Raw genomic sequence first — 70,214 nt, forward strand, 5'->3', positions numbered from 1 at the left:
TAATGGAGAGGTTTTTTTTTTCTTTATAATTCTTATGAGAAAAAGAAATGGACACTAAAGCACTCTATTGTACATGCATGTATGACTGGAAGGCTTTATTGGCCAATCAGCATCCAGGACTGGATCATATATTATATAGTAAGTAAAAAAATTGTGTCAGTTATTTCACTTAGATTGTGACATCTGGAGTAAATTTAACACATCTATAAATAAGGGCAAAACAGCAAATTTTCCAGCCTGAGCCAACAAGAAAAATTAAGCAGGTTATCAGCATTTTTGATGTTTAAAAATCGAGCCTAATCATTTCACCCAGGTCTAGACCAGAAACCATGAGAAGTGCACAGAAAATGATCTGCATATTTCTCGCATGCCTGAACACTAATTCTGTTTGACGGATTGTGAAAGTCACATCAGCTGCTGTTTTTGAAACAGCCTAAGAAAATTAAACGTTCGCAAAAAAAGAGAGTGTGACAGTCAGAGCAAGACATACAGCCTTTTAGGGTGTGTATGGCTCAAATCAGAAAGGGATGTGCAGGGCAGCTGATTATCTGCGGTTAGTGCCTGGAGCCCTCAAGTGTGCGGTCATCAAGAGATTTTAATCTGTTTTTCCCCATTGGGCCAAGCTGCTAGGACCAAATGGAATCAATTTGTTGACTGCTCCCTGACCTTGAACATAAGTGCAATATAATTACTTGAAAACATCACACACTGCTCTGCAGTCAGTGTTCTTGATGGTCAAACCTCAAAAACAGATTAACAAAATGAGTGCAAGGCACACAAGCCCCTTGTGGACATGAGTCACTCATATAGATGACTGCTGCTCAAAATTACTCTAAATATCTCAAATTAAGGAGAACAGTTTTATGGAACGTACAAAATTTTGACATACTACAACAGTATTGGGCAAATATAATTATGTGGCAGAAACTTACACACAGTACTGGTTGTGATGTCACAAAATTGCCAAGGATATTAAACATGCTCAAATATTTAAAAATGATCTTTTACAGTTTCACTGTGTGTATTTAGAATAGAGGAAGAATAGATGCATAAATTGCAAGACATTTATATAAGAGTGGGGACAGAATGTGTGAGTTGTCTTCATTTTGTTCTGAGGTACGATGAAGTGTCAAGAAATTTCATCTCAGTGAGCTGTATAAGAGTGTGCTTGTTTGTCTCCCTCTTTATTTTTAGGGTCTCTTTCTAAATTAAATCAACAATACACAAATGGTGTAATGCTTTACAAAGAGGCATTTTGAGAGCTAGAAGTGTTTGAGTGGGAGGAATAATACAGAATGAGAATTGTAAAAAAAAAAAAAAATAATAATATTTTTTTCATAAGGCACCATTATGATTCTCATTACTCTTATGCAGAAATTAGAATCATCCTGTCCAAATACATTTTACAAAATAGATTTTAAGGCAATACAAACTATAATATTACCATGCCATTGGAAACACATTTCCAACACATGGAATATATATATTGTGGTGGGAGGAGCAAACGACAGACACAGTGGGCGTGGCGTCAGGCCTCGAAGAGGCTTTTGTTAACAGAAAATAAAGTAAAACATGGGATAAAAGTGGCCAAATGGGAAAAGTGTCCAAAACAAACAGAGGATCTGGTGTCCTCTTCGTGCTGCGTGGTTCGTGTGGGTCGGGCAGTGTTCATGGAGGAAGGGTCCAGATAAGGGGCGGTGGCCGCACATGGTCCCCTCTCCGGGCCGGGCTGCGAGGGGCGGCGGCTTCTTCTAGCTGCTGCATCCTTCTCGTTGGCCATGGCACTTGCAGGGGATAGACGGCCCAGCATCCTGGCACGAAGACCGTGTAAGGTGCGGTTTTCGTCCGGACCGCGGGTCCGGCAGCACAAGTCCTGGTGGCGCGGGAGTCCCTCAACGCACACTTCCTGGACCCCCGAGGACACCAGTGTGTTAAGAGGCTCGTTGGGCTTGTAAACAGCGGTGGTGATGAGGCTCCATTTCCATCATGTGTGCCCCATCACACGCCGCCAGCCCTGGCTCATCCAGCGCCCCTCCTCTCTCACACACCCACACCCAGGAGCCTGGTCAGGGATGGCAATTTAGGATGGGGTGCCGATGATAATCAGGGAGGAGGCAGCAGATTCATCACATTATGTGTAACATGGAGTCAGAGACATTCAGATCCATATAAAGTGGTTTATTATCAGAATGGTCAAACAGGCAATGATCAAAGGACAGCGTCAGGTATGTCAAGGGATATCCAAAAACAGAAACAAGCGGAGGTCGGGGCAGGCAGCAGAGAATCACAGTCGGTATAAACAATCCAAACTCAAACACGGAAGGAACAAACACTAGGAAAACCGCTCTGCAATGCCAGACAGAACTAAACAAGACTTCGCACTATTAGAGAGTCCAAACACAGTTTATATAGGGGAGTGGTAATGGGGAACACCTGGTGGTGGTTATTAGCCCTAAGCATGGGATTATGGCAAATGGGAAAGGTAAAAAAAATGGGAAAGAGTTGGGAAAGGAAATACAAGAATGTCAGAGTCCAATACATTGTATTGTGTGTATGTGTGTATGTGTGTGTGTGTATATATATATATATATATATATATATATATATATATATATTTTTTTTTTTTTTTTTCAGTTTTTGGATATCCCTTGACATACCTGGCGCTATCCTTTGATCATTGCCTCTTTGATCACTCTGATAATAAACCACTGCATATGGATCTGAATGTCTCTGACTCCATGTTACACATTATGTGACGTTTTTTTTTTTTTTTTGCATTAATTAAAATTTGTTGGAAATGTTTTCTGTTGTTATGTTATATGACAATGCTACAACTATTAAAAATAGGTTTCATTTTCTCTATGCAAGATATAATTTGTGGTGAGGGTGAAATATGACATGTTTCAACAGAGAATCAAACTCGAATCATTTGCTTCAGTTCAAGGAATTGTTCAAGCATTATTCAAATTCAATTTTCTAAAAATCTTGAACCATTATAATGTTATAGTTAATGTTCTTAATAGACATTAGTATGAAGTGCAATCAAGCAAATGAGTGTGTGTGCAGAGAGTCTGAAGCAGGTGTAAAGCTTGACATCAGCGCCTGCTCTGTCACGAGCTCATCTAATCGCAGACGTTCAGTCCATGTTTTACACGTTGCCAGGGAACAACAACGCAGTTTTAAGTCGGTAAATACTCGGCACAATTCTCTAATTTTTCTCCAACGACTTCAAAAGACGCAGAGACACAAAAAGTCGTCTCGAACGGCAGACGATTTAGAAACCGTTAAACATGCGACGAAAACATTTCTTTGTAAACGACAGATAGAGTTAAGCAGCGGGGAAGAGCCGGTGAGTATTTCCATCCAGTCAGTCAGGAATCACCGACTCTCTTCAGGGGAAGCGCGCGTCCGAGCGCGGGAGACGCACAGAGCGCGTGAGCTGGACACATTCGCGTCTGACAGATCCGAGGCAACACACTCACAAAGGTAAACGTCTCTTTTCTGAGTAAATAATCTAATACTCTTAGATGTGTATCTGAACGCGGCTTAACACATAATTTACTAACAAATATCGTACTGAATTCAGAAAGAGCACAGGGAAGTCTTCTCTTGCTCTATTTTGTATTAACGGTTGACATTAACGGTTAATTTAACGTTGTCTTCTGCTCACAAGGATAACGTCAGGTTAATGATCTGAAATGGCAGTAAATTAATAAAAGTCTATGTGAAGCTGTGCGTCAAACTCAATTGTCTAAACATTGAGTTTAGTTTCTCTTCAAGTTATTGACAGTTTGCGTCTGGACAAATGTATAGATGAATAGATGAACACTGGTTCGTTTTTGTGGTCATAACTTATGCTTATTTTTAACATTTAAGTGCATTTTTAAATGACCTTATAAAAGAATGTTACTTTTTTCTATTGCAGACTGAAGAAATTCAACGTATTCTCTAAATAGATTGAAATTTCCTGCCTTACTAATATAATAACAAACAGATGTAGAGTTCTGCAGAGATAAACAAACCCTTACCTGACTAAAATATAAACTAAATAAACTAAAATAAAATTTAAATCATTTCTAAATACATGCTGAGTGATGTGTTAAGCAAACAGAATAAAGAGAAGGTGCTATAAAAAGAAGCAAAAAAATAATAATGTGCTGATTTACAAACAACATGTTTTTTTATGTTGATCATCAGACAGACCTCTCATTCCCATCAAGAAGATAAAGGTTTTTCAATCAGAATGTAAATGATTTTCATTTCTATGTTAGGCTGCACAGTTGACTGCAGGGATATAACACAAGTCTAGAAACAAGTGCTATATTCCTGGAGAATCCTCTTGGCGCAAAGACAGTTTTCCAAAGATTCTACATGACATGAACTCTCAAGCATTTCAGATTGGATGATTAATTTAAACAAGCAGTGCCATATGCTGTTTGTTTCGCTGTTATTTGTAGAATCCTGATGGAAATTAGTAATATATTAGGAGAGAATGCTATCAAAATGATTGATCACAGTTTAACTTTAAACTTTACAGAATTAAAAGGAATATTCTGGGTTTAGCACGAGTTAAGCACAATTGATAAAATATATGGCACAATATTGGTTACCTTATATAAAAAAAAAAATATTATTTAAAAAACTGCAAAGGTTTACAGTGACACACTTAAAATGGAAGCGATTTGAGCCCATTTCTGGGAGATTTAAAACAGCAATATGATGTTTATAATGTTACAAACGCAATTGTTCTGTTACAACTTTAAATAGTAATTTTTACAGTCATTTTGGGGTTTGATGATTATAGTGTTGTCATGACAAATAAGCTGTAAAATTTTTATAGTTTTTTTAATAAAATTGTTAAACAGAAAACATTTATAAGTGATTTATACACTGAAATCATGTTAAAATACATCTTGTGGCTATACTATTGCAACAACTAGTATTAACATTTAATTTAAATTTAATTTAACATTAACGTTAGGGTTAACATTTACAGTATGTAATTCACGTACAGTATAAGTGCCTCGCTGTAACATAGATTAGAGATTGTAACATAGATTCCTAAGTAGAAAATGTTTTTTTTTTTTCGGGTAATCAAATACAGATAGTATCAGATTTGAGATCATTTCAGTTGCAAAGCATACGCAATTTTTTTTAAATCTGTAACATTTACGGTAAAATACCGGCAGCTGTGGTCGCCAAATTTTACCCGCAAAAGATACATTTCAACATTTAGGTTTTACTGAAATGTCTTAAATTCACAGTAAAAAAAGTATTCCATTAACTGATATAATGTTAATATACCAACCTATTGAAATACTAATATCTATTATGTACCATTCAAATACACTGACAACCACCAAAAACAGGTGGTGATGAGAAAATCACATGATGGAAGCTCATCACAAACAGGAGGGAAATACTGATATACAGTATAGGTGCACAGTGTCATTCACACAAACACTAAACACCTTCATGCTAAAACATAATACCGAAATAATGCAATAAACATTAATTTAACAACATTAGGTGTTAGATAAAACCTTAATGTACATAACTGATAAGAAAAAAAGAAAAAATTTTAAACGAAAAACCATCAAATGTGAAGTGTCATGCAAGGAATTCTGCATGTCAATTAATATTTTTTGACTTGTACTTTTTCACTTCCAAAAACCATCATTTTTAAAGTATTTTACTGTAAAAATGTTAACATTAGATGTACACAGTTATTCACCGTTTACAGTATAGAAACTTAATGTTAACCAATGAACAGGTTTTTACTGTAGCATTTTACAGTTTTTTACTGTAACATGATAATTTTTTACAGTGTAGGCTACTAATACTCTGACAAAACAGATGATTTCCTCCGACACATTACTTCATAACTGACGAATCTCGACATCTTCTCGCTGTCAGCAATATGAATGATCTCTATGATCTGTGACATGAAGTTCAGCTCTCCCCTCCCACGGGCAGAAATTTCTTCCAACCCATCACTCTGATGGACAGACAACTCACATCCCATAAACCTCTAGGCACAAACAAACAACAAAACACAGACAATTCAGAGATTCCTTCTGTAGATGTTTTCATACCTCATACCTACTAGCAGGTTCTCTTCATTTTTCTGGTTGTTTCCGAACGTTTAATAAATCAAAAGGGAAAATGATCATTAGACTCGATTCATCAACTAATAAGCAATTGATCACAAACAGCTCATTAGCCCCAGAGGGCTGAAGCCTCTTCTGGGTCACAACAAGCCTTATCAGCATCTTCTGCTGAGAACGGAGAAATACGACAAGTGATTCACTATTGTTTTATATTAAGTGTTCAGATCTGAATGAAGGGCATTAATCTAAAGAAGAACGTTTTTATTTGATTGTCTGATCTTGACATACTTTTCTATTTATTTCAGGTCCTGTGAACTCTTGATGCTGTCGAGACCAAGAGCTAAAGGATGAAGATCAGAGAATATATAATCTTGTATTTATTTGTCCTGTATACGTAAAAGGATCTTGTTTGACATCCATCCGGATGGTTTGAACCAGGATGGCCAAGCCGTTCTACAGACTTCAGCACTTTTTAAGGCGGGCTCAGCTGCTTCTGTTTTTTCTGGGTGTGGCTTACATCATGGCAGGAAGTGTGTTACTGCTTCAGCGCTCCATTGTGGTAACATTTCAGAAAGAAACCGATACCGCGCCGCTACTTTCACTACCAGCGCCACCTAGATCCATGGAGGTACCTGCTACCAGGTGGTTGTACAGGAGGACTGTCATCAAAGAGATGGACAACCAACCTCTTGATCAGACAGAAAACAGAAAGGACCGGAAGCGCCTCAGATCTCGTAATCTAGAGATCAGGCATCTGAGACGTCACTGGTTCCATGGTTATGCTGAACAGAAAAGCTCTTCTGAACACAGTCTGTCACATAAGAAAGACAGACGTAAAGGTAATGGTTTATAAAATAACCATCTTAAACTGGAGATTTTTTTTAAAACGTATTATTCTAAACGTTTTATATTTATTAAAAAAATCTTTCTCAAGGGACCTACATCGGATGTTTTATAAACAATGAAACGGAGCATGCACTCAGTGGGACCGTTCTTTATGATTTCCGCAAAATGACCAGCGCCTTGTGTCAGGACACCTGCTCTGAGAGGTAACGTCTTAGAGAAAGTACCCAGAGTAAATGAAAGGAACCCTGTTCTTTTTGAAGAATGTGTTCAGTGTTTATCAACAGAAGCAGGTGGCAGAATTTGAGCCGGCTGACCTGGAATTCATCCAGAGAGTCACAGTCAGCATTAGAAAGGGTGTTAAAAACATGTAAATGCTAAAGCCATTTCAAATACAGAAATTCCATTCTAAAATAATCAACTTGGAATATTCAAAGTCAGAAAAAATGTAATCACTGCTCAAAACATGCTTCCTTCAGGAAATGCCAACAGGTACTTTGTGATGCTTTTCTCCACCTCATTCTTCAACGCAGAAGTATTTCTGACCAGATAAGACTGGTAAAGCAGGATAAAATAGAAAAGAATACAATAAAATAGCATATTCATGTGCATGTCTATGTGAATTCCCTCAATAGTTCACACAAATCAAATGTGATCATTTACTCACGCTTAGTTGCCCCAAACCTGTATTCTTTCTTCTGCTGAACACAAAAACAGACATTTTGAAGAATGTGGGTAACTGAACAGTTGATGATTCACTTTGACTTCTGTAGTAAGTAGAAAAAAATACTATGGCAGGCAAAGGGGACCATCAGCTGTTCAGTTACCCACATTCTTTCAAATATCTTCTTTGTGTTTATCAGAAAGACAGAAACTCATACAGGTTTGGAACAACTTGAGGGTGAGCAAATTACAATTATTATAATTGTTTTTTTTTAAGTGAACAATCCCTCTTTGCAGTGGGTTCCGGTATGCTGGGCTGGAGTATGGAGCAGAGTGCCATTGTGGAAATCGGGTCTGTGCCCAGCGGGCTCGGGGTGAGGACTGTAATCTGGATTGCCGTGGAGAGAAGGGATCCCCCTGTGGAGGGGTGGGACGCATGTCTGTTTACAGAGTTGAGGATCGACTTCCAGGACAGAGAAGATGTTAGTAACATCAAAACAGAACAAGATTGCAATTCTGCATGAATGGGCCACACACATATGACATGCTTAATTATTATGATTATTTTTTTTGTAAATAATGAAGAGAAGAACTCATTTAAAGGACAGAACCCATGACCAAAATAGACCTGGATAGAGTATGATTCGATGAGCTCACCTGAGGCTTTGTGTAAGACGACATCTGTTTTCTGTTCAATGTTTCTTAGACAGAGCTGTTCACTACCACGGCTGTTACAAGAAGCCAAAGAACTCTACTGATAACTTCCTGATCCAGACCTCGGAGCCAACACACACACCTCAGCAGTGTATAGAGACCTGTACAGATCAGGTTCAATTCACAAATGCTTGTATCCATCCATAAAAGCGTGTTTTCTTTAGGGTGTCATTAGACTACAAAAACATAATATGTTTTACGAATAATACTACTAATACTACTTCTGCTACTACTTACACAGTGCCAACCACTAATAATGGCACCCTTGGTAAATATTAGCAAAGGTGAGAGTGAAAATAAATGGTTTATCTTTTTGATCTTGCATTCAAAAAAATTCTCAAAATTGTATTCCTGTTTATACCAAACATAAACAGTGGGTGGGTTTGGTGGGTTTTGCTGGGGTTTTTTTGATCTGACCATAGAAGCCAGTCCCATTCAAAGTTCTAATCATTTCTGACAACTGAATATGCTAGAGTTTGTTTTTGGATTAGTGAAAACTTCCTGAACAACTGTTGTGTTGATGTGTTGATGTAGGGTCTGTTTGTTTTTTATTTTTAGGCTTTCTGACCCCAAGACTCTACTAATCTCTGCAATTCTCCAGCTGTGTCTTTGGCCATTCAAAGTCTCCTCCCCACCGTGCATTAAGACAATATAACCAAACCTCTTCTTCCACAGACTTGTAATATCTTTAGTTGATTGGAGCTTCCTAATTATTGCTCTGATGGCGGAAATGGGGATTTTAAATGCTTTAGCTATTTTCTTACAGCCACTTTCTATTTTGTGAGGCTCAACAATCTTGTTCTGCACATCAGAACTATTTTCATTGGTTTTACTCTTTGTGATGGATGATTAAGGGAATCTGGCCTTTGTGTCCTATTTATAATCCTGTGGAAAAGAAAGTCATGGCTGGAGAATTTCATGCTCGTAGTCACCCACACCATATATATAAAAAAAATTAAGTATGAATGGGAATATACTTTATATTTTACTCATGAAAATTTCTAGGGGTGCCAATAATTGTGGCCAATATGCATTAGAGAAAAACATTGATTTCATAATGTGAGTTTTCACCCCATTTTAAATTGTTTTAGTTCAATGATAGGATCTTTTGATAGAAAGATCAAAAAGAAACAATGCAGATTTATTTTCACAGCCACCTTTGCTCATATTTACTAAGGGTGCCAATATTAATGGTCAGCACTGTAAGAATATATTAATAATAATAATAATGATAATTTAATTCCTTTATCTGACACCTTTAAATTCTGTGTGACCTTATCAGGACCTGCCATTGGCCATTTTGAGAGGGCACGACTGTTTCTGCAGCCATGTCTCGTTTCTCTTCACAGTCCAGATGAGTGAACAGGAATACATGTGTGAGGGGGGCAACCAGACAAATCACACCTCTCCTTATGACCTTGACTACTACTGGGTGTACAGTACTCCTGTGCTAGGTAACCTACAACATGTTACTCAAACTTTATGTCTCTTTAAGAACTAATGCTGCAACAGAAAACATCTGTTCTATCAGATGCAATGTGCAAAGAAAGGAGATTTCTGCCCCAGAAGTCCAGCACTCTCGTGGCCCTGTCCAGCTTTCCAGGGGCAGGAAACACCTGGTTACGTCACCTGATTGAACTCGCCACTGGATTCTACACTGGCAGCTATTACTTCGATGGATCTCTGTACAACAAAGGTGAAAGTCAACTAATAACAGTTAAAAACACAATTTTAGACATTGCCCATAAGAAAGGCAATCAACAATGACATCTCTTTAACCTCTCCAATGGAGACTCAGCTCAGATTTTTCTGAATGGAGATTCAATCTCACGTCTCTGCAGGTTTTAAAGGAGAGAAGGATTACTGGCAGAGCGGGAGAGTCATCTGTGTCAAGACTCATGAAAGCGGCCAGCGAGAGATCGAAATGTTCGACTCAGCCGTCCTGCTGATGCGAAACCCCTATCGCTCTCTAATGGCAGAGTTCAACCGCAAGTGTGCTGGACACCTGGGATATGCGTCAGATGTTCACTGGAGGAGCAAAGGTGCTAATGATAGAAACTGCATTTATTTCATCCTTACAGTATATTCAAACATTTTAAAGCAATGGGTCTCATCCAGGGGGGCTTCAGCAAACTGACTTAAAATAATTTACAAAAGCAAAATAAAACATTAAAAATCAAGATACTAATTATTTCTCCTCCTCCACACCTGTTTTTATTTTCCGTATTTTTCGGACTATAAAGTCGCACCTGAGTATAAGTTGCATCAGTCCAAAAATACATCATGATGAGGAAAAAAACATATAAGTCGCATTTATTTAGAATCAAAAACCAAGAGAAAACATTACCGTCTCCAGCCACCAGAGGGCGCTCTATGCTGCTCAGTGTAGACTACAAGAGCACTGAGCAGCATAGAGCGCCATCTCGTGGCTGGAGACGGTAATGTTTTCTCTTGGTTCATTTGTCTTAGTTCATTTCTCTTGGTTCATGTCAAATTAATTTTGATAAGTCGCACCTGACTATAAGTCGCAGGACCAGCCAAACTATGAAAAAAAGTGTGACTTATAGTCCGGAAAATACGGTATCTATTATATTTATTTTTAAATCGCAATTGCATTTTTTAATCATAAAATTCCCTATTTGTTCCATCCCCAATCCATGCAGTCCTAGATTTAAGCTTGTGGGAGATGCTAGTTTAGATCTAATAATTATGCTTTTTTTCCCCTTCACAGAGTGGTCAGAGTTTGTGGACAGCTATTCATCCTGGTGGGTGTCTCACGCTCTGGCCTGGTTGCGGTTTGCCCACCACCTGCTGGTGGTACACTTTGAAAATCTACAGAAAGATCTAGTCCCTCAGTTAAAGACCATCAGCGCTTTTCTGAACACCAGCATTTCTGAGGAAAGACTACTGTGCACAGAGAGCAACAGAGATGGCCATTTTAAACGCTCTGGATCCCGCAGCCTGACATTTGACCCCTTCACCCCTGAGATGAGAGCTCGTATAGACAAATACATCCGTACAGTAGATAAAGCCCTCAGAGACAGAAACCTCAGCGGCCTGCCACAGGAGTACATGCCCAGGTGAGGATTTGGGAACGCAGCTGCTGTTGGACACAAACACAAAGTGCCTGAGTAAAAAAAACGGAGTTCTTGCTGTCTGTTTGTCTGTTGTTTTATTTGTGCTCTGTGTTTGATGTTGCGTTGTCACCAGATTTGATAGCATTGTTGAGACTGTGTCTAGTTAGTATGTTTTATCATTAAACTGATCAGCTCTCATAGCATCAGTTTCACTTTCAAAAGTAATATTAACCTTAAGCAGATTACACTATCCTTGGCATGACAGCTGCTTTTATACTTAAAATCCCAAGTGTATTTATTTGAAAACTGTGTTTCTGATGCGCGTTCGGAATCTCAAGGTCACAACATCTTCAATGAACACAGATGCATTCATTCCATCAGGGAAAGATGTTCCCTTGTGAACAATGACAAGACGAGATCTTGCTCTTGTGTGAGGAACAGTTTGTGTACTTCGGTCATTTTATTACTACAATGTACCAAAACCATGAATTTTGAAAGGTTACAGCACTGGCATGAGCTTATTTTAGAGAAACTCGAATAGACAGATAAGATGAGCAAGGAAGAGCAATCTTCCTGAGTGTAATAGGTAAGTGCTGGGTATTTATTTGCACACAAAACCAAATGTTTTTTATTTTTAGCAGGGGGTTGACTGGATAAATGTATCTGCTGATGCACTATTTTCTTCTTTCTCTATAGTGGCACTTAGGAAGCCATAAATCTTTCATTTTGACAGCTCCTAAAGAGTGGTAGTGTGCTGTGATTTTTCAGAGTTTTTAGATTTAATTAGTTAGCACATTAGTCCCTTAGATTTGAGTGATTAACCAATTATAATTTGTGCTTAATGTCACTGCAGCCTGAAAGAAATACGCAGTGTCTGCAGAATTATTCTGTGCATGACAGGTTTTCTCACATCACAGGGTGTCACCACTAGCTGCATTTACAGGGGAGGCCTAAAAATCTGTTCACAGAGGACCAGCATGCTCCTGTGTTGATCTGAGCTATTACAAAGTGTTTATCTCTGAATACATGCCAGATAATCATATTTGATCTCAATGTTGCAAACTTGGCATCTTGATTTAGCTACATGCAAGTGTAATAATCCATTAGAGAGAATAATTAGTGCGATTATTATTCAGAAGTTTCAAATCTTTATGAAAAGCTGTGCATATAAAAATTTTACTCACGGTTTTTGAAAACCAAAATCACAAAATGATTTATTACATTTGCATCAGATTTAATAACAGATGAAAAAGCTGCCCTAACAAATGGCACAGGGGAACCAATGGATCTTATTTTAGCTTCTGGATATGTCATACAGAGAAAAACAACTCCACGAAAAGGATATTAAATGTGCAGAATGAACCTGAAGTTCACTGATTTGAATTTGTTTTTGTTTTTTCTCTCTATTAGCAGTTCAACAGTTCAATACACAAGAGAACAGCAGTCATTTAAACTCTTGGAGAAAATACAGCTTTCATACACAGAAGCACTTCAAAATTAATATTATTCAATATAATTAAAAAGCTTGATCAATCGGTAAAGATTATTATTATCAGCCTTTCTATCTATCTATCTATCTATCTTAATCATTTCAATAATTACTTACATTATTTCAAAATTATATTATATCATAATCTAATCTAATGTAATGTATTTATATATTTGTGATTTAACTTTCTACCAAAAACAAATAAAACAGAGTATAAGTCAATGTAAAATGTACAAAGCTACTTTAAAAGGCTTTCAGTGGAATAAGGTGCCTTGGATATTAAAGTTGCATATGAAAAACTAAATTTACACTGGAGCTTTTTATGGTTTTCAGTGCAAGCAAATTAATTCAGAGAATTCTGCCATTAAAATATGAACATGTTCCTGGTCTTTCTCCTGCGGGGTGCTTCTAAGAATCTGAGAGGCTGACTGAACTTTGGCATACAGCTGCTCTGTTTGGTCTCTGCCAAACACATCCAAGACACACTAACACAACAGTCCATCAATGTGTTAAATATAGTGTGACGGTAAACCTGCTGGAACAATCCATCACCATGTGACACAATTCACTGATTTGATAATGTCCTGCTGGAATTTCCCCTTGCAGAGCACCAGTAGGGTCCAGGACTACAGAAACAATCTGTGAAGTTTGAATTACATGTTTTAAGCAAAGGAGCAAAAGATGTACATAGAAATAATCGTGAAAAAAAAAAATGCAAAAATGGAGAATGTGCAAAAATAGCACAGAAACGTAGATTGTTACAAGGCAGCAACACAAATTAATATCAGTAATATTGCTAACTGCTAATGTTCTAGAACAGTGTTTATCCAATGAACTTATAAAATATGGAATTAAAATATAATGATAAAAATATTTTTATTGCAAAATATATATTTATATATTTTTTTATTTCATGGTATTTAATAAGATAATAATTTTACAAATATATAAAATAGTAACATCTAATAAATATTTTAAATATAATAATATAATAACAATCTGAAAAATAACAGGATGTCATGTTTGCTAAAATATTCTCTTCTAAGTCAGCGATATTACCGTATATTAATATTTTTCTTAGATCACATTTTGTTCATTCACACCCTATATTTCTTGACATACTGTTGTAGAAGTTTGGCCAACATACTTTAATATACGGTAAAATCACTGATAATAATATTGACTTTTTTTTAAAAAACAATAGAAGCAAAAGTCATTTGGTTGTTGGAAATGGAGATACATGTGAATAGTAAGCATATGAAATATTAAGATGATTTAGATGCTTTGAGTGTCTCTTAGTCAAAAGCAGCTCTCGGTTCATCCCTCGGTCCTTCAGTCTCCCATCCTGCCAGAATCAATCAGTCCTAATATGAATAATAAAGTACAAGCCCCTTTTAGTCTAATATAGTCTCCTCAGACAGAAGCAAAGAACAAATCTGTCCAAACAGCACATCAGTCATAAATCTAGCCTGAAACTGGCAGCGTTCAGAACACACACAGTGTTTGAATGGCTGAACATTACCAAGAGCTGTTTAGAGAGGTAGAGGAGGGGAACGAAGAGACAGTGAGAACTGACACTCATTGACACAAGACTATGACACTTTATACTGAGTAAGGCTTATAAACCTCTGAGGACTGTGATGAAAGCCTGAAAGAGGCTACGCTTGAAGTCACCTTGATCAAGGGCACTAGATGACATGAGTGAGTCTTCATTAAGATTCCCGTCAGCTCAAAGGTTGTTTTTTTTTTTCTGCTCTCAGCTAGACTGTCCTCTAAACCATATCGGTTTTCATTCACTTTAAATGCTGCAAATATATTTGCCAACTAACAATAATAATTATAATGAAATACATCAATGCAAAAAATACATACTTTGTTTATTTTATCAAATGTAGAAATGTTAATAATTATAGAAAATATTTTGGAGCTAATTTCATATTTGAATTAAACACAACTATATAATTGATAAAATAATAAATTATACCAATACTGTGATATGTCTCTTAATTTTTCATTGTATTCCGATCATACGTCTCATATTCTCAAACATGCTCTTTACTAACACTTGTCTCCTTGGTAACCAAGTATACTAGGCTAATATTTAGGGAAATTATGCCGCAACTGACAATCACAATTTGTCATATTTCAAAGCAATAAATACTGAAATGGCTTGTTTATTGAACTCTTGGTTTAGATCATTGTGTCATATTTATCTCTGTTGCCTCAGTCTATGCTTTTTGTGCTCGATATGAATGGAACCTCTATACAGTACAGACCAAAACATGACTATGAAGATTGTAGAGTCACACTGAAGTCATCAAGGGCTATTTGAGCAAGAAGGAGAGTGATGGGGTGCTGCGCCAGATGACCTGGCCTCCACAGTCACCGGACCTGAACCCAATCCAGATGGTTTAGGGGTGAGCTGGACCACAGACAGAAGGTAAAAGAGCCAACAAGTGCTAAGCATCTCTCGGGAAACTCCTTCAAGACTGTTGGAAGACCATTTCAGGTGACTACCTCTTGAAGCTCATCAAGAGAATGTCAAGAGTGTGCAAAGCAGTAATCAAAGCAAAAGGTGGCTACTTTGAAGAACCTAGAATATGACATATTTTCAGTTGTTTCACACTTTTTTGTTATGTATATAATTCCATATATAATTCCACATGTGATAATTCATAGTTCTGATGCCTTCAGTGTGAATCTACAATTTTCATAAAAAAAATAAAATAAAGAAAACTCTTTGAATGAGAAGGTGTGTCCAAACTTTTGGTCTGTACTGTACACACACACAAACACACACACACACACACATATATATATATATATATATATATATATATTCTTTTTTTAATTTTTTTTTTTTGAAGAGAGGGGTACTGTTATTGTTTTAACTGATTGAACTAAAATACTGGTGTAAAATGGAAACACCATCAAAAATAATAATGGATTTTGTTTGTGTTTGTTTGTTTCACTCGAGCAAGTAAATAATACAGTATTTCAGAAAACAGATCAGATCTTATCAGAGGAAAGCCTGTGGGACGAGCTGCAGCCTCGGAGACAATGCAGCAAGTGAGGCGTGAGATTCATCCAATCCATATTCATGAATACAGATTTATTTATTTACAAACATAAAACAAACAGATGGTGTGCCACTGAAGTGTGGTCGGTCTTAGCAAAAATGCAACAGTATGTATAGAATAATCTTATATAAGAGATGGATGATGAAAAATACTACTATTATTATGGTTTTCACTTGTAAATAGCTATAAGAAAAACTGGATTTATTTTTAAATAAGCATGATTAAAAACCTCTTTAAAAAAAAGGTATATTTGAAGAAACTTCCTCTAGTTTTATGTGGCTCATAGTTTCATATTGGCTTACATCCATTTCACGCACCGAGAGACAAGTTTTTTGGTCCACTAAGGTCCTCTGCAAAGATCAAATGTGCCAAACGCATCTCAGATGAGAGCAAATGCAATACAGCTCAGAGTCATTATTAACTTTTAGTCACAATGACTATTAAAGAGATAGAGAGAGAGAGAGAGAGAGAGAGAGAGAGGTCATGTATTAATTATACTGCTCCAGTCACTCTGACAGTAGTCATTTTACAACAAGAGAGAATCCATCAATATTGTTGCTTTTTATCAGGTCCCCTGTAATAATGTTATTGATGTCTGGAATATTGGCGAAGTAAACAGTCCAGGAATAGAGCGTTATGATTCTCAAAGGCTTGGGATTTAGGCTGCATAAAATACAATTTTGTAACTAGAAATCCAAAAATCCACGTCTCAGATGTCTCACGCACAATCTTTGGGTGCAGGTATCTCTGGAAGCATATAGATACTGTAGAAGGAAATGAATATTCCTCTAATCTGCAGAAGATGTGAAGGGAAGAAATGGTTGGAGACACATGAACAAAAAAGCCACCTACGAACCAGCAGAAGATTAAAGCAATTCCTCTCGGCTCTCATAAAAGGATCAAGGGATTCTTAGCATCCCAAACATGGCTAGAAGATCTTGACACTGAGAAAGATTGAGCGAGCTAAGAGTCTAAGCTATTAGAAATGAACAAAATTACTGTTTAAAGGGATAGCTTAACCAAAAATATAAATCCTATCATCATTTATTCACCCTTCATGGTGTCCCGAACCTGTATGGCTTTCTTTCTTGAGTGGAACGGAAGAATGTGAAACTGATAGTCTGTGAAAATACAGTACATACAATCACGAGTTTAACACTGAGGTTCACTCATCTTCACTCGGAGCTAGAAACGCAGATATATGATAAAAATACATCAGGTCCAAACTTTCACTAGCTTGACAAATCCCATATTCAGTTTTGAAAAGTTCAGGAGCGATGGAAAGGTGAACAGCAGACACCAGATTAGATGCTACACAAACTCTCAGAGCAAAGCATCCTAAAATCCCAACACAGGGACCACACAGTCATTAAAAGCAAGAAACAGAAGGGTTTAAATGACAAAATTGGGGAAAAAATAAAAAGAACATCTGTCAGCTTGTGTAATTTGGACCAAAGCATGTGTCTCGCCTGCAACTACGAGAGCTCAGTGGCGCTTCAGTCATGTCAAGCTGCCTGCTCTGTTCTTCTGTCAGAAAGCACCACAACGGCTGTTTGATCACCATGACAACGCTCACGGAAGCTGGGAAGCGTGCATGCAGCCCACTGCCGAAGACAGCCGTCACAGGAAGGGAAGCCTGTATTGACAGTCTTCTCATTAGAAAACACACCCTGCTGATGATACGACTGAGATTTTTGAGAAGATTTCTAAATGAAACCTCTCTCTCTCTTCTCTGTTGTTTTGATGGCAAGTGAAAGACAGGCCATTCTAAAGTCAGATTAGGAAGCACAGTCGCTCATGAAAGACTGATCCATACAGGTTATCAACTCTTTCTACCTGTTTACATTTCAAAGACGTGTTTACTTATGAGAAAGGCTACAAAACGGTGCACAGATCCATCCGAAAATCTGTTTCTTTCATAGAGGAGAAGAAAATAAAGCAGAATACTTCTAGATGACAATGCATGTGTGCTGGGACAGAGGAGAAAATAAAACTAAATCTTCTAAGAATCACTTAACGACATATGAAGCATAAAAATAATGTTACCATTACCGTGTTCATATGGTTTGGCCTGCTGATAGAGATGGGGTGCGAGTTTGCCTAAACATTCATACTCCAACACCTGAGCTGTCACATGACCATCCCAACCTGAAAATGATGAGGGGTGTGTCTATATTACCTAAGTGTGTTATCACACACACATCACTCAAACTCTATAAGGATAAGATATACTATTGAAAAAAAAGAGATGATATACCTGAAATGTGAAGGAAATATCAATGGTGATTTATATACAAAACTGAATTTCTCAGTGTAACCAGTTTCCTAAATTTAAATGTTTAAGTATGAATAAGTGTATCTATCCTATAAACATTAAAGCATTTTTACTAAATTATGTAAAGGTAATTGTGACTTTTATGCTAAATAGACGTTTTCTGACAATTCTTGGAATCTGGATTTTTATTTTATTTTTTATTTTAAGAAAATATTTTTTTTACTCGCAATCCTGGCTTTTTTCTGTTGTATCTGTTTATATATGAAAAGTCACAACTGTGAGATACTGAATATGAATTGTGAGATAAAAATCACATACTTCATCTTCAGCTGCCCTTGACATTCTCTAAATCATTTTTCCTCATATATTTGCTATATTTCCTCAAATGAAGAATATTATTGGCTGCGGTGTGACACCTGTGTGTTTGAAATCTGGAAACAGAACCAAACCAACACACACACGCTTGTGTTCTCCATCTGCCACCACTTCAATCAGCCCGTATAATAATCATTTCCTCTTTGAATTAGAGCCATTAAAATGCAGCAAACTGAAGAGAAGTTGTGCAGCAGTTATTCTGAGTGCATCTGTCTTCATCAGACAGACTGACAGGCCGCATAAATCAGCACAACCGCTGGGAATGAACAACCCGAAAGATCCGGCTCTAATCAATTCCTATTAGTTTAGCATTTCTCATGCAGCCAGGGGCCTCATGGGATACATAAACGGCAGATCAAATCTGAGCAATATGTTTGATGAAATGATGAGACAGTGTGTGCGGTCTCTGAACTGCACGTGGCTGTGTGTGAAGGGTTGCTGGCCATTCATCACCAATTTCAATTTTAATTTAAATGTCTCATCCATACAGAGGTTCTGTTTTATCAAACCATCCTTTAAAATTAGTGTCACATTATCAACGACGGGGAATGCGGAACATGATTTTCTTACCAGGTTTCTCAGATTAGACGTTATTCATATTGATATGAATTATTGCAGACTGGCACACTGCTGCCCCCTTCTGGACAGCGGGAGTTCGTGCGACAGCAAACCAAAGCAGGCCAGACAGTTTATGTTAATCTACTAATAAAATAAAACATCGGCATTAGCCTACTTGACAGATAACCATAACACTGAAACAGCAGCCCGTGCATGTTAGCCTATCAGAAAACCTGGAGGCGCCTGTCAATCATTTTACGTGCTCGGATTCGCTCACTGGAGGGCGGGGTTTTAGTTGAAGCGATGGAGATCTGGTTTTGATTAATATTAATAAACATAATTACGTTACAAATTGTAATCAGTAACTCATTCCAAATTACATGACAAAAATTGTAGTTTGTAACTTAATCCGTTACATCACACATCTCAAGTAATATGAGACAACTTTTGACTTTACTCACTTATAACGTCTATTTAAATAGGATAATCTTGTAGGTACCATATTGATATAAAAATAAAAAAAAGTAAGAAAATATATTCCATTCGTTGAAATTAACAACATAAAGTGGATTAAACATTACATTACAAAACAGGTTTCCCACAATGGGGTTCGTGTAGGAGCTGCAGGAGATTTGTGTTTAACGAAAAGTTAATCATTAGTTAACTTAAATCATAAAAAACTGTATATATATATATATATATATATATATATATATATATATATATATATATATATATATATATATATATATATATATATATATATAATATGCTTACCTGCATGTCATGTGACCATTACCCACCGTCAGAGAACCATAAACATGCAAACGTGATACTTATTAAATATTTCTTTTTAAATCTCAGAGGTACTTTAAATAAATATAAAGAGGTTCAGATGACAAAAAAAAAAAAAAAAAAAAAAAAAAACAACAAAAAAAAACACGTTTGGAAATGCCTGCATTACATATAAATAAGAAATCATGTGAATTTGTGCATTTTACTGTGTTTGAAAGACAAATGCCTTCCAAAGACATTGAAATAGGTGGTTAAATAAGCTACTGAGTTATAATTCAGATAAATATTAATGTGATCATCAGTGTAACTTTGAAACACTTTTCAATTAAATTATGAATCTATTGCTATTTTATGAATAATAATAATAATAATAATAATAAACTTAATCTGACCAATTAAAAACCAAGATCACAGGCCAGTAATTCTGCACGTGACTCATTTGAAAATCTTTAGCTGTTGTGTAGGATATTAAGTGTGCTTAATATGAAAATGTCCACTAGATGTCCCCAGTGTTTCTTTTTAATAAAAGATGACCTCCGTCAGAGTGCCCTGGCCTGAACAAGCCACAAGAGAGACATAAGTTGAGCTCTAAACTTACTGACTCTCCCCCTGAACCAGTTGAAGTTTAATGTAGCTATTTTCACAGCACCATGTGAATCAGGTCCAGTTTGGTCCAGACAGGGAGACCTTCCTTTCTCATTGTTATGTCCCATAGACATACACTCAGTTTGAACTACTTCAGCAGTAACAGCATGGATTTTTCCTACATTTATCTTTAAGTGTAATGTCTGTGACTTTGCTGAACTGAACACAGCACTACCATGTGACAGCCAGATTACAGCACAGACTGATTTATCACAGTTTTGCTTTGACATATTGATAAGCATCAGGTTATAGAACACGATCAGCATGTTTGTTTTGTTTGAAATAATTTCTGCATGCCTTTTGGTAGAAAGCCATATGCAGGTGATTGAGTTTCATAAACAGTGCATCACACCTGTCCAGTACATCCTTCTCAAATAGCAGGGACATCTGCGAAGAATCCTCCAGAGAACAGATTTCATGTAAATTAGGTTAAGAGATGAGGGGTAGCTATCTATAAGACTGATGTGTATTAAATGTCACTCCACTAAACAAGAGAATGATTGGGCTGTAATTCCATTTAACTGCTGATCTGCTGGCCAGAGGTTAGTGTTTCTGCTGGAGCTTGAAAAGCTGATTTCTCATCAGTATGAGTGGTCAAACAGAGCCTGGGGTCAGGTAACTCACCTGTGCTGACCATCATTGCTGCAGTGGTTCTGCTGCCATGGCAACACAAACTTCATAATAATAATTCTGGAAAAGTGGAAGCGTAGGCCAACACTCTTCAGGCAATAACCCACGTCTTGTATTGCACATTAAGACTCCTTTTCCATCATCTTAAGAGATCATATTAAAAAACTTTCATAATTGATTAAAACAGTTAAATGTATAGCTAATCTTAAAATAAATATCCATTTTTAATTCTGTATATAATAATGTTGTGATACCTAAATTCACTTTATTTTTTGTATCATTATTATTATTTTAAATTACTATAACATTTTTAAATATTGGTCAACTCTTTATTGGTCAAAATAATTATCAATAATAAAAATTATTATCAGCTTATCGGTATAAATGTAATATCACTTCAGTATATTAATAATTTTTTTTTTGTCTGATTAGGTTGCATCTGTTTATACGTGCTCTAATTTTCATATAAAAATACTATTTTAGAAATGTAACCATTCATTATACACATGTTAATGTAATCTTTAGCCAATCTCATTTTTTTTTCATGGGCTACTGTAGCACACATTTCAATGCTGTTATGCCTTAATTCATTTGTAGTGTATTAAGTAATTTTATTTTATTACTTTATTATTTTTTTTAAGATTTTATTTAGACAATATACATTATTCTATACAATATACTGGCTCCAATGTATCACTATTTGTGTCGCTCATTTAAAGATTATATATATACATTAATCATTTATTAACACAGTTAAATCTAATCTTAAGCAAATCTCAAAATAAATATTCATTTTTCTTACTGTACATAATGTGATGCTACATTTTACTTGTAGCATTTAATATGGCCGATTAAATTTGTTTTATTAATTTAGACAAAATATTGTGAAAAATGAACGTCGATCCATTATCTTTATCGGCCATAATGTGAAAATAATTACTGGCTTATAAATATTGGCCAGATGTTTTTTTTTTTTTTTTTTTTTTATATATAGCTTATATCTCGTCATGTTTTTGCATTATGTGACGTAGCTTGTTCCTCTTCTCTCCGCGAAGGTGCGAGTCAAAACGATGATAGACTTAATCTCACAGACCATTAAACTTTCACAGCTGTCTTGTGGACGGGACACAAGCCTCATGTTCGTCCGACGGTTCCCCAGCCGCCACAGCTGGGTGGATGCGTCTGTTCGCATGCTGTAAAGTTCTCCTCGTGTTCTGGCTGGGCTCGGCTGCTCATGTAATGTTTAACACACAGCTGTATGAGTGTTTGTGTACGAGCTGAGCTCCAGTCCAGCAGAAGAACAAGGCATTGCGGCTCTTCTCCTCGACGGAACGCAGGAAGCCCTCCTCCAGCCAGCTGTGACTATCGATGCTATAAACATTAACTGTCACACTGTTTTGAAAGGAGAACCGTGTCACCTTACATGTGCTGGCGTGAGACTGGTGTGGTAAAATCACTTGCCAACACTGTATATGTCCAATCAAATCATGTAATCACAAAATGTAAATCTGCCTAATTTTGACTAGTATTTGAACGTCCAACAATATAATTGGTGCACAATTATAATATTAACTAATATTATTATTAGCACAACTTAGCAAGTAGCCTAAATAAAACAACTTTTATGGTGACTTTAGCGTCTAAACTGCAAATTATTACACAAAAATGCACCATCAGAGGTCTATAAAGGAATGGATTTTTATGGTATGTGGAATGTTCCTCATTAAGCTATCAAAAAAAAAAAAAAAAAGTAAAAATGATCACATTTGTTGTCATACATAACAACAAAAAATAGTTAAATAATTATATTTATTAAAATGAACAAACAGTATATATAGAGCTCAGAAATAAATATCTATTTTCATACTGTACATGATATTGTAATAACTAAATTCACGTGTCGCTTTTAAAAATGATAGATTTTATTGTATGTTACTTTTTAATTTTATTGGATTCAGTAGTAATCGAAAATGAATATAATTAAATTGTCTATCTCTATATTTAAATATTTAAAATATTATAAATTAATAACATTTGAAATAACTGATGTAAGCTAAATAACAAAAAAATGCAAAAAGGCAGTTCCATATTTTCTGCTTTTAATCATTCCACTTAATTTTTTTTTTTTTTTTTTTTAAGTTTAACACATGAAAGTTATTGTCTGATTGATTGTCAGTATGGTACATATGGTTATGTTGTTTTCTTACAGTAAGACCTGATCATCTGACATGTGGTATGGATTTGGACACTCAGGTCTAAGAGTTTACTATGTAAACATCTTCAAACATCCAGATAACACATGAAGAGCCGCTCTCATGCTGGGCTCTGTGTCTGAGCGCATCTTCCTCCTGCTCGCAGCTGTCTACTTTGGACTCCAGGATTCATGCATTAGGTTTGTTAATCTAAGATAATGATTGTTTAGTTTGCATAAAAGATAATTCAGTTTTCCTTTCCTCATTTTTCATGGGAGATCCCTTGAAGCTGAACTTCAGAGGAAAGGCCAGTAGATTTTGATAACATACGAGCAGAGCATTTGTTTTACTCACCCTTGAATCAAAGTTTCCTTTGTGTGTGGGACCGGATCTGTTCCCCAGGCCTGCAGACTCAGGAGGGTCCTTTGGGTTCAAAACAACAAAAAGGCCTGCGCTAGAACAAAATCGCCTGTCCTAGCACACAGAAAAACAGGCAGATAGATGGGCAGCAGCCTCTGTGGATCTATGGAAAAATAAAAAAACCTTCACTTGCTCCAAAACAAGTTTCCAAAGCAAAGCTGGCTGGGGAGTGTCTATGTTTCGGAATAGTATGTAATGCTACCATTTACTGCCTATTACTTTTCTTTTTATTTTATTTTAAGGAAATAGATTTTATTTTAATATATGACTCTAAACATTTCAAATCTTAACATTCTACACTGTCATGATGGTTATTTTGCATTTTTAAACCTAATTTTGTGTACAAATTACAACTTTTGGCAGCCTGATCAGTTAAACACTCAAGAAGGTACAGTAGGTCATTGTTAAAGCACATTGCATTGTGGGAAATCATACTCTGTACAGTATTCTATGCCTGTACAGTATATTGCGTTACTTAACCATCTGGATATTCTATGCATACATAAATGTGCATATTCGCACAGTATATGCATGGCATACTGCAAAAACTTAGTATTGTATTTTAACTAGTATTAAGTAGTACTCCAATTTGTAATTTTGTGGCCATTCCAATGGTTTACAAGATCAGACAGAAAGGAAGAGTTTCTAACCAAAAGGTGAGATTATCTTGTTTTACCATTAGTAACTTGACCAGGGTGAGAGATCAGATAACCTAAACATGGCTCTTTGCTTAATGTCTATAGGTAAAGATAAACCAAAAGCTGTAAATAACTCCTTAAAACTCTTTAATAACAAGACATCTGTCTAATTTGAGTTTGTCATTAAAGTTCAGTTTTATTTTGGATGTTTAGAACATACAGGAGCAGCAACAATACCTGTTAACAATTACCTGTGATAAACACTTTTCAAGGCAGCATTTTAAGGATGTAGTTATGTTAATGTATGCATAGCTATCTTAAAACACTTTTCCGTCTTCCAGTTAATAGCAGACTCTATTGAAATCAATTGTGAGTCAAGTCTTTATTTGTGTTTGCCTTATATTTTATTCTTATTAGTGTAGTACACCATAAGTGTAGCAGCAAACCATTGAAATCAGTTGCAAATCGAGTCTTTATTGTAATTTGTGAGGTGCTCACTGAGCTGTCTTGGTGCATTCAAGTCATGTTCGACAGATTGCTGAAAATTGACTCAACCTCAGGCTATCCAAGTTGTTGATGACTTGATTTTGATTTAGTATTCAGCATTACATTACCTGCCCACCAATGGATCCTCTGCAGTGAATGGGTGTCAGTCTATCAAATAATGTTTTGTGCAGTGAAAAGCTTCATGTTTGTAAGGCATTTTAACTTTAATCAGTTGCTTCTGGACAAAAAAGGCATAATATTCCATAATCCATGATGGAAAAGTCCATTCCCTGTTCTTCTCTCACATATTTGTTTAGAAATCTTCTTACTTGTAAACTGAGCTTGATCTGTGCATATTTCTCTCCTGATTCAGAATACATTTTCATAGGAGGAAACAATATAATGGATGGAGGACTTATCTGAGGTTAAAACATTTCGATGAATTTGTTTCTTACAAACACGCTTCACTTCACAAGATGTAAATAGATTGACTGTCATTTGAATTACTTGTGAATTATTATGGTGATGTTTTTATCAGCTGTTTGAACTCTCATTCTGACGGCACCCATTCACTGCCGAGGATCTTTGGTGAGCAAGCGATGTAATGCTAAATTTCTCCAAATCTGAAGAAACAAACTCATCTACATCTTGGATGGCCTGAGTACATTTTCAGCAAATTTCAGCACTATTCAAGTTTCCAAAACATGTTGGATACAGCGCCTGTATTGACAGTAGATTTCCCTTTTTTTTCATTTATAATAAAACTAAATTGCAATGTAAGAAATGTTATAGAATTTAAAATTACTATAGAATATGTAATGCAACTTTAATTTGCAGCACATTCATGAAATAAAAACATAAAGCAGCAAAAACAAACTGATGCACACTCTTTATTCATCATTTTGTAAAAGTATAAAAATTAAAAGTTTTTTTTTTTTTTGCCTCTAACCAAATGACCTGAATGCAACTGATGTCGAAACCTGATGACTTCCCTAATTCATAAATATGCATTTCAAATCAGTCACTCATGATATCCCACTGTCTTAAAAGGCAGCTGACTCTGTAGGCAGCTCACTGGGTTTTGAAACAGAGCTATACTCTTCAAAAACCACAGAAGCTCTGAAGGATTTACATCTGAACATACTTTGCATGATTTCAGCATGTCTCTCTGAGACTGTGGTTGGGGCGTTTTGCGTTAACATCAGCTAGCTGGCTAAAGCTCTCTGCTTTGTTCTCCAATCCTGAGGTTAACGATTTTCCGTCGTGGGAGGCGGGGGAGAGCAGCGGCGGAATTAGGATTCAGCTCCCATCCTCAGCGCCGAGCGGCTGTCTGCTGCCTACCCAGCAACCCTGGCGCTTTGTGACAAGGAGATGGATGATATCTGCAGCCTGGCTGGCCGCTCTATGGATAAAGGCACACACACACGTCTGCAAGCACACCGAGTCACACACACACTTCCCAAAGCCAGCAAGGTTTTACGCACACACTTTCACACATGTAACTAATGCTGTGATGCTGCTGCTACAACCTTTAACATGGAACACCGAACAGCAAAGCTACATCCAGGTTTCATTGTGATTCTTTGCTTAATTTGCACTTACACTTATGGAGGGAGTACTGAAAATGTGTTAGGTTAACGATTTCATGTGTTAAAAGAGTTAAAATATACAGTTTATATACAGGAGAAGAGAGATATACCAAAAATGAGACAATCAATACAATAATATCAACAATTTATTAGAAAGTCTTAAACATTTACAGCATTTAAATATACAAATGTGCAAGGGATAACAAGATTAATGTGCATTTGTGATCGGAGTGTGTGTGTCACTGGACTGTGTGTGAAAGCAGAAGGTCAAAGGATCTGTCTCTGTTCTCCGCCTCTTTTAATGCGGGAGTGGATTTGTGTGTCAAACTCGCCTGCTGAAACTGCAAACTTATACACACACACTTGCTTCCTCGCACTGAATAAAGAAAGCTATATGTTTAATCAGTACATTTCTCTTGTTTTCCGGTTCGAATATCTAGATGAACGCAATACAATTAAAATTTTACAGATAATTATATCTGTATATTATATTAAATGAGATTCATTCGATCAGTGTTATTTTAGACACTCATTCACAGCAGAAATTGAATGAGATTTTTATTTATTGTTTTTAATATGAGAGAAACAAAGAGAGAGACACTTCATTTTAGGATACAGATAGGTTTATATTTCCGCCAGAGCTCACTGTGTGTTGAAGAACAAAAGGAAGTCTGGGTAGTGTGTGTTTGTGTGTGTGTGTGTTTGAGGATTGCTGGAGTGCTCACACAGTTTTTCGTCCAGGTAAAAGGAGCACCTGCGGCCACAGCTACCCGCCATCCGACGGGTTAAAAGCTCTGACTGGAGGAAGACGCTCAGAACAGAGTCCCATCGGCTGAGAGAAACCTGTGAGACAGAAGCTAATTATCCTCTAAAGCAAAAAGCCAGTTGTGGTTCAATAACTCCAGCGCGCTGCCAGCCTGCGTTTCCTTGGCAACGCCTCCACAGCAGTACTGCAGACATCACAGAGAAAGGGTACACAGGACAGGATGAATCGGGGAGGAACGACTTTAAGAGTGACGGGCCGTGTGGAGATACGTCCTCTAGACTGATGCAGGCCAATTACAGGCCATTACTCTGTTCTGAGATTGAGTTGCTTTCTTTACGCTTAGGGACCCAGAGATGTACTGTATGTATGAAAATAATGACATTTTCAAAAGTACTCCTTGTTTTCTCTTCAGATTCTTGTAATATATGTTTCTGACTTATAGAGTGCTTTCACACCTGCCTCATTTAATTAGTTTCAATCAAGCATGGTGAGACCTCCTTGAAGAGGTCGTCTCGGGCCAGTTGCAAACGGACTCTAGAGCAGTTCGCTTTTAGTGACCCAACGGACCAAAGAACCAAGCCGGATCATAATTCATAATGGGAAATATGCTATATAAAATGCAGCAGCCAGTGTCTGATTCTGTGAGTGATAAATAAATGCAGTTTGGAATGCTTTGCAATGTTGCCTTGTGAACGTGAAAACTGAACCAAGCGGAAAATGCAACATTGTAACAAATGAAGTCCCCGTTTCAGAACAAAGCAAACGATCTACAGGTCTAAAAAGAATCAAACCCCAGCAGACGGATATTATCAAAGCTTTAACTCTTGGATCACGAAGCTGATTAACTCTTTTTTTAAATATGATTATCAACTAAAGGGACACATGGCAAAAACACAATCATTTGTAGCTGTTTAATTAGTTTCCTTTCTTCCATTTTGATGCTTGATGCATGTTAACAAGTTTAGAATCAGTTTTCAAATGATTGGGGAAAATGACGAAGTAACCACTCTGATAAATCAAAGCACATTTTGAGATGTCGGCATTATCACACTGAGCTCTTCCCTTTAAGATCCATGGAACCATTCCATATACACATGGGTTTTTATAGTGTTAAAAGGTTCCTTTAGCTTATTTAAATGTTTGTCACATTTAGAAAATAACGCTTTTCTGTCACTGAAAGGCTCTTTGAGGAACCCAAAATGGTTGGCATCAATGCGAAAACCAATGCTTGGAACCTTTATTTTTAAGAATGTATGTTGGAAACCAGTATATCAAATGTAGGTCCATATACAGTAAATTAACACTGGGTAAAAGGATTTCTAACAAACTCAGTATGACTTATGCATGGCTTCCAGTGGCTAATTGCTTTAATAAAATGGTGACAACACATAACGATGAAACACCCTAATGTTTAACACACAGTTGCATTTATTAACAATAATCTGAATGAACAAATCTTACGGGAAGTAGCATGTTTAAGTAATATGACTTAAAATGTGAAAGAGAATTGATCTATTTCACCAAAATATTTTTGTTATTGCCAATAACCAATATGATGCCTGGAACGGCATTAGAATCTCAAATCAAGTTTTTTACAAGTGTCAAGTGAAATCAGGAATTAAAACAATTTGAATGTACAGCACAGATTATCAATACCCCTTTAATACTTTTGAGGAACTGACAAACTAATATTGCCCACCAATATTTTTTAAATATCTATTATGAACAAGTGCATTTGTTCTAATAAGCTGAAGTGGCAGTATTCATCATTCTTTCGGTGTCTGGATGTACGCAGATATTCTGAGAGGCTGTGTGTGTTTGCACCTGTTATTTGTACCTGCACTGAGCAGTAAGAAGAACCCACTGTTTCCACTGACCTGCCCTGATAACATGCACCACAACAATCCCCGTCAACCAATGGAAGAAAGATTCCTGTAATCCTGTAAATTCACCGGCTCCTGCAGCTTCTCCTGCCTGAGCTCTCAGTGCTTAATCTACTTTCAGTACCTTTATCCCACACAAATGTTAAGTTTATTTAAACCACATGCGGTTAGCGAGAACACACACTCATACTCACACACCATCAGCGGGCTCTTTTAATTCCTCAGTGGCCGATCTTTATCTCCTGACATTTATCAAGGGAATCCTTCTAGAGGTCTATAACAAGGACAACTCCATGATTGTTGAGTGAACTAAACCATTCGATATCAGGTTAGTTTCAAAATGTTATATTTCAAAATGCTTGATTTACTGCTGAACATTGTTTCTCTGTGTACATTGCTTTAATACACATTTCATATTCAAAGTACAAGCATATTTTAATACTGCGATACATTTCTTCAGCATTTCAGTCTTGCTGTCCAGTGAAATGAATTAAATATGTCTGAAAAAAATAAATAATAATCTTTCAAAAGTAAATAAACTTTTCTTTTAAGGATAAATCCAAAGTCAATTTAACTAGGTTTATGCACAGCTTAGTAGAATTATATGAATTATTACTTATCAGTCCATTAATAAACTTATTATAAACAGGTAATGTAGACATATTTTGTGTATAATTTTAAATAATTTCACATTGACTCAATCATTGTTGGCATGTCTATTTGTGTGTCTGTCTTTCTGGACATCTGTGTCCGCCTGAAAATACTCGTCAGACTCGTCAGCCAGAAAACAAACCTTTTTTTGATCTGATACACACTAATGAAACTCAGTCCGATGTGCTGTCTGCCAAATATTTAAATATGAAACCATGTCAGTGAGGCTGAGACATCAGACCCTGATGTCTGCTGGACCATTCAGAAGTCGGGCCGGTTATTAAATAAAACAATATGAATTCCTGGCTGGATCCAAGTTTTGTTCCTTTTCTCATCTAGCCGATTAATTGGTCTGTGAGTTTGAGTGTGTGTGTGTGTGTGTGTGTGTGTGTGTGTGCCTACTTAAACATATTTTGGGTACAGATTTGTACAAAACCTGACAAATTGCCAAAAACCACCTTTTGGGGACATCCTAATTTTTTTTTTTTAATTGTAAAAATGCAGAAAGTTTTCTGTGTATAACTGTCTGTATATAAAACAATAGAAGTCTATGTTATGTCCCCATTTAGATAAGCTAAGTAAACGTGTGTTTGTGAACGAGTGTGGGATGAGGGAGTATTTATGTGCAAGCTCTGATGAATAGTGTGAGCAGCACACAAGATTTTATCTGTGCGTTGGCACTGCCAGCCTGAGCCGAGTGTCAGACGGATCCTAATAAAACTGTCTGACCCCGCGTTGGGCACCAGGCTGGCGCTCGCTGGTTGTGGCTGACTGCTTGGTATGCACAGAGCATGGCAGAGCTTCAGCTGTTGCTGGGAGCTTTGTGGCACAGACCCAGCCTGATTAGTTGGCATCGGCCATTGTTCGGAGTGAAACCAAGCAGGGGAAAAATATAATTAGAGAGAGAGAGAAAGAGAAAGAGAGAGAGAGCAATAGGGGGAAAACAATTGTTTTGAAACTACATTTCTAATGTGGGTAATTTAGCAAAATTAGGTTTTCAAAAGTTAAACACTCCAGGGAGATAAAGAACAAAGCCAGGCGTTAGACTTAATGAGTTTACCTCTTTAAAACAGGAAGGAGCCCACAGCTCTGTGCCAACCGGACCCCATAAAACTACCATCCGTCTGGAGTTCAATGTCATTTCTGCTCAAAAACAACATGACGACACACTGAGATCCATATCTCTGTGCATGCCGTGCCTATAAACGCAGTACTCTGCAAGCCGCATGTTCTTCTATCAGCAAAGTCTGGGCTTCAAGAGGTAATGGAGTCTATTCATAGAATATTTTTTTTTGTGTAAATGAAGGTGTCAGCATATGTTGGTTCAATATGTCGCTTGTTTTTTTTTTTTACACAGACTCTTTTGGTTATGAATCAGACAGATTTTATGTTATTGGATTAAACAAAAAATTACATCTGGTGGATACATGAGGATAAACCCAAGCAGACTTGTTTAATAACAGTGCAGGTGCTGGGATCTTCTATCAAGGGCATCACTAGAAATGATTTACCTTCATTTAAAATAAAATCTTTGCAGAAACCAAAAAAGATTCCTGAATTCAGGATTTAGTGTGGGAATAACTGATAATACCGGCCCTTCCTTGTGTTGCCAATGCAATAAAGGTCATTTAGTGGCGACCAGACAGCCAGACAAAGTAAATAGCATGACGACCCTCTCCTGCACCCCTCATCCCAAAGGAAAAACACCTCAGCAGATGTGCACGGTCAAGTTTTATTTAAAAACCATTAGAAACCATCATCATCATCATCAGGCATGTGAACATATTGAACATTTAATCTCTCAGACACGCCAGTGTCGCATCCGCTCTCTGGTCCACCGTTTCTCTGTCTTATCTCTCACAGACATCCGTCCCGCGTCCGTCTCAGTCGGGACACAGCCAGGGGATTGAGTGCTTTTGCCCTCTGCCCAGGTCCCAAGAGCTTAACCTGTGATTTTTAGCACACAAAGCTCACAAGTTAGGGTCTCAGGGACCAGGAGGAGTGCAGCGGTGTCCGCACAGGTTAGTCACAAACACACACACACATGTATTGCACACTCACGTCCTCTTTCATCCAGCATAACGAAGATTATTCTGCTAATAACGTTCGGCCTATGATAATAAAATGTGCCTTTTTTTGGTCTTCATTGCAAAGTTTAGAGCCGCAGACACGCAGCGCACAGGCATATCATGCACCAAATGGCATGCACAAAAGCAGACGGAAAAAAACCAATCAGGTAAGAGGAAATCAGGACGAGCGGTTGGATTTGAAGCTGCCCGTCGAGATAGCCAACAGTCAGATGGTCAGTCTCTCTGTCCGTCTTTCTCTTTGTCTTGTGTTTCTCATCCTCAGGATCTCTGGTGAGCAGAACCGCTGGCCTCTGACTGCAGCTTCAGACATGAGCGTCTGTATGTGTGTGTGTGTGTCTGTCTGCGTCTCGTCTCCCACCACTGACTCCATTACATCGAAAGACATGTAGCAGCAATTGATCAGCCACTTTCAAGAGCCAGTAAACTGGCGTTGGGGCAAAATTAGCAGAAAACGGCTTACGCAGCTCCCTGCAAGACCACCCCACACCCACCCAGACACGCAGCGCCTGCGATTCCCCCTCGCTGCTTTTCCAATAAGTTGTCTTTTTTTGTGACTTTGGGAGCACAGACGAGATCATGCGTCCGCAGAACACTAACTGCAAGCAAATCCGATAATGCACACGGCAGTCAAAACATGCATGTCATTTACACTGCAAACGCAAAACTGATGCACACATACACACCTTGAAGACTCCTCCTCCCCCCACAAACAAGAAGCATCGTTCATCCTCAGGGACCAGACGGTGTGGACACTCCCGGAAATGAGAGCAACCGCCACGTGCCTCACACACACACACACGCACGCACACTGTCTACCTTCAAACCTGTGCCGACTTTGTTATCTTCAAGGAAAAAGAAAAAGAGAGAGAGTGAGAGAAAAAGAGTGAGGAAGGTAAAGCATCCTCAGACAGTGAGATGTCACAAAAAGAAGACACTCTTGAAAACATCATCTTCATTAGAACCACTGTACATCCTCTCATCACTGTCACTCTCCTCACACTCGTCAGTCTGACACACACCTTACACTGGCAAAACACACTCACCCGCACATCCTTCACTGGTCCGGACACCTGTCCCGGGCATCTGTACCCGTACCTGGGCCGTATGTGAGACCCGCTCTCGCTCTCTCGGTGTGACTGAGTGCCAGCAAACGGCAGATTCTGCAGCGAGAGTGATTCCCCCCACCCACCCTCCCCTCCGACTCTCTCCTTCCCTCCCTCCCTCTCTTCATCTCAGCTCCACTTCCCCTCTGCACTGATCAATCCCTCACTTTCTCTGAAGGCTCCAAAAAAAAAAAAAAAAAAAAACGCAGCCAGCAGCCATAAATGGCGTCATGCTCTCTGTTGCGCTCTGTGCAGCCACACAACAATCTGTCTGTCACAATATTGTGACAACATTTCCACAACTGACTGAGGAGGATCATCCACCAACCCACCGCAGAAGCTGCGGAAAAGTGTGTGACCGTCACAGTAAAGCATGTCATTTTTGTAAAATTACTCAATATCTAATGATCATCTTAAAAAATTAAACAAAATCAAAATAAAATAAGGAGATGAAACAACTTAATAATGAAATGATAACAATTTAAGAAGAACAAGCTGATGAAACAGAAAAAAAAAATGGGGGAAGACCATTAAAAACATCAAAAATCAAATAATAAAAAGCAATTTAAACAAAACGAGGAGGAAAAACAGCAAAATAAAGAAAAAAATTAGAAAACGAAATAAACTATAAACATGAAAATGTAAACAAGGAAAGAAACATCAAATAGTCATAAAACAATGGCAATTTGAAAAAGTAGAAAACAAAATGAAGAAAAAATAATGAAACTGGCAATTAAAGCAAGGAGACAAAACAAATATATTTAAAATTTGACAAAATGACGGCCATTTAAAAAAATGAGGAGACGAAACAACAAAAAACTATTGTAATGTAAACAAAATAAGGTGAAGAACAAAAACATAAATATAAACAAACAACAAGATGTAAAACAACAGCGTGAAAAACAAAGCAAATAATCATCACCATGCAGCTGATGGAAAGTCTGCAATGTGAATCAGAAATAATGGGCCTCATGAGACATTAGCATAACAATTTTTCTGCATAAACTGCTCTAAAAAAAACATTTGACACTTTTGGTTTATTAGTTCCTTCTCATGTAATTCAGACCGAATGACTTACACGTTGTATTTCATAAATCAGGTCCAATGTACACAAGCTCATATTCAATTCAATGCAAGTTTATTTGTATAGCGTTTTTCGCGATACAAATCGTTGCAAAACAGCTTTACAGAAAATGTAGTTTCTACAATATATTTAGTAATATATATATATATATACAGGTGTATCTCAAGAAATTATTATGTCGTGGAAAAGTTCATTTATTTCAGTAAATCAATTCAAATTGTGAAACTCGTATTTAATAAATTCAATGAACACAGACTGAAGTACAGAAAGGTTATTTTAATTGTGATGATTTTGGCTCACATTTAACAAAAACCTACCAATTCACTATCTCAACAAATTTGAATACTTCATAAGACCAAAAAAAAAAAAAAAAAAATAGTGAATTCTTGGCCTTCTGGAAAATATGTTCTTTTACTTTACATGTACTCAATTCTTGGTAGGGGCTCCTTTTACTTTAATTACTGCCTCAATTCGGCGTGGCATGGAGGTGATCAGTTTGTGGCACTGCTGAGGTGGTAAGGAAGCCCAGGTTTCTTTGACAGTGGCCTTCAGCTCATCTGCATTTTTTGGTCTCTTGTTTCTCATTTTTCTCTTGACAATACCCCATAGATTCTCTATGGGGTTCAGGTCTGGTGAGTTTGCTGGCCAGTCAAACACACCAACATCATGGTCATTTAACCAACTTTTGTGCATTTGGCAGTGTGGGCAGGTGCCAAATCCTGCAGGAAAATGAAATCAGCATCTTCAGAAAGCTGGTCAGCAGAAGGAAGCATGAAGTTCTCTTGGTAAACGTATGCAGTGACTTTGGTTTTCAAAAAAACACAATGGACCAACACCAGCAGATGACACTGCACCCCAAATCATCACAGACTGTGGAAACTTAACACTGGACTTCAAGCAACTTGGGCTATGAGCTTCTCCACCCTTCCTCCAGACTCTAGGACCTTGGTTTTCAAATGAAATAGAAAACTTGCTTTCATCTGAAAAGAGGACTTTGTACCACTGGGCAAGAGTCCAGTTTTTCTTCTCCTTAGCCCAGGTAAGACGCCTCTGACATTGTCTCTGGTTCAGGGATGGCTTAAAAAGAGGAAGACGACAGCTGTAGCCAAATTCCTTGACATGTTTGTATGCTTTGATCCCAGCCTCAGTCCATTCCTTGTGAAGTTCACTCAAATTCTTGAATCAATTTTGCTTGCCCATCCTCATCAGGCTGTGGTTCTGTCGGTTGGTTGTGCATCTTTTTCTTCCACACTTTTTCCTTACACTCAACTTTCTGTTAACATGCTTGGATACAGCACTCTGTGAACAGCCAGCTGTCAGATCAGCAGTCTTCCCCATGATTGTGTAGCCTAGTGAACCAAACTGAGAGACCATTTTGAAGGCTCAGGAAACCTTTGCAGGTGTTTTGAGTTGATTAGCTGATTGGCATGTCACCATAATCTAATTTGTTGAGATTTTTGGTTTGGGTTTCTGTTAAATTTGAGCCAAAATCATCACTATTAAAAGAACCAAAGACTTAAACTACTTCAGTCTGTGCATTAAATTAATTTAGTAATGAGTTTCACAATTTGAGTTGAATTACTGAAATAAATGACCTTTTCCACGACAGTCAAATTTATTGAGATGCACCTAAATAAATATATATATATATATATATATATATATATATATATATATATATATATATATATATATACAGTATATATAATAAAATCATGAACAACATGCATTAGTGATTATATGAGATCCATATAAACATGGGCGCCTGTGCTAAAACCAGATGCATCTTTATGTGTGTGGCAGTGGCCTGAATGACCTCTAATCCCTTTGCTTGCACTGAGGGGTGTGAGGGAGATGTGACCCCATCATAGAGGGGTGCTGGGTGCCGACTACCCACCACACACATCATTGATTATGAGCTTATTGCACAAACTTGCCACGTCTGTTCTACTGCAATGCAGAGCTCCAAACACATAAAGCAGGAGAGCTCACAAATCCACATAGATTCAGTGTTTAAACTCACGCCATCTTGGGCAGCGTCTGAGCACAGGTTTGTTGATACGAGTGAGCAGCGTACAGGTTCAAGTCTATCATGCTGTAGGATTGAGAAGTGTGTATTTGTGTGTGTGTGTTGGGGGTGGGGGGGGACTGAAAGGGAATGATGGTGATCAATCAACACACACACACACACACACACACACACACACACACACACACACACACAGAGGCCATCAGCCGAGCGCTGTCACCACATAGTACCAGGCAGCGCACACACATTTGCACAACAAGACACAATGAACACTTGACAGAAGGGAAAACACCATAAACCATTACACAAAAAGAAACATATTGGGTTTGATGTCCGTCTCTAATTAAACTGTGACTTTACAAGACTTCAGACATACTCAGAAATCTCTTATTTCTCATATCCTGGAAAACAATTCCAGTTATTTCAAAACATAACCATCAGATACAAAAATACAGACTCCAAAGATGTGGATCTCTGTTAATCACAGACAAACATTCTTTATCTACAATTTGACATTTTGTGAAGAAAACATGAGTAGCATTACGCAGTGCAAAACTAACCTCCAATATACCATTGTTTTGCATGTGGTTGATAATGTGTTCTGCTAGGGTGTTCTATAGTTTTTTAGGTGGTTGCTTACTAACTGAAGTCAAAAATACCAACCTGAAGTATATATTTACAAGTATGGATTTTTACCCAAAGCAACTTAGGCACACATTTGATCAATCCTTGCTTTTTCAGGGAATCAAACCCATGACCTTGTTAGTGCCATGCTCTAGAGTTGAGCTACAGGAAGGCTATATGGCTCGGATCTCTTTTTTGACATACTGTATGTCTATTAACTTTTCAACCAATTTTTTGTCCGCCAGTTGAAAATTGTATATCTGATTACTTAGGAAAGGAAAACAGCATGTGTCTCCACAAAATGCCAATCAATGTGAAATGTCATTCGTACAAACAATACGAATAAACAATGCGGGAAGAGTTACATGTTGAACTGTAACACTTAACATTAGTGGTTTGTACAAATCTAATAGTGTTGCTACCTTATCAAACATCTAAAGACTATTTATCAAATTCATAATAATTCAGAATAATTTCATCGGTTTTATCAACAACTTACAATCATGACAACCAAGAAGACCCTTACAGAGACCATCTGAGTGCACAGACATAGCGTTGCTGAACGCAGCTCTTTAACTGCTATAACATCTCATCTGACTGGCTGGTGGACCACCTCACAGGCCCCTCCCATCTGAATCGAACTCATTGATCTCTTATTCAGGGTCAGGGGTCAAATGCGTATTGACTGGAAAAAGTGTCATCAGCAGCAGCGTGGCCCTGACTCCAGACAGATCAATAACACCGCTGTCTGCTACGCTTAGATTACTCTTATTCATCTGTCATAAATCTCAGCACCTCATCACCACAGTAACGTCTGTCGGCTCCTAATGCAGCTGTGGCCCTGTTAAGGTCGACAGCAATCTGGGACCGGTAGGTCATGTTCATCAGTGCTCCGCTCTCGTGTACAGGGGGCAAAAGGCTAGACGGCCAATTGCAGACCTTCTTATCAGAATCAATAAGTAAGGTTTGGTCACATGTCGGGAAGAATTGGACAGAATTGGATGACACAAGACATTGGGCCTCAAATATCAATCTAACGCAGAAACAAGCGCAGATCCGAGTGCACAAACTTATGACAGTGTGATTCATGAAACATTTGTATTCCGCCAATCCCATCGTATGAATGATAGTACGTTAATAAATGTAGCAGACGAAAACAATCGTCATTTGAATATCACGCCCCTAAAAACACCTCAGTTTAAAAGCCTTGTCCCTAGAGTTTACAAGATGTAAAAATTTTAAACATCTCAAAGAGAAATTGATCTTACTCCAAAAACACCCATTAAACTTGTAATTGTAAACAAATACATTAATTTATATGTATATTAATACCGGTAAATATAATAAAATATTTACACACATTATAAACACTATTTAGCTTATTTCCCCTCAGTCTACAACAAAATAAAGATAATGCAGTAAGAGTGTCACAAAAAGTGCGTGGACTGTACTTGTCACAGTTTTTTTTCCTTTAGTTAATATGTAAATTACTTAAGAGAAATATATTTTGCATAGTGTTATTTATTTGAATTTTATATATCCTTTCACAGAAGCATTTCTAGACTTTCTAATCTTACTGGTTAATGATCAACTAATGGGCTTCATGAATCATTATTCAATTCTCTGCCAGATTTTCTGTGCTGCATGCAAGTTCAGGCTAATTCAAAAACTTGAAGAGCTGAGACCTGTCGTACGTTCATTTTGTAAGTGAAGATCATCCTATCTTAGATAACTGCACAACAGTGAATTTAAAGACAACATGAACCTATTTATCTTTGTTACTGTGCATCAGTGCATTATTTCTGGACTACACTGAAAAAAGGAGTTTGAAAATGTTTAACAAAGTACTTAATTTGCACTTTCATTCCTTTTGACTCAAGATAAGGCTGGGAAATTAACAGTAACTAATAATCATAGACTAACATATGATGCAATCAAATCCTGCCCTCCAAAAAGTCCTGCCCTATGCGTTTTTTTCCAATTGAATATTACAGAAGTTAAACGGATCGCAAATGTCACCGTGTTGTAAGGGAATCTATGAATTGCATATTTCAATATATCGTTCACATTTGTTCACTTTAGAAGCAATTTGAGCATAAAGTTTACAATTAGTGTGTTTGACCAGCAAATGAAAAAAAAAAGATGAAAAAAAAATACTTACATTATAGAAACCCAATAATGCAAGAAAATCATGTTTATACAAGATATTCCACCATAAATTATCATTTTCTCCTCAATTTTGGCACCATAACATAAACAGATGTGTGCAGATTGAATAAACAGACAGAATGGTGATAAATGTCTGTATACAGCCAGAACAAAATGGGAGTAACAGAAATCTATGTGTGTTGGTCCATGGGCGTTTGTTTTTTTCTGATTAAAATTTTTTTTTTTACATTTTATTATTGAGCATAATCAGTGTAAGACTTTGTAAACATACTTTGTCTATGGATATATGCCAAAACTAAAAAAAAAAAAGTCAAAACAACACTTTAGCAGATGACTTGACTAAGAAAAGCCCTCAGGACACTGCCGTTCTTTGCCTTTCTGTGAATCCACGATTCTTCCGATCAAATTCACTAATTTATTTGTTCAGCCATCACATAAATCTAAGCACAGCTGTAACCAACGAGTTGCAGCTTGACTCAGTTGCCAGCTGGACTTGGTTTTGCTGAGCCAGCATGATTTCAAGCCGGGTTTGCTCCACTACATCTGCAAGAGTCATCCGAGAGCAGAGGTGAAAGCAGCTCGACTCCCTCTGTCAGTTTAAAACAGGAAACGATGGAAAACAAAACGAGGGGCTTTCCCTTCAATTCAACATACTGTGGTTAGTTCACATAAAAATGTAAACTATTTACTCACTCTCATGTTGATCCAATCCTGATTGACTCTGTTTTGTCTGTGGAACGCTAAATATTAATTATTGATCCAGACTACTTTTTTGGAAATTCTGAAAATGAATGAGGACTGGGGTTGTCAAGCTTCATAATGACACACAAACAAAAACATCAAAGTACCATTAAAATTGGTTTATAGTCATATGATAGCTTTGTGTGAAGAACAATCTGAAAGTGAAGTCATTAATTGGTGAAAATCTCAATATGTGTCCTACATCTTCGTGGCAAATTCATGAGTTTAAGTATTAATGCTTAAGTTTTGAATTATTCACTTGAGTCAATCTTTTCAATAAATCAGCTGATCTAATTCACAAAACTGTTGCATGATTCATTCTCAAACCAGTTCTAAAATCCAACTGACTCAATGATCCAGTCACAACATTTAACATAAATAATTTAAATATCACTTTTATAATGTATAATATAAAGCCTAATGCACGACTTCAGAGGAGTTAGAATATAGCGTCATATAGAGTCATATTGACTACTTTTATAATATTATTTGGACCTTTTTTGAGGCTTGACAGTCCCTTTACTCGTTCACTTTTGTTGTATTAAAAGTTTCTGAAATGAGTGTAAGGGAATGAGTTTTTATTTTTGTGTAAACTTTCCCTTTAAGATTTTTGACTGCTGTTTTCTATAAATTAAATCCTAAGAGCCTAAATAGAATTCAAATGTAAGCTGCATGAAGGTTTGGCTGACTGAGGAAGACAGCTGACACCCGACTAAAGGGGACTGAAGTGGACTTAAGCCTTGGGTAGAGAAGCCGTGTCTTTTCAAGCTTTAGAGGGGCCGCGCTAAGCCCGTTCCAACACTGTCATCGTGTGAGAGGGGAATCAATGATGGAGACTCTTTCGCTTGCCCATTGAATCCTCGTTTATTTCACTGCTCATTTGTCTGTGCTTAATTGATAGCAGTTAAGTCCCTTTCACCACGTTGGCTGCACTGCTGTGGGGCCTATGTGTGCTTACAGATGCTTTCAGGCCAGACTAAAATACTTCATGAACACTGGGCCTCACAGACTGCAGGCATTCACGCTGGAGACCCACCAACACAAGATGTTGGGCAGGCATATAAGGCTGTTAACTGCATAGCTTCAACACACCACTGAAAAATGAGAACAAAAGCTTATAAAATAAATTTTGGAAGCATACTGCAAAAGCATACTTTCCTTGAGTTCTGAATGCCATAGAAATGCCTGCTACCGAGCAATTCATTTACAAACACTACTTTGAGCTTGTTAACATTCCCAAACAAACAATTCTGAGTTTTAAAAGGTGCTGCATAGTGCATGTGTAAGCTTTTTCTTTGAAAATTTTATTCAAAGAAGTGTACATTTTAACAATGCTGTGCTTTTGAATTTTTTATTCATCAAAGGTTGTTCATCCTGAAAAAAAATTTAAAAAAATTAAGCAGCACAGCTGTTTTCAACACTGATAATACTAAAGGTTTCATGAGGAGAAAATCAGCAAATTAGAATGATTTCTATAAAGGATCATGTGACACTGACAACTGGATGCTGAAAATTCAGTTTTGCAATTACAGAATTTAAAAAAAATCTAAAATATATTTTAAAATAGAACACACTTGTTTTAATTTGTAATAACACTTTACAATATTACTGTTTTTACTGTACTTTTGATCAAATAAATGCAGACATTAGTGCTGATAATTAGAAACGCCACTGGATCTAGAAACTAACAAAACTAGGGCCTTTCACACCGCTTTACATTTACTCGTTCAGCTGACGCTTTTATCCAAAGCGACTTACAATTGCTAAATATGTCAGAGGTCACACGTCTCTGGAGCAACTAGGGGTTAAGTGTCTTTCTCAGGGACACATTGGTGTCTTACAGTGGATTCGAACCCGGGTCTCTCACACCACAGGCATGTGTCTTATCCACTGATAAGTGGATAAGACACAGTGGATCCAAAGTGATTGAAAGAATGGAAAGGAGAATTAAGAATCTTCAATGACAACTGGCAGTGCTACATTTGCTACAAGTGCCTGCACTTCAGTGGCTGTATATTTATCGCTGTTTATCATACTTGCGAAATAAGTTGACACAATGTTTACAGTATGTTACACTGCATTTTATATCATGGTGGGTGAGGGCGTTTTTCGAATGCATCTGGCCAATCAATGTCTACTTATGTCAAGGTTTAGTACTGGTTAGACCCTGCTCCGGAATAGGAGCTATTTGGTTCTCAAAAAGGCAGTCCGGTACTAAAATTGCACCTAGTTCCTGTGGTGGGAAAACGCCCAAAAGTGGGTAGTTCCACAATTAGTTGTGGTACTATGAAATGTTCCTGTGGTGCGAAAATCCCTACTGTTGCTGTACGCTACAGTTAAGATATTCCATTTCACACTCTGTTTATGGCCTGGGCCTCTGAAAATCCCTTTAATCCTCAATGATTCAGGGGGTAAAATAAAACTTGGACATCAGGGTCTTTAGTAGGGCCACAGAAATACATCTCAAGGTGACAGATTAGGAAACCGATGACAGACATAAGAAATTAATTTCTCATGCTAACAACCGAAATCTCATGTTACAAACCCGATTCCAAAAAAGTTGGGACACCGTACAAATTGTGAGTAAAAAAGGAATGGAATAATTTACAAATCTCATGAATGTATATTTTATTCACAGTAGAATATTGATAACATCAAATGAGGAAAGTGAGACATTTTGAAATGTCATGCCAAATATTGGCTCATTTTGGATTTCATGAGAGCTACACATTCCAAAAAAGTTGGGACGGGTAGCAATAAGAGGCTGGAAAAGTTAAATGTACACATAAGGCACAGCTGGAGGCCCAATTTGCAACTTATTAGGTCAATTGGCAACATGATTGATAAAAAGAGCCTCTCAGAGTGGCAGTGTCTCTCAGAAGTCAAGATGGGCAGAGGATCAACAATTTCCCCAATGCTGTGGCGAAAAATAGTGGAGCAATATCAGAAGGAGTTTCTCAGAGAAAAACTGCAAAGAGTTTGAAGATATCATCGTCTACAGTACATAATATCATCCAAAGATTCAGAGAATCTGGAACAATTTCTGTGCGTAAGGATCAAGACCGGAAAACCATACTGGATGCCCGTGATCTTCGGGCCATTAGACGGCACACTATCACATACAGGAATGCTACTGTAATGGAAATCACAACATGGGCTCAGGAATACTTCCAGAAAACATTGTCGTTGAACACAATCCACTGTGCCATTCGCCGTTGCCGGCTAAAACTCTATGGTTCAAAAAGGAAGCCATATCTAAACATGATCCAGAAGCGCAGGAGTTTTCTCTTATCTTTTTGGAAAACTGCGACGCCATGTCATCTGGACTAAAGAGGACAAGGACAACCCAAGTTGTTCTCAGTGCTCAGTTCAGAAGCCTGCATCTCTGATGGTATGGGGTTGCATGAGTGTGTGTGGCATGGGCAGCTTACACATCTGGAAAGGCACCATCAATGCTGAAAGGTATATCCAAGTTCTAGAACAACATATTTTCCCATCCAGACATCGTCTCTTTCAGGGAAGACCTTGCATTTTCCAACATGACAATGCCAGACCACATACTGCAATTACAACATCATGGCTGTGTAGAAGAAGGATCCGGGTATTGAAATGGCCAGCCTGCAGTCCAGATCTTTCACCCATAGAAAAAATAGGTCCATCAAGAGGAAGATGCAACAAAGAAGACATAAGACAGTTGAGCAACTAGAAGCCTGTATTAGAAAAGAATGGGAAACCATTCCTATTCCTAAACTTGAGCAACTTGTCTCCTCAGGCCCCAGATGTTTGCAGACTGCTATAAAAAGAAGAGGGGATGCCACACAGTGGTAAACATGGCCTTGTCCCAACTTTTTTGAGATGTGTTGATGCCATTTTCCCCTTAAAATGAGAGCAGTGTTACTAACAATATTACAGATAAACAAATAAAAATAAAAAATAAATTCTAAAAAGATATGAAAAATCTAGATAAACCAATTAGTGTGGTTTTTTTTTTGTATATATCCGAAGCTATCTGATTATAAAAAGCCATGACAAACATCTCGAGGGAAAACTGACTGATATGCAGCAGTGATGACAAAACACAAGATAATTTGACATCACTCCGTCAGCTGAAAGGGATACTGGGTGCTTTCTGTGGTGGTTCCTGCTGTCATTTTAGCAATGGTGTATTATATCAGTAAAAATATGCTGCATGTCTTCTGTCCAACAGCAGATATGCACAACAGAGTAAATGACAATGAAACTGACAGCCCGTCCATCCTGAAGGAACAGGAAACATCAATTATCTGTATTACTCTGACTCATCTGTGTTACTGCACTGAAATCCTAAAAGCCTACATCTATTTCTTGATTTCATGTATTTAAAGATGGAAAAAGGGATGTTCTGTAATAAGATATCCAATGGATTGCATTTTGAAGGATTCTACTTTGTGACAAGAAGTTTTGCTTGATGAAATGAGTGTACTCCAAGGAAAGCTAGAAGGTTGTACAGTTAACTCCCATGGTGTCATTCGAAACCATACAACCTACTACCTCAGCCTGGATGCACACGTCCACACTGCCATTCCTCTGGACCTCCCGGAGCTAAAAAAAATCTACTTCTGCTCTCTCACAGAATATATCTATATTTTTATTTGCATCAATGATTTGATGCACTTGCAAATTCTCTACGGATTGTCCATTTACTGCAGCAGTTCTCAAACCTTGAATGATTCCAAATGGTCCATGATTTGATTGGCTCATTAAACAAATAAAATAGATAAGACATGATTATAATAGATACTAACTGAGCTTACTGGCTGCTTAATCAACCCATTACACTAGGATAATGATGTTTCTGTTGTGTCATTTGGTGAAGTACATAAATGTACAAACATTTTTAGCAAACAAAATGTAATTTATTTAAATGAAATAAGAACAAAACAGCAGTCTGACAAAATTTTGGAATTGAGGAATATCCTAATAAACTAAGGTCATTTGTGCACTACTAAACCTGGTTATTGTTTCAAGGTAGCTGGTGGCTTCTGCATTGTTTATTTTGTGGTGCACCACCTACAATTTTTCGAGAACCACTGCTGTAGCAAGTTCAAAGAGTACGATGAGTTCACCACAGTGACAGAGACCCACAGAATCGAGCTTGGGTTGCCAATTATGACACAAGATCGGATCTACGGGTTTGTGACAAGTGGTCAGAGCTTCATATGAAACCCAATCCTGGGACATACTCATGTCTCCGAGTCTTTGTGGATGAGCTATCAGATCAGATAAACCACAGAAACATCCATCCTGTATGAACAAAACATTGTCATGGAGCCTCTGTAAATATAGAAAGGAGGAGAAAGACAAAAACACCTTCTACTGACCTGCTCAAGTTTCAGTGGAGATGTATCCATATCTGCTCCTGATTTTTGTGCTGTAAAGAGAAAGAAATGACAACATCAGGAAATACCTTAACAGTTAAAAGTCTATAGCAAATACAGTACATACAGTGATATAATTCAGCATTGTGTAGAAAAAAAGATTAAATGACATGCCGTTCACAATCTGATTTATCGTAGTTAAACAAATATTTGACGAGACAAAAGATAGGCAGGGACTTATCCAACAAGAATAGACTGGAGGGAGAAAAGTGTTTCTGCATGACAGGTGGTTATATGGGAATAGACGAAAAGGGCTTGATGATGTCAGCTGGAAAGGAAAATCATTTCAGGAGCGGAGCAAGTTATTACGTTTTGATAAATGATTACAAAGATAAACGTTTTTCTTTAGAATAATGTGTGGTGGGGTACATCAAGTACAATGAGACCTGGATCAAGTTTCACGAAAGTAAATTAGAATAGTTACAGAGTTTGAACTATATAACACAGTTTGAACAATATGACAAAAGTCCAACACAAAGAAACTTAAATCATTTTCATTCAATCATTCACATGAATCAAATTCTAAGTTATTTGATGGCTACACAAACACTGTTGGTGGGAAATACGGAAAAGTTTGGCAAAAACAGCTTGTTCAAACACATCCCTGCCAGAGAATGCCATGCGTGACTGTCTGTGAGAACAGGGTGAGCTTAGACAAGATCACGGCGGCTTTAAAAGACAACACACAAGCTGTCAAAGCGGGAAAAGTGAGCATTTCACAAACAGCTCCTGTCCTCTCACTGCCTCACCTGCTTGCTGATGTTCATCGGACGTAAACGTTCAACCCACGGTACACTTGAGCCATTCCGAAGTGGGCGGTGGTTTTTGCACCCATTCATTCAAAGAATCATGACTTGTTTTAGAGTTTCGGAAACAATTCGAGCACCATTTTCACTCCGACTAAAACAACCCGTAAGATTAAAAATTAACAAACGGGGCTGCCATATAAAAGTGCCACCAATATACTTTTGTTAAATAAGAAAGTCAGTGTGGTCCGCCATTTTCTCAGCAAGGAAAAGCAAGTGAAGAAAAAAAAGAGAAAGGACTCTCACTAGCATCGCTTTCCAAGTTTCTCCTTTTCTGTTCTGGAACCTTCACAAAACCTTCACCGGTGGGTCACATGACGCTGCTCGAGCCCAGAAGCATTCAGCTGATGTTGAGTAGACATCTTTTGTCTAAAATACAACCCTTTCGCCGAGCATTCCATTGAAAAAAATATGCCACCTTCCTGGGGGGGCTAGAAAAGGGGTGGCGTTGGGAGTCATGGCAACCTCTACCTGGCACGATGCCCATCGTAAGGACAACAGGACATACTGTACATATCAGCTGGATTCAAACAATGATGCCAAGTCACTCGGAAGATAAGAGAAGAGGAAACGTCTTTTAACGATGCATTTGGAGTAATTCTCGAGCAAAGCTGCACTGGAATGCAGCGAAGAGCACATTCGCTTGCAGGCGGTAGTTGAGAAAAAAACGCCCCGTCGGACTACGTGTTTCCCATTGCCTGTGTGTGTGAATGGAGTGACTCAGTGAAGCTTTATTTGAAACACACAGACGGCGATTCATCAATCCGTGAGTCATGATCGTAGTTTGTAGATTGTAGTGGGCTGATGAAGTTTCCCACTAGGGCTTTATTAAAGTGTAAGAACAGACAACGAGGAGCGTATGTGGGCGTTTCCTGCATCTTGTTAAAGCTGCGCACATGAGATCACATATGACCTCTGTACAGAATCTCCACAGACTCAGCTCAAATGATGTGAGAGCCAAACAACAAGAGGAAGTAACTATGGTTAACAGGGGAAACATAACTATTATTTTACCTCAGAATAAGGTCTGGATAACTTGATTTAATTAAATTTAATTAGAATTCAATTCCTCAAATTCCTGCATTTCGATTGAGGCAGAATGTAAATTGCAATTCAAATCAAAATTCTAATTTAAAAGTTCAAAGAAAAAGGTTTTTGAAAAATTATATAACTTATTTTTAACTAGAAAGGCAAAGATTGGCAAGACAAACAAAATTAGACAGACAGACAGACAGACAGACAGATAGACAGACAGACAGACAGACAGATAGATAGATAGATAGATAGATAGATAGATTTTTTTTAATGTTTTTAAATCTGTTTGCCTTGTACATTATATTAATAAACCATATATCGATTTTGATATTTCAATTTATTAAGCCATGTTAAGTGTTTATGGTTTTCAATGGGAGGAGTTCATATTCTGCTGTTCTGTGGCCACAGATTTGCGGGTCTTGTCTTTTTCTCCCACAGGTGACTTGCAGGGCCCTGTACGTTATGATACTATATTCATTTTAATTGGTTAATCACCACATCGCAGGTGCTGATTATAAGTGACACTGTCATTTTTTGTTTCTTTTTTGTCTTCACCACCTGGCTACTTTTTGAAATGTTGAGAGATTCAATTAAAAAAATAACAAATAAATAAAATAAAAAATCCAACAAGATTGCAAGAAGAGCAGGTGTCTGAGAGTGCAAGTGCATGTCTGCAGCCAGACCCTATTACTTTATGGGGCCACTTTAAGCTTCACCATAAACGTCAAGAACTCTAGATTAGAATCTGGACCTGCTGGAACTAATTTGGTTAAAGGCCATGTCACGGCTCTTTCGAATCTTTTCTTGGACACACAAGTGTACTTAAGAGAAGCGTCTCACTGAACTGAACACAAAATATGTCATGACATCCCGATGATCTCTCAAATCTCTCAGCAAAACAAAAATTCCCACACAAAAATACACAGCCCCGATACTGCTCATAATACTAGATGTTTGGATTCGATCAGCCTGAACTCATCCACCCTTGTTCCTGGATGGATGAATTTCCCAACACACTCTGACAGCAAACAAACCGTCAGCAGATCTGCATCAAACCACAAGAGATGATCTGTTCAAGCTGATGCATGTGAGTATATACTGGCGTGGCCCTGAGCACACAGGAAGAATGAACTGGGAAAAGATGATATCTAAATCTAATCCTTATCTGCAAATTGAATCTTAATTTATAGTATAAGTTCAAGGCAGAATGCACACACACATATATCGAGAAGCATTTCAGTATCACAGAATATACATTTTTGACTAGGCTGATTAGGCTTGCCAGAAGATAATTTTGAGGCTTTTAATACAAGGCAGGTCTGTATGTACATGTGTGTTTCCTGATGGTGCATGCACAGCAGGCTAATAAATGCTCAGGAGATGCAGGCCTGCGAGGATAAACTATGTTCACGTCACTCTGAACTTGCAGGACCTATGAATTCTGCAACAGGGTGTGAGACGCCTCTCTCATCCTGAGTCAGACAGACCACAGCACTAAAACACAGCTCGCTTTCAACAAGGAAGGAGTTGAATTCATGCAGCGAAGCGCGTGTTCTCCTCAGATAATTTAGCCAGGTGGTGTCAGCTCCATGCTTGATTGAAAAATACACACATGAGGACGGCTTGTCTGTCACATGTCATTTAGGCAGTGGTATAGTTATATATATACCATGGTACTTACCATGCTATTTAAATGGTACTCTAACGTATGACAGTAACACTTACGGTAACAATAAAGTTCAGTTTGTTACCATTAGTCACAGCATTATATTTCCTACATTTTACAGCGTTTATTAATCCAGGATCATGTTAATTAATATGTTATTTCGTTTTATTAAAACATTCACAATTTTACTGCTAATTTGTTCATCATTAACTATTTTAATTTATACTTACAAACTTAAATATATTTATAAATTAACGTTAATTAAGATTAACAAATGCTGTATATGTATTGTTTATTGTCAGTTTATTCTACCTCTTCTGCTATCAAATTGAAGTAGTTCGTTAAAGATTGACATGGTATGTGCCTAAAAAAACACAGTATCACCATGATACATTTCCAAAATACTATGATGAAAATGAATGGTGACCACTGCTGCTCCTGATCCCCATCTACTTTCACTGTTTGCAATTAAACATTCTGCTAAATGTCTCCTTTTGTGTTCTACAGAAAAAAGAAAGCCATACAGGTCGGGAATGACATTAAAGTTAGTAAATGATCAAAATTTTGGATGAACTATACCTATAAACGTTTTTTCCAGTAATCAGCACAGCCTCGTCATCTCACAGAATGGCATTTCATATCTGGAGAAGCAGGACATTTAGGTCAAAGTTCAACTGAGATCGGCAAAAAAAAAAAAACTGAGCAAAGAGAGGTTTTCCCGCAAGACAGATCGAACCACTGAAAACCAGACAGGGGGGAAATCAGACAAGACATCGCAGTAATGTGAAACAGCCATAATGTGGACCCTTCAGCGGGGCGAACCAACTGCATTCAATGCTCGCAGGGGTGAAGGAACCAGATGGCTATGGAAAATCAACACTGGGTGCTCTTCTTCTTCATGGTAATTATTCATCAACTCTGTAAACAATGCCAGTGAAGGTGACAGAATATTCTGCCTTTAATCTTCCACATATGATATGAGAAACCAGAACAGTGATGGTCTGCACTGCAGACCTCTCCTCTAACCACTGACCTCCCCATACGAACCGAGCCATTACTGCTGAAAGTAAAATATCAAACAAATATTCCAAATGCATCGTTAATGCCTAAGAGTTCAAGAAGCAGTTCATTTTAAAGACAAGAACAAGAGCAGCGACTCTTCATCAGCATCATTCACAAGCCACAAAAGCAGTCGCTGTATGTCATGTGTGCACACATAGGTTCTCTAAGAGCATGATTTTTAAAATAAAGCTTACCATTAAAAACTGTTAATGATTGTTGGTGTATGTTTTACAAGAAAATACTTTGTCAGTCTCCTTTCATGTTTAATTCAATGTTACTTGCCATTTCTTTGTAATTATTTGTGAAATGTATTACGATTTCGTAGTGAAAATTGAAAAACTTACACCAAATGACAGAAAAAACTGCAGGGAAATGCATATGCAAACATATTTGTGTGAATGTAATGAAAGGCACAAAGGCTGATTAAACCAAACACACCATACAGATCTAATTGCTCTCAGTGCAGTTAGTAGTTTGCTTTAGACCCTTAGGAGATCGAGCCAACAGCAAAAATCAAAAACAAAGTTGAAGGCACAAATAGGTTTTGTGCAGTGAGATTTGAGGTTTCCCTGTGCAGAGAGGCCAATGCCTTCTGCTTTCCCTTAAACGTTTACAGAGTTCGCCAGGCAACGAGCCAAGAAAATGACTTTGTTTGACCCAACTGCCAATCAGTTTGGCTGGGTGGGTCCGTATTAAACGCCAACACCTTTTCTGTGAAGCTCACTGGCCGCAGCTGCCTCCGGTGGGTGGAGACAGGTTAGGAAACAAGGCTGTTGATGGGGAAAAGGGAAGCAGAGAGCTGGTGCAGAGCACACCGACAGCCAATGGGAGCAGAGCATTTTAACACAGAGAAAAAAAAACTGTTGAAGTAAATTGATCAAACTAAAACTCATTCCATTAATTTATTTATGGGTATAGGCTTAAACTTAATAATAATCTTTATATAAAGTCTTTACATAGAGTAAGAAATCATAACTGTTGCTAGGTGTATGTTGCTAGGCAGCCTTTATAACAGTGAGATGGGTTATCCAATCGCAACACAAACTATAGTTTGCTGATTTTTTAAATGAAGAGATCACGCGAGATACATTAAAAGTTTTCCCACCTCACTCTGAATGATAATTTATCACCTCAAAAACTAAAAGTTGAGATGAAACGTTACTCATTTTGAGACATCAGTGCACAAGCTACTGTAGAAACTTGAATCTCACTTGAGTGAATTCTCAAAAAACAAATACATTAAATACTGCATAGGGTTTGGCTGAGCTCTTTATTAAATTATGGTCAATAACCAAATCTTTGTCTCAGAGCCGTTCAGAAACCTTAAGAGGGTTTTTAATTAAATGACGTAATGCGTGAACAGCGCACATCGATTACCGAAACCCCGCTAACCGTGAGCGACAAGCAGACATAGATCTTGCTTACCATCACAAAGAATCAATCAATACAGTGGGACTTCTGAATATTAAACTTGGGCACAGTCAAAAGTATTCCACATGTGACAACGCAGGAGCCGATCAATAAAAATGCCATTAAATAAGACTGGAGAAAGCAGCCGTTAATTGATGAAGACCATTAAAATGAATTCAAATGACTTCAGGCTTAATTAGTCTTGCTTACTCTCAGGACCCCCAGGTAACGAACCAGGGGGAAAAAATGAATCTCAGCATAGCTCATCAACTCTTCTGTAACTCACCGGACTGGACACAAATAGGATTTCATGTTCATTATAAGAGTTTTTGTTAAACAAAGGAGGCTGTCAGACTGAATTGGCTGATCAGACACGTCCTGAGAACAACTTTTCTTAATTAAGAGAATTGTAAGGAATTGAATTATTCTGCTTCAGTTTTTGATCCCATTAATGGTTCAGTTTCTTAATTATTCAAATTCTGTGACAAAATGTGCAAAAATTTGTACTTTTTAGCTTGCCACAGGAGCAGTATCCTCAAAAATTAAACCTTCGTGCCTTTTCTACCCCTAAAGGATAGATATTAGCAAGATACTAATGTGAAACCTTAGGAGCAGATAAGGGTCAACAGTGTTCCTTTCATAGTTTTTGTACACTTTTTTGACAGTGCATAAACTTTTCTTTTAGTCTTCAAATACTTAATTGAATTCATTAAAATCTTGGTCATGTATTTTATAATCTTTCTATTATCAAAATACTATTAATCTTGCCAAATGTCATCTGAATTTGAACTACACAGCTCACAGAGCAACCAGAGTCTAAGACTGAAACAGAATAGAATAAATAAAACAACTGCAATGCTTAAAATGCCATTTGGCTTTCGGTTAATATTATTCAATAGACTGCACAAAGTGACATAGGGGCAATTTTGATTTCATATTGACTTGAAATACACACAACAACACAATAAAAGTTGGCGGTTCATTTCCAGTTGGACGCAATTAAAGTGTGTGAATAAATCAAGAACCACCCTTACTCAGTGAGTCATTACAGTGATTCAAACCTTTAACACATAATCAGCAGGCTGGAAAACATGTTATGATTATATCAGTATGGTGTTTGTCCACACTGTTCGGAAGAATGCAATCATTTATGAAGCAATAACAGAACAACATGTCCAGAAAATCATTCCCTTTTTATCAATAATGCATCTTCTGAACGAATGTTGCATTCTATATATGTTTGTATTATATCCAAATAAAATCCTGACAAAATGTATTCTCGTGGCTTAATAAATGTTTCCAGCTTCATAATGTGACAACACTGTGAAATTAGACATCATTTTAACCTGCCTTTCTGCTTCCAGTCATTTCTGGACGCGTTCCTTCTGATTTCTTCCTTGGTTTGGCTTTTGTTATCTTAGAAAATATGCTTCAGACATGGACAGGAGATCTCAGACAGTGGTCAAATGTGTTGAAGCAAATGTGTTTTTTTTTTATTTTTTATTTTAATTCCACACTTAAAATAAACATTTAAGGCTCATTTGAGGCAATCATCTACAATTATAGAGGCCGGCAAAAAGCTAGACTTCATCAAATGGAATTTATAAAATTTTGTGTTTCTAAATTCACCATGAAAAGGATGTTTTATTGAGTTTTATTGCACTCTGACATCTCTGATATCATCTCAGGCTTTCACTAACCGAGAGAATAAAGCTCTAGCTCTAGATGTTCAGCTGCGGGCTGACAAACAAACTTAACTGGGTGAAATTCATACAATTATATGGACTGCAGTGCAATACAGACCGAGGCACGCACTGCCTGTCCTGTTCTTCAGCTCATTTCTCTGCAGCCATGATAAAAAGCGTTAAGCATGGAAATCAAGGCATTTTCTGCTGCCTGATCCATTGCTGATTCAGCAGAATGCTGGAAGGGCACAGCAGGAATGATATGGAAAGGCATAATTATCATTCACCCCTGCACCGCGCAGGAAATTGCTGAACCAAAATTGTTTTGCATTTTTGTGCAACACATAAACCGCCACCGTTGTCTGAACAAAGACAGCAAGGATAAGTGCTCGTTTGCATACAAAGAGTAAACTAAGTTCTTTAATAAATAGCAACATTTGCAAACATGACACTCTAAATTGTATGATTATTGATTATTAGACTGACAGAGCACTGACAATCATTGAGTAAGCCCTATGAAGGTGAGAGAAGCTTGTGTAGAGGAAATCAGAAATTCACATTCAGTCAATGAGATGCTCAAACATTCGGGCCAACCACATGACACGCTTTATTTAAACTCGTTTATTGCCATTTTTATGCACGAAAGTGTTATTTGTTGTTTCAAATCCATATGATTATCTTTCTCCAAAGAACACAAAAGATAATATTTTACAATATAGGCTACATTAAAGCTGCTTTTTCCACAGTGCATGTAACTTGAGACTGATAGATGATTGGGTGAACTATCCTTTGAAATTAAATGGCAATTTTTTTATTAGCATTCATATTTTGTGAAACATATCTGCTTTAGTATTCTTGTAGAACAACAAACTCTTCTAAACACGAAAATTAAGTATTTCACTCAAGTCAAATCCTTACAATGGTGCTGATAAATATGCTTTAAAATCAACATGTGGCTGCCAACTCGAATCCAGCCCTGTGACAGACCCTTGATTCTGGGTAAAGCAAACAGGAAGCGACTGGGTTGAGATTATGGCAGCCTGGAGTTTCTACTGGGCCCCCTGCTGAGTTACATGTTCTCAGTTTCTTTTGTTTGCCGTTAACCCGTTAAACCCCTCATGAGAGGCCTTTGAGAAAAGTGTCACATACCCCGGGGGGTCATTTTGTTGAGAACAATGATCCTAAAGGAGTTACACACCATTGCAATAGTCCCCTTCCCAAAGGCTGAGACACTTGCGCTCTAAAACAAAACAGAGGTAATCCATTCACACGCAAGGAAGCTCTGGCTTCAGCATCAAAAGCTTTGACTGATCAACACAGACAACCATCCACCTAAAGCAATAAATTGTCAAGACCAACCCTTCAGTCCGCCAAATCAAATCCTGAGTTTGTTTCCATCAGGATATCTGCATTTACATGAGCTTAGCTGTCAGCACTTAATGCTGACTTTCGGCCAAGGCAGCCAAAGGTAACCGAACAACTGTAAATCACAGCAGAGCTGCGTCTGTGTGATGGATGATCCTGAGCTCAGATACCGGTGGGAAATTAGTGTGCTAAAAATACTAACAGGTCAACAAAGCAACTGTTACACATGCATGGTGTATATTTATACATTAGCTTGTATCAGATCAAAGGAAACAAGGCCCAGCCAAGTTATCAGCCCTTATCTGGTCTCTCTCAAAATGAGAAAAATATAAAAAAAAAAATTCTAACTGGATTGAACCATTCAGAATTGAAATGAGAAATACTTAAATTCATGAATTTAAACTCAGGTAGCAAACATGCAGAATTGAAATACATTTTTTTATACAAGGAAGAATTTAAATGAACAGAAATTCAAAGAAATCCATATAATACCAGATGAGAGTGGCGCAATGCGTTGCAATAAAAGACAACAGAAGCCATTAATAAGTGATGCTGTCTACACTGGACACAACTAATCCCTGACAGTAAAATGATGCCTCGTTCTATTTACGAAGCGGTGAAATGTTCTGCAATGGTTGCTTTGTTGTGTCCAGTGTAGACAGCCATTAGCTGTTGCAGAGCAGTAAACTGTTGTGTCCGGTCTAGACACGGTGTAACTGTCATTTTAACTAGAAAACGTATGCCAAACTGTACAGTATGCCAAGACAAACTTCGAATGTTGGCTTGAAAATGGTTTAAAGGTTGAGGTTTAAAGGTTTACAGGCATTATAGACAAAATGAATGACAGAAAGAAGAAACAATAGAATAAACAATAGGTAGACAGAACGATAGAATGAATGATAGAACAATACGTGGATAGAACGGTAGAACAAAAAAATACAGACAGAACTAATGCTAGAATGAAAGAAAGAGGTATATAACAACAAATAGAATGACTGAATGTTGGATAGATAGATAGATAGATAGATAGATAGATAGATAGATAGATAGATAGATAGATAGATAGATAGATAGATAGATAGATAGATAGATAGATAGACAGACAGACAGACAGACAACAACAAGAGAAATGCAGTTTAAAATAACAAATGGAAATGCTAACATTTCGAAGAGAAAAAAAAACTTTCCACATTTCCACATTTTCCTCCATGTCAACAATGTTTTTGACAGTGAAAACCAGAATGCTAAAGGAATCATCAACTACAGAAGTCAAACAAATCTAACGCCTGTATGCCACAACTCAAGAAAGGCTTCTTAAACTCTCCCAAAGTTCAGAGTGTAAGTCGAGCAGTACATCATAACTCAGCATCATGTGGAAGTCTTTGATCTCTCAGCTGCTGGAGAGTTCTCGAGGCTGACCCACGATGCCCCTGTGCTGTCAGCAGGCAAACGCCCATCGCGGCATCTGCGTTCAGCTGCTTTTATGAAACACGACGGACTTGGATGAAACAAACAAAGATGAATGTCCTCACGTGGCTCTGCTAACACAGCGCTCTCTGTCTTCACCTCAACTCCCTGTTGGTCCAGATTCCTGACCGCACGCCAAGATCCACCTCTCACTGTGAAGAACGATGGAGAACCCGGAGGAACGGCTGAAGAAATCAGCTTCAGCATGAGACCAAACAAAAGACACATCCTTGTATCTCCTCAGTCCAGTTCGCCGTTCACAACACAAACAGCTAATGGACCTGCTGCCAGACATTTTATGCAACCCTTGAACAACATGTTGGATTTTCTCATCTGTTTAAATATTGAATATGTGATCGTAATTGAATATTGAACCATGCTTCTGACAATACCACAAATCTCATTTAGGTTTTATGGTGCAATCAAACAGATGCTTAATTTCAGGGTTGAAGTGGGACAGGAAAACAGCTCATCTGGCTTTCAAAGTGGTAGTTTAAGCAAAAAGGAAAATTCTGTCATCATTTACTCACCCTCAACCTCGCATATGACTATCTTTCTTTTGTGGAACATGAAAGAAGATGTTCAGAAAAATGTCTGAGCTGGTCTTTTCCATTAAATTAAAGTGAGACAGGGACTGTCAAGCTCCACAGCGGATCATAAAAGCATGACAAAAGCAGTATTTTGCTATATTCCAAGTCTTCTGAATAAACACGATAGCATAGTGTCAGAAATTTGTTATTATTCATTATTATAAAATTAGTAATTATTCATTATTTGTCATCAATAAAAACCACAAAAATCTTGCTGGACGATCATGGTTATCATTCTTTTAATTGCATGGTAAAGCAGTTCGGACATTCTTCTATATCTTTTTGTGTATAACATAAAAGTTGAATGACATTAGGGTGTGTAAATGATGACTAAATTGTCATTATTGAGTGTACTATCCCTTTAACAATCAAACAAATGGCTGTGATATTCTACAGTTTCTATCTTTATGGTAGATAATATCATAAATCATAAAAACAACAAATGACAGTCATGCTGTCATAGTTGTATATACCTTAATTCTTTGACTTTAAAAACTGTTTATTTGTTTGGGAAATAGAATTAATATGCTTCCAGATTAACTTTACAAAGTGCAATTATTGCCAAAATACTTTTAGTTTTTAAAGGTAACATTATAAACACAAATAGTTTGTATGTATAAGTAGGCATACATTAAATTATATGTCATCTACAAACGGCTTCTCTGCTGCATTCTGTGCACACACACAAATAGAAGCAAACAATAAAGCAAACAATCTATTACAATGCAAGCATCAGTGTATTCCTTATTAATGAAAGAAAATGTCAGAAAAATGTAATACAAACTATACCAAACCTAATATATAGCTTTAATTTTATATATTAGAAATACCTATATTTGTTTAGTATTTAAGATTTGAGCCATACGATTTCAAAACCTAAAATTAAAGATTCAAAATGTTTCTATTACTTTAAAGAAATCTGTAAAACATGGATTATATTACAAATCATAATTACTGTTGTTGTTGTTATTATTAATATACTGATCTCGCTGCACTTAACTTAATTCTTCACAGCATTATTGTGAGTCAAAGCAATCTGTTCATCAAATTTTCATAAAAAATACAGTTGGCATAATTTCAAACGGAGAGTAAATAAGACATAAATCCAGGTTCTGATTATCAGTTTGTGTTCAGGACTGCGGGTTAAATCTGGGCTGGTGTTAATCCTGATGCTGATCTTTGAGCAGGTGAACTCAGCTTTCCCACGACCCCCCGACAAATCCTCTGCTCTGAACCCTCGGTAGACCGCTGCCATCTGGCCCCTCTGTGCTCTCTCTGGGAGAGCAGGCGTCAGCTGCACGGCCAAATTCAGCGTTCCACCACAACCCCCACAGAAAGACAAACAGCAAACCATCCGCATACACCCCCCATCCACCTTCATGAAACAGATTCGCCTGCATTTCCATAGTACACAACCAAATGCTTTATAAATAACATTATAGACAAAAAAAATTAAGATGAAAATGAGATCGCAAATCTTTCTTTCTTAATATTCAAATGACCCGCAATGAAATCAAATTACATAAATATGACCCCTTCACAACAAAAGACCCCCGACTTCACAATATAAACCTTGACCTTTGGCCTTTTCTATGACAATTCATCATCACAACATGAGGCAGACCCCCACCCCCTCCGGATCGACCCCAGACAGAAATCCTTCTTCAAATATCTTACTCTAAAATAAGATTCTGTTTCACGATCATGTGACAAAATCTCTTCCCCACCCTCCCTTCGTTTCTCGCGTCTTCTAAGCAGCCATGTGCAGTAGTTTGATTACATTCGGAAAGAAAATGCGCCTGGCTGACGAAGAGAATGTCCCGAACCGGCCGCTCTTAAAATGCGTGACATTTCTTTGGTGGGAGCATGAGAACCGATTCTCCACAATAGCGAGGTCTCCATGCCCGGCCAGTAACCATGGAAGCAGATGCTGTCGCTCTCCCCTGCCCCTTACCTCCCAGCGGCCACGGGCTGCTCCACACTCAAAAGAGGGTCCGCCTCAATTTCTCTTCATCCCGACCGAACTTGTGTGCTCTTCAAAGGGAGCTATTCAGCAGGTCATTGGTCTAGACTTGTTTGCACGGTCCACAGAGCAGCCTTGATGTAACCCTTGCTCTCTGCCTGCCGTGGAACTGCAGACTGCGGGGAACGCTGGGGACGTGGATTTGAAAAGAAGCCCGTCCGATTTTGCCATTGTGCCTTTTCATTCATCGATCGAATGCATATCGAACCTTCTGTCGGTGCATGTGTGAAACAGTTCGCTTAGCCAGCTTTTTTTTTTTCTTCTGGTCAGACTCGATTTCTTCTTCTTCATTTTTTTTTTATTTCATTTAATGATCACTCATTTTTTTTACAGATTTAACATTCTCTTTTTCAGTGTATTCTAAATCATTTTTAATCACATTTTTTATTCATTTGCTAATACTATTTCTCCTCCTCTTTCATGTTAAAGTAAAGAGGCAATTAACAAAAATAATGCCAGTAAGAAAATAAAATTAGATAAGAGGGACAAAAAATAAAAATGCTAAAATAATACTTTTAAATCATCATAACTACCATGAGATTTCAAGAGACTAATTGAGTCAAGTAACATGTTTTCACAAGTGTATTCACCTGTAAAATTAAATGACATAAAAAGAGGAAATTTTCATTTCAACTGCCCGTACATAAAGATTAATCTCACAGTTGAATTTGGAATAATACAACATAACTAACTAATGCCAAAATTAATTAACACATTTTCATACTAAATATGAAAAGTCTGTATTTACAAAGGAAGTAGGTCTTAAATTACTTCTTTTTGTCAACTTTTCAGACACACACACACACGCACACAGAGAGAGAGAGAATAAATCTACATTAAAAAATAAATAAATACACAACCATTCAAATGTGTCTCATATCAATATTAAATGTGAGAATATTAAAAATCTTCATTAATATGAAATACAAAGCAAAAATGCACGCAAAAGCTTAAAAATGATATACTGATTTACTACACTCACAAATTCTAGCTTTTTGTTTTTAAAGAACAGCTATTTTAAATAAAACATATCTTATTTAAAATATATATATATATATATATATATATATATATATATATATATATATATATATATATATATATATATTACCAATTGATCATATATTATTCAATAACATTAATCATTGATTCTTCAAAGAAATACTTAATGCCATCAAATCCTTTTTAAGCTTTCTAAAAGAAATACATTTTCTGAATAAATTTCTAGGTTGCATTTCACGTCAAAGAATTTTAAAAAGTGAGTGGTTAAATGCACTTTTAGTGATCCATGTGTCTCTCTGTTCTTATTCAAATGATTTAGACACACCGAGATGAAGAGACTCGCTGTCCGTCTGACGCAGAGACGTGGAGGACGGACAAAACCACAGCAGAAAGTGAGCAAATTCAAAGGCAAAGCAAGAAAAGAGATCAGCCAAGTGAGAAGACAATGTCATTGTTGTCAGAACACAGAAAATCAATGGCATAAAAGCAGAAAGGAAAAATGAGATCTGCTACAGGAAGAGACACACTACGAATAAAGAGCAGGGCAATTTTACCGCAGACGGCAGAATAGCATTAAAAATCTGCTCTTCTACATAAAACCTGAAGCTTGATGTTTCTGAAATCTGATTTAAAAGCTAAATGAAAAGGTTTTGCCTTCAAGACATAATGTAGATGTTATTAATAAGCATTTATATTTTCGATATGCAGTAACTGTTATTATATTGTAATTATAATATGCATATTGTATATAGATACTGTTAACAGAATATGCTACAAAAATATACATTATTAAAAATATATATATTACAATTACAAATTTGCATTTCAGACAGCTGTAATTTTACTTCACAATTATATGAAACATTTGAGTATAACTTCTAATAATACCTGAACATATAGTATAACAATTAGACAATTAAACATAGTATAACAATATTCTAATGCATTATCTGCTAATGCGGATTATTATTTTTAAAGAGCAATTATAAATAGTATTTACAATTATAATATAAAATGTAGCACATTTAAAGATTAAATCACTTATGAAAATTCATATTATGCAAGGAAATATATATTTCTTATATGCCATTTTATATTTCATGTTTATATTTTTGAGATAAAATACACTTGAATTATAAAAACAAATACAGCAAATAATGAGGAAACTCATTATTTAAAATGTCACTCATACAGGCATTTAAAACACAAATTTCTGAACAAGCCTATAGACCTAAACAGAATTTTAGCACAATCTTGTTATTATTACTCATTTTCATAAACATATATGGACATCTATTTACTATATCGAAATATTAAATCATTCTCAGTATGGATGTAATGTTGCATACAGTGAAGGTCAAGCGTAAAATTCAAAAAGCGAGATGTAAAGCTGAGTTCTCCTGCTAGTTTGTGAGAAATAAATGGGGCGTTCAGGAAGACCACATGCAGAGATCCACCTGGGTGGGAAAGACAGCAGAAAACACACTCCGTCAGCCTGGAGACGGAGAGTTTAATCTCTTCCAGAGAGCCACTAAACCCACACGAGCACACACCGACACAACCATTCAGACCAGAAACACATTCGAGTTTAACTCTGCAAAAAGCCTATTTAAAAGTAATTGATTTGTGGAAAGATAGCTAGAAATTAAACCAAAGATATGACACAAAGTTGCACCAGAGAGGCTAAACCCATCAGCTTTTCAGACCAAAATAATCCCCAGTCTGAATTCTGATCTACATCTTTATATGGGCTGTCATTCATCCATCACGTCTGTGCCGTAACTGAATGACACCAGGACGAAACTGATTAAATGGTGCGGCAAGAGGAGAGACAGACTGTCAAAGTGAGACATTTTAAATGGCACCATAAAACTGCTCCAGACAATGAGAGTCTATAGTTTTATGTTCGTTCACAATTCGGATTGTTATCTGCCTGCTGAAATAACCAACCCTAACGAATAAGACCGGTCAAAGAGTCTTTACTCCAGTAAATATTTCTTAGGTTAGATTCATTTTTGAAAATCAAATTCAGTGTATGCACAAATATTAAGTCTAAGCCACAAAAAAAGGTATTTTTTTTATTGCTCAGAAAAAAAAACATAAATTAAATTAATAAAATTAATAAAATTAATTTAACACATGCTAACCATGGTATGCTGTCAAACCAGAACCTGCTATTAAATAACCTATTGTAGAATTTTCTAAAAATAAATAAACTATAAAGCAATTATGAAGCACAAACAATAAACCAATAATTGATTCATATCAAAACTATTAATATTAAATGTATTTTTTTTACATTAAAATACATTTATTTTGCCAACATAAATTGCAATTAATATTTTTTTAAAATAAATTGCAATGAATATTTATTAATTGCAATTTATGTTAAAAAAATAAATGTGATATTTTTGCATTTTAAAGTTAATTTAAATGTAAAAATCCATCTGAAAAAATGCATTCATCATAATTAAAGGATGCTTATAGCATCCATAAGAACAACTGAATGTACCTTGTCTGTTTGGGCTGGAAAGGGGCAACACTGAGAGCCCCTCGGCATCTCCTTCTTTTTATAAAGCTCTTGTGTTTGACATTTGAGAAGCCCTCCTACCCACTACAGGTCAACCATACACTCACCTGCTTTCAGACATTGCTGCCGCAGACTCATTGTTCTTTAATGCATAGTAAAACGACCCTATTGTTAACTTAACGGCGCACAATATCTAATTAACAGATTTTCTACCCATTACTGCTGTCAAGTTGCAAGTTGCAAGTGTTTTAACCATCAAGCATTTTCTAATGTAAAGATTTACTGCAAATGACAGGCAAAAACACATATATTAGATCCCTCAATCATGACAGGAAAGTGCAAGCAAATCAAAGCTGAGATAATAAAGTCCCCACAATCCTGATCTCAGATCAGCTTAACAAGAACAAAAGAGCGGCCCTATCATTACAGCACAAAGAGCTTTTAATTATGTGCAGAGCAGTAAATGCTCGTCTGCAGGACAGCGGGATGCTAATGCTCCTGGAGTGTCTAAAACAGCCACATTTTAAAGATGAAGTAATGCTCTAGCACAGGTCTCTCCCTGGAGAAACACACACACACACACACACAGAGAGAGAGGGAGAGAAAATGTGTTCATGTTCATGACATCTGCTTTTCTGACTCATTTAATGTTTTTTTTTTTAAACCCAACAATCACAGTGACGCAACCCAGATATCCTCTGCCAAAAGACACATATGATGTCACTGACATATTTAAAGGGAAATTCCAGTGATTTCACTTCACCGTCTATCAGAGCGTCTCAGAATACAGGTCAGACATTTCTCTCTAGCCAAAAAATAAAAATAAAAATAAGTCCTGACATACCGAATAATGTCTGGTTTGGCCCTTGGCAAATCCAACGAGAAGCAATAAGCAGTCTGAGCATCGCTGAGAAAAGACATGCTTAAAAACAAATCCACAAATACGTACATTACAAATGCTCCTTAATAGTTTTTCAAACCAAATGTGTTCATTAGTTGAAATTTAGTGCAAAAATAACGGATAATAAATTACTGATAACAAAAAGATTAGAACAAAAATATATTAAAAAAATATTAGTATTGTTGTTTTGCTGAAAATTATGTTAAATGAAAATACAACACAATATGGGTCTAAAAAAATCTAAATGTAGAAAATATATACAAATTAATTTTCTAATAATCAATAATGATAATTTTTGCTTAAATATGGAAAATATAAAAAGAAATGTAGACGATTTTCAAAATGTAAGAAATGCACAAATGCTTCTAAAGCTGTGGAGGAGACAACTGATTTTAACAGACAAAAAACAGCTAAGAGAGATAATGAGAACCATTAGAAGGGAAAAACCAAAGCAAGACAATAAAAAGAGTAACTGTGTGTGTTTGTATGGGAGGACTCTGGGTTAACACATAATCTGGAAATGTAATGTGACGTGGCAGACCAGAGCCGATGAGAGGACATTTCTACCAGGACAAATGCCGCAGGGAACATTACATATTCTGAAACACTTTTTTGTGCCAAAGGTAGAAACAGAAGAAACTGCCAAAGAAATTACATTTGTTTCTTTTATACCGGATGTGTTTGGAATAGTATAAATAAATAGGATGTTATAAAAATAAAATATAATGACTCAACAGTCAATTTATTTATTGTCATTAACTATTCATTTATTTTAAATGTTCTAAAATATTTTTTTTATAAAAAATAAAAATAAAAATAGAAATACAATCTAATGTTTGTTTTATAAATGATACATTTTAATACAATAATTAATAACTATACAATTATACTTATTTATAAATGTATTTCTTCAAATAATTGAATAATTTCTAAAACAAAATTGACATGTAAAAATGAATTATTTTATAAAATTATTTATTAATTCAATCAATAATTCATAATATAAATCCTGCTGTCTCTTAGCATAAGGGAACAATTTAAAAAAGAAGCATCCGATTGATTAAGACCACAAGAGTGACGGCAGAACCATCAACAAACAACATGATCAGATCGCAGGAAACGTAAATAAAGAAACAAACAAAATATGAAAAGAGAAGAATTGTGGTCTGTCTTTGACAATGCTTAGCTGTACGTGTGTGTGAGGGTGAGAAGAAGAGAATGTGTGTGTGTGTGTGTGTCGGGAATCTGAACGGGTCAGGGTGGTTGGTGTCTCCGGGCAGTGGAGAGGTCAGGACAAACACAAGCTGCTATTCATGGACAAATCAAGTTGATGTGAGAATCTGCCCCACTCTCTCAGCCCTCATTACCATCTGAATGCTTCATAACATCAGCGCCTGAAAGTGCAAGTTCCTGTCAGAGTGGAAGTCAACAGAGGGACTGAGAGTGGAAAAAAAAATCCTCTTTGCCTTGTGTCTCTTCATATAGAATAGACCCCCTGAACCCCCTCTCTTAAACAACACCTCCGCCATATGTAAGCCTGCCGCACACGGGACAACCCCAATGTCAAGCGGAGCAGCATGGTGACACAAACACACATGCACACGTGTGCACATATGAGCACACGCATGCGCAAACACAAACACACACGATTAATATTCCACCCAGGCTGTACCATCACAGATCTGGGGTCATCCAAGTTATACAAAACACACTTCATTTCCTGTGACGCCATGTCAACATTCATAGAGATAAAAAAGAAAAGAAAGACAGCCTGTGCTCTATAATGTAGACCCAGAGAGAGGAGGTCATCCAGAGCAGGACGGGAACAGAACGGAGCAGGATAATGAGGAAAAAATAGGTGGTACTGAAAAACTGGATCCTTCCACAGAGACGACAAGCTTCCCGAATGCCGTTACATAGAGGATTTTCACCTTACACACACACACAGAGCTTGTACAGCAGAATTCAAACACCAGCGCAAGAGAGTTTAAGTATGTAAAATGCCTACAAATACTTAGTTTTATTCAAATATGCAAAAAAACATTTAGAAACTATAATTAGTTTTATATAAAAACAGTAGAAATTTATTATATCTCCTCATTTATATGTGTAGCTATTTTATCTGTTTTGCTTTGATTTAGTTTTTTTTGATTTTCTGACATAAGCCACATCATTTTAAGAAGGATAGCAATTATAAAACGAAGTTCTATTCTGTAAATCTGAGATATTCTTTTATTGATGTTTTCATATACATAAATACTTCAGCATCTGTCATATAGTTATATTAGGATAAGCCTCAGTATTTACTGCTGTATATTTATTCAATCTTTAGTGACCAAAAATTCTCTTTGATGGCATTTAGAAAAAAATTTTTATTCCCTCTAGAAAAATTCACCCACACAAAGGACATTATTATTCTAGACAGTGAGAAGAAAAATGTACTAAGCTAACCATTAAATAAAGAAAGAGTGAATTAAGGTGAACTGAGCAATTTGATAAAATTGACTGTCAAAAGTGTCCAGATTCGTCTAATGTGTGTGTGTGTGTGTATGTGTGTGTGTGTGAAGTAAGGAATAACTGATTTTGTCACATTATTAAATAATGTAATAGTCATCCCATTCAATTTTTTTGCATAGCTGCTGAATTTGTCATATTTATTCAATTAGATCTTGCAAGTTATTTTAATAAATATAATATAAATTAAAAGTAATTTGACCATATTTGCACAACCAGTTTCTTGGTCTTTTTCTGGTCTTTTTATTTAAAATGAACAGATCGGAGAGAAAAAATGAAGAGATATATAACTTTAACAAATCTGGAACTGCTTCACTAGCATGCAGTTTAATAAAATAAAAAAAAAAGCAAAAATCACCTTTGCAACTGACATCAACCAATCAGAATGAAGAATTTACCAATCCTGTGACATAGACCTAATGACCACTTTCTCTTTCAGAACTTTAAGCAGGTAACACATAGCTGTGCAATAAATCTGTTTAGAATATTTATGATGATTTCATTTGAATTAAAATCCTGAAGCAGACCAGATGAATCAACATGAGATACAATCAAGAATTCCGAAACACAAAGCATGTCTAACTGAATTATAGTAAAGGATCCCAAGGGCAGCTCTGTGGTCTAGGGAACATTAATAACATTTGTGGATTGAACCAAAGATGCAGTTCCAAAAGAAAAAAAAATTCCTGATATTGTGTTTCTCCCCACATTGAGTCTTCTGCTGACTTTGTGGTGGAATAGGTCCGACATTGCACACAAACACAAAATAACAACATAACATCAGCTCTCAGTCATTCCAAAGATACACTCCAACCTCTCCCAGACTTATGCAACTGAAACGGCAGACAGAGCCAATATGGACCTGATCTCAAATATACCCTGACCACCATTAAGGTCTGATCTTATTACAGCGTGGTCTGGGGATTTCAACCAATGCGTCCCACCCCCCTCTGTCCCCCCGACACCAGGGCACAGAGTTCACCGCGCTCGGCTGCTGGCAGACGGCTCCGGTTCAGACTTCTGAATCCCTCAGCTGTGTTGCGCTCGCCCTCTGCTCCGGCGGACCCCTCGAGAGCTTTCTGTCTCATGAGCGCATGCATATGTTTGCCTCTCCGGCGGGCCGTAAGTGAAACCAATCACAGAGGCTGTAAACAGAGACCCAAGCCCACTCCCTAAAGACCAGTCCTGGCCCAGATCAGGTTCCCACTCACAGAGAAAAAGCCTTAATGTATCGTCCTAGTGGAGGGTTTTTAATCAACAATCAAATTTTGTTTACCTTTCGTAAAGCCAGAAAAGGATTTAAAGAGAAAATGTTCAACTGGAACATTCACCAGCTCTACAAATTTTACATGCAATTTAAAATGAATGAAAGGATATTAGGGCAGTGAATCAAATTAATACTACATATGGACTCATTTAAAGTTTATGTCTATTACATAAAAATATTTGATTAATATTCAGCTGAGTAATGCAAACAATCACAGTCTTGCAATGTAGATGGTTTTACCTCCAATAACTAGAACATGGCAATTATAATAATAATAAAAAAGTATGTTCTATCAATCAATTCTATTAATGTAAATAATAATCAGAATGAAAATAACATATTTGAATGAATAACTTGTGATATATTCATGTAATAAAATGTCATAATATAATAGCATACATAGTAATACATAATAATATATAGTACATATAGCAATATATAATATATACTATATAATAAAATATAGATGGGTAAACTTCAATTTCAAAACTAGAAAAATAATAAAAGAAATCTGTTCTATTAGTCAACATAATAACCATGATTAAAAGAACATAATGTTTTAAAAATTGTGCAGCCCTAAATAACATGAATAACTTGAAATTAATATAATATAATATAATATAATATAATATAATATAATATAATATAATATAATATAATATAATATAATATAATATAATATAATATAATCTTAAAATTATGTCAGTACAATCAATTCAGTTGTGCCTTTTTGTAAAACACCTGCACTTTTTTAAATTTGAAAAAAAAAACAAAAAACAAAACACTAAACTATAATCGCCAAGCTCCTGCTCTTGCGACCTCAAGTAAGGGTGAAAAAAAATCAGAACGGGATACAGAAGGAGGCTGGTTAGCAGAGCGACAGCCTCATTTTCAACCTCCGTCTATTCATTCCCTGCATTTCAATTATTTTAGATGTGTAATCCTTTCATTCTCAATAGCAAATGTAATCGTCCCCTTGGCCACCGCACCAGACCGGTCAATATAAACCTAGACGACTCATTACTTCACAGGCTGCTGTCTACAGATGCTGGAGACTTCATGAGCATAATAGGAACACAAGCCCCTGCCGCTATTGAGTTTCCACTTCCCAGATCTCCCTTTATTCCCTCTAAACCTGCCTCTCAAGGGCGCTTTTGTCCATCGCATACACACACACTCTGTCAATGCATTCCCCTGCGTCTGCCCCAAAACAGGAGGATCCCTTTGTAATTTCAGGACTTGTATTCTCAAAAACTCTCAAATAAAAATATACTTGACATTTAAAGAATGTTAATTGTTCTCATTCCACAACTTGAAGTAGGTTTTGTAGTTAGAAAAGGAAAAAGAAAAGAAATGAAAGGTTATATAGCCTAAGAACTAAATACACACTGTAGTTGTACAAAAATAGAAATACGACAGCTTTGTCATTTTATGAAAACATGAGTCCCATTTCACCAGAAAATCTAAAGAATAATAAATAAAATTTTGCATCATGACATTAATGTCTATTAAGCAAACTTTTCTGCTTTCCAATTACTGTATTGCTTCCAGGCATTATACTACATAATTTTGTTTGCAATTCCCATTATTTTTGTGACTCTTATTATAGTAATTATGCATTTTATATAGTGGATCTTTTTTTATTATTTAAATAAATTACTAAATATTTTTTTAAATACAAAATAAGCAGTACAACAAAAACTACCATTATCTATAAATATTTAACAATTCAAATATGGCAGTATTGTTTTCACATTATAGAGTTTTTTTTCCCTTTGGTTTATAAAAAATAAAAAATAAAAAATTCTACTTAAATATATACAATAATTTATTTTAAACAAATTTTACTGTATGTGGTGAAATATGACCCAAGTCAAGACCCCAGCTTGACCAGTTTCTTGAGTGTTCAACCCTAAAGTGTTGATGACAGGTCAAGACAAACTAATGATCTTCTAATGCGTGCAAACAAAAGGAGAGTTTAACCCCTCGCTGAGCTGCCCAGGACAGCCTTTGTCTCACACTAAATATGTGTGTTTGCCTTTTGTGTCTGAAATACTCCCCTCTCTTCAGACAGCAGTCAAAAGCCCTTGATGAAGAGTAGCTCTCAATACAGTCCCACCCCGTCCCTTTAGGACATCAGAAAGCCAAGAATGAAAGACTGCTGGACATTTAACAAGTAAACAAGGACAAAACAAGGACTCTGAGTAGCTGTAAAAGCAAGGAGATGCATTTCACCCTAGAGCCCTGTCACCGTGCACCTGCTTGTTAGTAGGAAATGATGTCACATGAACTGTAATGAACATTAACCAAACAACATATTTCTTTTGTTCTTTAATATGCACTCTGAAATATCAGTAAAAGGTTCAAGTCACAACCATCACACCTGCTAAGTTTGTCGAAATAGTTTGCAGAATATGAGTAATCAGACAAGATATGATTTCTTCTCTGATTTATTATATTACCTTATGGATATTTTAAAACCTGCATTAAAAAAAAACCTCCATGAAAAAAAATAAAATAAAATAAAATATTTTTATTGTTAAAGCTTTCCTTATATATAGCATACTAAAGTCAAATGTTGTCTTTCAATATAGTGAAATAAGTTAAATGTCAAAAACAAATTAAAATTAAAAACAACAACAACAACAGGTGTTTTGAAGGATTATTAAGAAAAAAAATCAGTCCAATTTATCTTAGTTTTTTTAGTTTTACAATCATCATAAATCTGCCTGGAATAGGTATAAACCCTTAAAAAAAAAAAAAAAAAAAAAAAACTTTTTTCTAGAAGATTGAGTTAAATGAAATGAAACTTTCAGGCCGTCTGCTGGGGATTTCAGAGCTTTTTTTGGTCCTCTTTCAGAGCGATCTGGCCCATTCAATGGTTCTGAATGAGAAACGGTTCAGAGCAAACACACACGGTCTCCAGTTCAGACATGACATCATCTCTTTTATGGCTCTCCAGGACACAAATTGTGTGTGTGTGCGTGTGTGTGTGTGTGTATGAGAGAGAGAGAAAGCTTCTTAGTGCCTTTTTCGATAACAAACCATTGTGTGTGTGTGTGTGTGAGTATGTGTTTTCTTCTATAAATCACACTAAACCAGGGATAGGAAACCTTTACACTGACAACCGTAGTCAAACAAATAATTTGTGGAATGTCAGAATCCGGCTAAACTAAAGAACTAAAGCCCAAGGGAATGCAAGAAAAATTTATGCTTTAAACAAAATGTACATAATACTCGAAATCTTAAATTAAAACGAAAAAAAAAAATATTTTAAATAATTACTTATTTTTAATTTTAGCAAAACCAATAAATGCTGGATATTATATATATTAAAAAAGTCTTAATATTTAAAACAGTTCATAATGGATTTTATATATAAAAAATATAATAAATAGATAGGCCTACATAAAATAGTTGTGATAGAATCAAAGCTGGAGAAGCTGCCTAAAATTATTTTCATTTAATTAAGATAAAATTATTACTCATTAAAGAGGGATAATAATCCAAATGCCAGCTAAAAAAAAAAAGTGATCATATAATATGAAAATAATAATAAGTAGAGAGAAGGTAAAGTTAATCTGGAGATAGGTGTTTCTGTTCACAAGTTGGCAAAAACGTTTTTCAACTGCACAATCCTGAACCTTCCAGTTATGATCTTTATAGCTTCTGCAGAAACCTAATATCTAGAAAAACATGTTTCAGGCCCAGATCCTTACCACACAGCACCTGAAAACTCACAGCTCATAAAGCTC

At 36.7% G+C, this 70,214-nt stretch overlaps 1 protein-coding gene and 2 long non-coding RNA genes across 3 annotated transcripts; 1 reads left to right on the forward strand and 2 right to left on the reverse strand.

Annotated features, from left to right (window-relative positions):
- Window positions 1-3,133: 3,133 nt before the first annotated feature.
- LOC113054495 (WSC domain-containing protein 1-like) lies at window positions 3,134-12,836 on the forward strand. Its single transcript, XM_026220083.1, has 9 exons — window positions 3,134-3,486; window positions 6,416-6,949; window positions 7,045-7,159; window positions 7,914-8,098; window positions 8,323-8,444; window positions 9,613-9,784; window positions 9,862-10,026; window positions 10,172-10,372; window positions 11,062-12,836. The coding sequence occupies exons 2-9, from the start codon at window positions 6,550-6,552 to the stop codon at window positions 11,412-11,414; spliced, it is 1,713 nt and encodes a 570-aa protein (XP_026075868.1). The 5' UTR covers window positions 3,134-3,486; window positions 6,416-6,549; the 3' UTR covers window positions 11,415-12,836.
- A 13,102-nt stretch (window positions 12,837-25,938) lies between these two features.
- On the reverse strand, window positions 25,939-55,194 carry LOC113054498 (uncharacterized). The gene is made up of 3 exons (XR_003277390.1): window positions 45,886-55,194; window positions 45,080-45,129; window positions 25,939-27,422 (listed from the first exon to the last, which is right to left on the reverse strand). It is a non-coding gene; the product is annotated as an uncharacterized LOC113054498 (long non-coding RNA).
- LOC113054497 (uncharacterized) lies at window positions 31,593-33,669 on the reverse strand. Its single transcript, XR_003277389.1, has 2 exons — window positions 33,013-33,669; window positions 31,593-32,811 (listed from the first exon to the last, which is right to left on the reverse strand). It is a non-coding gene; the product is annotated as an uncharacterized LOC113054497 (long non-coding RNA).
- Window positions 55,195-70,214: the final 15,020 nt, after the last annotated feature.

Source organism: Carassius auratus, chromosome 35 (assembly GCF_003368295.1).
Source record: "Carassius auratus strain Wakin chromosome 35, ASM336829v1, whole genome shotgun sequence".
NCBI classification, from domain to species: Eukaryota; Metazoa; Chordata; class Actinopteri; order Cypriniformes; family Cyprinidae; genus Carassius; species Carassius auratus.

Coding starts and splice junctions, on each gene's coding strand:
- LOC113054495 (XM_026220083.1), top strand. CDS start 6,550: ATGGCCAAGCCGTTCTACAGACTTCAGCACTTTTTAAGGCGGGCTCAG. Junction 6,950..7,044: donor TAAGAAAGACAGACGTAAAG/GTAATGGTTTAT, acceptor ATCTTTCTCAAG/GGACCTACATCGGATGTTTT. Junction 8,099..8,322: donor ACTTCCAGGACAGAGAAGAT/GTTAGTAACATC, acceptor AATGTTTCTTAG/ACAGAGCTGTTCACTACCAC.